Consider the following 72,089-nt stretch of genomic DNA (forward strand, 5'->3'; position numbering starts at 1 on the left):
CTTTAGTTATTTAAAAAAGAAGTTACACAAACATTGATTTTAATTCTTAATTTATGTGCTAATCATGTGAATAAAAATCAACACCTGTAATACTATGTGTAAAAGTAGGACAAGAACTTTGCCAAAAATTATAATCTTCTGTTCAACCTGGAACAACACAGGTTAATAGTCTGCATCAAAAATCACAACATCCAATACATTCCACTGAGCAAAGTCTATTACTTTCTCTATGCTGAAAGAGCTAGAGAAAAACCAATTCAAGTTTGGAGATCTTTTTTATTAGTTTTTTTTTTCCACTTTAAAGTCAACTTTTTTAAAGACTCTATAGAATTGTGCTCTCAAGGATGGTCATTAGGAGTGTAAAAGTATCTGAATAGCATGTGAAATGATACAAAATAATTTGAGATGATCTCAAATATTTCAAGTAAGATTAACTGGAAACTATATCAAAGTTAAATAACTATTAGGGAAAACAAATTGTAATGGCTCTTAATTTCTATTAATGTTTACTGAACAGCCTGTTTATTGGAGGTTTAGCACAGATTTTGATTTTCAAGGGTAACATCTGGAGAAATGTCATTTTGCCCAACCTATGCTTTGTAAGCCAAAATACCACCTCTCTATTTTTTTTTTTAATTTTACAGAAGGATAAAAAAAATAAAAGGAAAAGCAAAATCTTTGAAAAAAAATACCACCTCTCTAAAGGCAACTCTTGGAATCGCAGTCATAATTACTAGTAGAAATTATTATTCTCTTGGGACTGGACTTTGTATATCTAACCATTTCAGGTATGGCAAATATCTCATTACTGCAAGGATTTATAAAATAAGAATGAGACGTGCAGGACACAGAAAGAGAAAGACAGAAGTTCTCACAGGTTAACTATCCAGTCACACTTTATTTTCTTTCCCCTTAATGCCCAAAATCATACAACAGATACATACTCAGTACAAGTAAAATTTATCCATAGATGCCATTCTCATAGAAACAACTATTAAATGGCTTCATGTTATAGAGTAACACAGCACCAGTAATGAATGAAGCATGGATTGTCAGCAATCACTTATGCCTACTGAAATATCCAAAGTTAGTATTGGATTATTATAATACTCTGAGAATATTCTTTTTAATTAAAAGTGAAATATTGACTCTCCTCTTCAAATATGTATCACAGAATATTTGGAAATCATGTTACAGGAAACTGATTCCATATGTTCTCTGAGAAATCATGAAAGCCCACTTGAAAAATACTGATAATGTATGTGCATGTGTGTATGAGCTAAATTGATGTGTACACATCCTTCATGACAGACACACACACACACAAACTTCTCATACACAATGACAAGAAAATAAACCAGAGTAAATGTGGAAATTCAGAGAAAGAAATTGATAACTCCTCATAAACAATTTGCTAAAGTAAATCACTGAACTTAATGGTTGACATGAAGCACACAAGGGAGTAATTAGGTAGAGTGATGCAAAGGCAAATAAATAAGACCAAACTTCATGTAAATATAATGCTTTTCTGTGCTGCTGATAATTTTCAAGAAAAGTTAGCTTGACTAGTTAAATCTCGGGAAGGAGAGGTATTATGACCATACTTAGAATCCAGATGGAGCTATAAGCTCCATTTTTGTGTTCAAAAACCAAGAGTAAATGTGGTGAACATAAAACAGTTCAGTCGCTCAGTCATGTCTGACTCTTTGCTATCCCATGGACTGCAGCATGCCAGGCCTCCCTGTCTTTCACCAACTCCCGGAGTCCACCCAAACTCATGTTCATTGAGTCGGTGATGCCATCCAACCATCTCATCCTCTGTCATCCCCTTCTCCTCCCGCCTTCAATCTTTCCCAGCACCAGGGTCTTTTCAAATGAGTCAGTGCTTCACATCAGGTGGCAAAAGTTTTGGGGTTTAGCTTCAGCATCTGTCCTTCCAATGAACACACAGGACTGATCTCCTTTAGGATGGACTGGTTGGATCTCCTTGCAGTCCATGGGACTCTCAAGAGTCTTCTCCAACACCACAGTTCAAAAGCATCAATTCTTTGGCGCTCAGCTTTCTTTATAGTCCAACTCTCACATCCATACATGACTACAGGAAAAACCATAGCTTTGACTAGAGGGGCCTTTGTTGGCAATGTAATGTCTCTACTTTTTAATATGGTTTTTATTTATTTTTTAGTATAAATTTATTTATTTTAATTGGAGACTAATTAATTTACAATATTGTATTGGTTTTGCCATACATCAACATGAATCCACCACGGGTGTACACATGTTCCCCATCCTGAACCCCCCTCCCACCTCCTTCCCCATACCATCCCTCTGGGTCATCCCAGTGCACCAGCCCCAAGCATCCTGTATCCTGCATTGAACCTGGACTGGCAATTCGTTTCATATATGATATTATAAATGTTTCAATGCCATTCTCCCAAATCATCCCACCCTCTCCCTCTCCCACAGAGTCCAAAAGACTGTTCTATACATCTGTGTCTCTTTTGCTGTCTCGCATACAGGGTTATTGTTACCATCTTTCTAAATTCCATATATATGCATTAATATACTGTATTGGTGTTTTTCTTTCTGGTTTACTTCACTCTGTATAATAGGTTCCAGTTTCATCCACCTCATTAGAACTGATTCAAATGTATTCTTTTTAATGGCTGAGTAATACTCTATTGTGTATATATGTATGTATACATTGTGTATGTGTATATGTGCCACAGCTTTCTTATCCACTCATCTGCTGATGGACATCCAGGTTGATTCCATGTCCTGGCTATTATAAACAGTGCTGCAATGAACATTGGGGTACATGTGTCTCTTTCAATTCTAGTTTCCTTGGTGTGTATGCCCTTTTAATAAGAACATAAAACAAGGTAGATGTAAATAGATCTGTAGAACAAATATTAAAGTTTAATGTTTTTCTAAAAGAATTAGCTAACAGAAGAAATAAAATATAAAAAATTTTCAATAAAGTAGTAAAAGACAGTGAATTAAAATTTTAAGCTAAATATTTAATTATCTTTTTCAATATGCATTTTTAAAAGTTAGGGATACTTGAGAAAAATGAAATGCCACTAAAACCAAATTCTAAGGAACAATACTTATTGAGTATTTTCTGACTATGAAAGCAACAACTGTTTATTTGCAGAAGATTTAGATAAATAAGATAAATTCATCTAAATGTCTCAGATGGTAAAGAATCTGCCTGCAATGAGGGAGACTTGGATTCTCTCTCTGGGTTGGGAAGATTGCCTGGAGAAGGAAATGGCTAGCTACTCCAGTATTTTTGCCTGGAGAATTCCATGGACAGAGAAGCCTGGCAGGCTATGGCCCATGGAGTCACAAAGAGTCAGACACAACTGAGCGACTTTCACTTTCACTTAGATAAATAAAAAGAAATAAAATCTCAATTTAAATCTCTGTAGGTGGAAATACCTAAGACAAGAAATAAACCATATATTAACTGGAATAAAAATGTTTGTAAGTATATATATTGAAAAGGGACTAAGCCATTTACCTAGAACTGTGTGTACTAGAATTCAGTAAGGTAACCAGATAGAAAATTAGCAAACAAATTTAGTAGGCTTCCATCTTACACTCACACACACAAATAGATTAGATAAACATTTTTAGAAGATTTCATTTTAAAACAGAAGTAAAGACTTTATTAAATTATAAGTTTAAAATTATGTAATACATTATGATAATCTCTAATATGTTACCAAAAAAACTAAAAAAAAACTAAGTGGAAAATAAACTGTATTTATGAATAGGAATGCCCAATATTCTAAATATTTTAATAACTCAAATTAGTCTACAAATTAAATAAAATCAACCAAAATAATTTCATGAGACTTGATAAAGTGATTTTAAAATTCATATAGAGAAGGAAATGCTTAAGAAAAACCAGGACAATCTTAAAAAGAAGAAAGCAACTGTGCAATGCATTCAACTAGATATCAGAAGTATAGAGCTAAAATTAAAATAGTGATAAAGCAGCATGTATGATATAAGACAAAATGTATTAATCATATATACTTGAGTGAAGTTCTGAACTTTTCATTCTGGAAATATGGAAAATCCAGAATTTTACTCAGGTATGTGAGGTAATTTAATATATGATGAAGGCCAGGATTACAAACCAGTGGGAAATGATGAGGAACTCAATGTTTTGGGTAAATGAAAAGGTAGAGAAGTAGAGTCTTATCTCAAATCATTAAATGAAATAAATTTCAGCTCATCTAAAAACCTAAATGAAAATATTATGTATTAGTAATGAATATGGTGGGCTTGTGAATAGGGGGATGAATAGGGGGAAAGAAGGCCTTAAAACACGAAGAGCAAATGTCACAGAGGAAAAGGTTGACAAGTTTGTCTAAACTGAAACTAAAAACAAAGTGAAAGAGTAATCATTACCTTGGGAGCTCATATTTATTTGTGATATGTATAAGAGATAAGCAATTAATATCTGGGAAAATGTTAGTGTATCATGTAACTTATATGTATATACCCATCAAAATCAATAAGCTAGAGACAAACAAGCTAGCAGAAAAATGGGCAAGGGATATAAACAGATAATAAGAGGAGACTTAACTGATCATATTTTTTACATTCTACATTTCTGATAGTAAGAAAAATGACAATTAAAATAATTTATCAGCTTTTGATCTCACAAGGAGGCAAAATGCAAAATTTTAATAATATCCACTGTCAACAAGGATGTAAAGCAACATGTGCTCTTTGCAGAGCAGATGGGAGTGTGAATCAGCACAGCCATTTGGGTATACAACTTGGGAGGTTCTGTTAAAGATGAAAACGTGCAAATTCTAGCTTTGTTTACAGAATGAAGAACTGGAAACAAATTGATGGCGATTACTGGGGAGAGGGAAACTATGGAATGAAGTAGATTTTTATATGCTAGCATGACAAATGCCTTAAGTTATGATTAAGTAAGCAAAGAGAACAAAAGATCAAAACAAACTAAAAAGAAGACTGCAAATTAGTAAATTACAATATGATAGTTTGGAAAAAGTACAATGAAAACCAAAACTGTGTAATTTTACAAATGTAAATACTGAGAAAAAGTTCTAGATATGTGCCCATGAACTTCATAACAATGTTACTTCTATAAAGGGGGGAAAAGGATCAGAGCACAGAAAAGGGCCAAATATGGAGAGAGACTATTTCTTGGGATGTCTGGGACAAGTTCATATCTATTTTTGTTTTAATCACTGGTTGACTTACCTCTAGAGGGCTTCCCTGATTGCTCAGAGGGTAAAGAATCTACCTGCAGTACAGGAGACAAGGATTTTATCCCTGGATTGGGAAGATCCCCTGGAGAAGGAAATAGCTAACCACTCCAATGTTCTTGCCTGGAGAATTCCATACACAGAAGAGCCTCGCAGGCTACATACAGTCCATGGGGTCGTAAAGAGAGAGACACAACTGAACAACTTTCACTTTCACTGACTTACCTCTATTCAAATTACTTTCCATTCTTACCACTATTCTATATTTTTGGAGCAATAAGAACAATGAGAATATTCATAAAATTGTGTCAGGCATTATTCTAAACATGCCAGATAAATGTATGTATATTCTATATGATATTATGTTTTTTCAAGATGACTACAATTAGATTTATCATTCTACATCCTCTTCTTACAATGTGACATTTACATCCATTCCATATAGGTGGCGCTAGGAGAAGGCAATGGCACCCCACTCCAGTACTCTTGCCTGGAAAATCCCATGGACAGAGGAGTCTGGTAGGTTGCAGTCCATGGGGTCGTGAAAAGTCGAACACGACTAAGCGACTTAACTTTAACTTTTCACTTTCATGCATTGGAGAAGGAAATGGCAACCCACTGCATTGTTCTTGCCTGGAGAATCCCAGGGATGGGGGAGCCTGGTGGGCTGCTGTCTATGGGATCACACAGAGTCAGACATGACTGAAGAGACTTAGCAGCAGCAGCAGCAGTGGTAAAGAACCCGCCTGCCAATGCAGGAGGCCTAAGAGATATGGGTTGATCCCTTGTCAGGAAGATCCCCTGCAGGAGGGCATGGCAACCCACTCCAGTATTCTTGCCTGGAGAATCCGATGGTTAGAGGATTCTGGTGGTCTACAGTCCACAGAGTCACAAAGAGCTGGACACGACTGAAGGGACTTAGCCCACACACATTGAGAAATGGGATCTATATTCCCTTCCTGTGAATCTGAGTGGGTCGGAGAAGGCGATGATACCCCACTCCAGTACTCTTGCCTAGAAAATCCCATGGACGGAGGAGTCTGGTGGGCTGCAGTCCATGGGGCCGCGAAGAGTCGGACATGACTGAGCGACTTCCCTTTCACTTTTCACTTTCATGCATTGGAGAAGGAAATGGTAACCCACTCCAGTGTTCTTGTCTGGAGAATCCCAGGGACAGGGGAGCCTGGTGGGCTGCCGTCTATGGGGTCACACAGAGTCGGACACGACTGAAGCGACTTAGCAGCAGCAGTGACAACAGTGGAAGTGACACAATACAGCTTCTAAGATTCTTGAGATATGTGTTCTTTTTTTTTTTTTTTTGAGATATGTGTTCTTGAAATCCAGTTACCATGCTGTAAGGAAGTCCAGGTTACATGAAAAGGCCACCTTCAGCGGTTTCTGCTAAAACCCCAGCTGATCTGTAACCATTATCTACTGCTTCATAATAAATCACCCCCAAACTTAGTGGAATAGAGCAGTAATTCTTTTATTATTATCTCTCATGGTTTGAGGGATTGACTTGGCTCAGCTGGTAGTTCTCAGGATCTCTTATTCATTTGCTGTCAGACCATGTCTGGGCCAAAGTCATTTCAAAGGCTTCCTCACTTACAGTAGTTGTTGGCTGAGACCTCATTAAGGCTGTCTGCTGGAACACCTACATGTTTAGGCTTCCGCGTGGTGTCTGGGTTCTAAGAGTGAGCATCCCAAAAGAAAGCCAGGCAAAGTTGTATAGCTGTTTATGACCTTGAAAGTCACATAACTTCATTTCTCTCATACGTCATTGGATGAAGCAGTCACAGAGTCCTTTCCAGTGTCAGGGGGAGGAGGGGAGACTCTTGGGGGGAAAATAATAAGTTCACACTGTAAGGACCCATGAGATGGGAGATGTTATTCCAGCCATCTTGGGAAAATACAATTTGTCACAGTCTACAACAATGCTATTATCATGCCCATTTAGAAATGAGAAAACTGAGGCACAAAAAAGATAGCTTGCTTGCAGACACAAAGATAGCATGCATGAGAGCTAAGATTTAAATGAGGCAGTCTGATTCCAGGGCTTAAAGGCTTGATCTCTGATAAGTAGGCCTATGCCATGCTATCTTTCTCTAATAAAACACATCATTCTTGTATGAATGTATGTGAGAGAATTTAATTTTATCACACTTAAATCCTGAGATAATGTAAAACATTTATAACTGGTCCTAGTGCATATAGGCTTTCAATAAATATTAGTTATTTCTTAGCTGGAAATAAGGAAGAAATAAAGAATAAGAAATAAGGAAGGCTGAGTGCCAAAGAACTGATGCTTTCAAACTGTGGTGCTGGAGAAGACTCTTGAGAGTCCCTTGGACTTCAAGATCAAACCAGTCAATTCTAAAGGAAATCAGTCCTGAATATTCATTGGAAGGACTGATGCTGAAGCTGAATCTCCAATACTTTGGCCACCTGATGTGAAGAACTGACTCATTGGAAAAAGACCCTGATGCTGGGGAAGATTGAAGACAGGAGAAGGGGATGACAGAGGATGAGATGGTTGGATGGCATCACCGACTCAATGGACATGAGTTTGAGCAAGCTTCAGGAGTTAGTGATGGACAGGGAGGCCTGGCATGCTGCATATCTGGGATTACAAAGAGTCAGACATGACTGAGTGACTGAACTAAACTGAATTTATTAATTAATAGAAGCAATACTGTTCATATTAGTAACAAGACATGAACTTGGACAAACTCCAGGAGATGGTGAGAGACAGGGAAGCCTGGCTCACTAAAGTCCATGGGTTTGCAAAGAGTCAGACATGACTTGGTGACTGAACAACAACACAAGCTGGAAGGTAATGATTCTTGCTATTAAACATACACATGTTGGATGGGGTGAAGAGGTGCTTCTTAGGTGGCACCAGTGGTAAAGAACCCACCTGCAATGCAGGATATGTAAGAAATGTGAGTTCGATCCTTAGGTAAGGAAGATTCCCTGGAGAAGGGCATAGCAACCCACTCTAGTACTCTTGCCTGGAGAACCCCATGGATAGAGGAGCCTGGTGGGTTACAGTCCACAGGCTCACAAAGAGTCGGACATGGCTGAAGCAACTTAGCATAGCACACACACAGTTGAATGAGGGGTGGAGGGAAGAGGCATAAAGAAGAAGGGATGTTCCAGGTAAAGAAGAGTAGTATTAAACTGGGTTCAAGAATAGTTTTCAGCCATAAAAAAGAATTAAATATTATCATTTTCAGCAACATGGATGGGCCTAGAGATTACCATGATCAGAGAAGTAAGCCAGACAGAAAAAGACAAATATCATACAATATCACTTATATGTGGAATCTAAAAAAAATATTAGAAATGAAGTTATTTATGAAACAGAAATAGACTTACTGACATAGGAAACAAACTTATGGTTACCAAAGAGGGAAGCAGGGAGGAATAAATTAGAAGTTTAGGATTAGCACATACACACTGCTATATGTAAAATAAACAACAAAGACCTACTGTATGCACATGGAACTATACTCAACATCTTGTAATAACTTTAAACGAATTCCTCTGTAATCTTGCTGCCAGCCCTCTGCTCCTCCGTCCTACAAGTAGGGGACCTTTTCTGACATACTCCCAGAGACAGGAGAGACTGTCATACTAGTGCTGAGGCATCCAGCAGCTACAGGGAGTCTTTATTCCTTTCCAGAACCATCCATCTCCAGACGTGCTCAGAACCTGAGGGCTAGACCAAGTCCCTGGTCTTTTCTTACAGTTCACAGAGAATTTTTTAGCCAACCTAATCTCAGGAAAGAAGATGCAGCAAAGCTAGACAGTGAGTATAAATTTACTGGACCAATAATAAAAGGCAAGAAGCCCAACGTGAGAAAAGTGAATTCTCTCAATATTGCTTCCTGTTTTCTTCCTTGTGTCCCTCCAGGGAAAACTATTTTATTGCTTAATTTCTGCCTTCCCCACCCCTCACATATGTACTTGGGGCCTTCTTCTTAATAGCTGGAAAAAATACCACCCCAGAAACCTGTATTTAAAAAGAAACAAAAATTACCATTGTGAAATTTGTCTCAGGGTCCAAGTATTTCATCTGCGTGTGGGTGTGAAGCCATCCATTCATTTTTCTGCATGGGGTGGAGGTCTTGGTCTGTTTTGTTCCCCTCCTTTGTGGGCTTGTGCTTAGGATCAGATCTTTCTGGCCTGCTATGATTTTGACCATTTGACTTGGATCACAAGTTAATCTTTCTCCTGATGACTCAAATGAAAGTATATATATTTTTTAAAGCAGCCTATAATGGAAGAGAATCTGAATGTATGCATGTATACTGGACGACTTTGCTATATACTTGAAACTAACACAACATTATAAGTTGTGTTATAAGAAGTATTATCAAGTATACTTCAGTTAAAAAAAAAAAAAAAAAAAGAATAGATGAGTTTTGATTCCTTCATGGAAGTTTTTAGTAGTCTAGAACTCTCTCTGGTACAACCGGAACCAACTTTGGGTGTACTGGCCAGGAAAGAGGAGATGGATGTCTCTAAAGCATTTATGTTGTGTCTTGCACTGACACAGCTGCTGAGCATTCATCATCTCATTCAAGAGAAGAAACAGAAGGTTTCTAACTGGAAGAGATTCTAGTGGTCTACCACAATTTAACTTCAAGACAAAGAAAATCAGGGAATTTTATATTTCATCAACACCAATGAAACTTTTCTTGATCTTAGCAGTGAGAATTAATATCTGACTTTATGGGACTTTATTTGTACCACTATAATTGTGTTTTTAACACTGGCATTTATCTATACCTTGATCTGTCTCAGAACCCCCAACATAAACTTTATTCATCTTCCTGTTGCCTACAGCATCTTGAACATAGTTGGAGCATGCTTAAAAGAAGTTAAAAATTGAATAAAACACTTGATTTTGAGCATGAACTTGCATGTTCAAATAATATACTACTTCTGGTACAGAAGAGCAAGTTACTAAGTTACATAATTGTATTCTACTAATAACAAGTTTATTTAAGAAAACTTGAGTCACAATTCATAGTACTGGCTGGAAATTTATGACACATTCTCCACTACTAGATATGTAAAAGTGCTATCTGGTGATAATTTACTCAAACTATAGATACAATTCCTGATACCCTGAAGTCTTTCTTCCATTCTAGGTATTTTAGATTTTCTTACCTTCTTTCTCCTTTTCTTCCCTCCTTTCCTTCTTTCTCTCCTTCCTAGCACAGACCACTACTGACAATGAGTATAAATTCTAGGAAAAAAGGAAAAATAGATTCAGGTGTTGCAACAAAGGCTGACTCATGAAAAATCGCTCCATGGGATTTGTACAGATACTCAATACAGACTGAGACTTGCTTCCACACTATAAAACCTAGTAATACTAATGGCACCTCTTTCTTTGACCTGAATTTAAACATAGTATGAAATCTACAGATGATTTCCTCATCTCTGTTACCAATGAAATGGTATGTGGGCTATTTAAAACAAATAATAATCTTTATATTGGTCAACTATATGTGCTTAGTTCTGTTAGTGGCCCCATGGACTATGGTCCACCAAGCTCCTCTATCTATGGGACTTCTCAGGCAAGAATACTGGAGTGGGTTGTCATTTCCTTCTCTGGAATCTTCCTGATCCAGGGGTCAAACTCGAGTCTACTGTGTCCCTGCATTGCAGGCAGATTCCTTACCTACTGAGCCATCAGCAAAGCCCCAAATAATAACCTACATCTTGGGCAACTATAATTAAGTAAACACAAAGAATCGTCTTATCCTCCAACTAATTTTATTTGTGCATTGCTTGTCTGAAATAACCAAAAATAATTTTAACAAGTAAGTGATATGTGATAGAGAGAAAGTATCACTGTGTTGGAGATCCAGAAAGTTTCCAATTCTGGTGCTATTCATTTCCACACTGTGATACCTCTTTCTTTCATAGGAAAGCAACAGTTCCCTATGGAGTCTTAATATGTTGTTTAGTTACATTATTTCCCATCTCCATAGAGAAAACATTTGTTTTCATAAGTTTTTTAAAACTATTTTTAATCTGCTTTATTGAGATAAAAATAAAAATTCACCAATTTTAACTGCATGAATCTGTGTTTTGATAAATACAGATAGTCTTTGAAACACCCATTACAGTCAAGCTATAGAAAACTTCTATATCCTCCATAAGTTCTCTTGTGCCTCTTCATAGTAAAACTACTTTCAGCCCCTGGCAGCCTACCATTCATCATATATTCATCATTGCTTTTCTAGAATTCTGTATAATTAAATATACAGAATATAAATTAAACCTATCAGTCTAATATGTCTGGCTTCTTTCACTAGCATAATTACCTTGAGATTCATATTTAAAAGATTCTCATTGCCTACATTGAATCATGCAGGACCCTTAGTAGATCAGTTGATCATATATTTGTGAGTCTGTTTCTGGACTCTGTTCTGTTCCATGGACATATATAGCCCACCTTTAAGCCCATACTACGCTATTCTGATAACTATCACCTAAGTCAGTCTTGCTATCATGTATAAGTCCCCCAGTTGTGCTCATCTTTCATATTCTTTTCACTCTTATAGGTACTTTGAATTCCTGTATACATTTTAGAATTAACTTTTCAATTTGGCAGGCAAGTCAGCTGGGACTTCTATGGGACAATGTCAACTGTATAGGGGAGAACTCTTCACCTAACAATATCAAGTCTTCTGATCCATGAAGATTGTGTCTCCATTTATTGTTCAATTTCTCTCAGCAATATGTTACACCTTTCACTGGACAAGCATTGAACATTTTTGGTTAAATTTTTCCCAAATTATTTCCTTTTTGTTGGCCATCATAAATGGTATTTTCAAAAATTCAATTTTGTTTATTTAATTTTTATTTTATCTTATTTGCTTTTACTTAATTTTTATGTATTAAACTTACGTCCTTGACTTTGCTGAACTTACCTAATAATTCCATCAGCTTTTTTTTAAGAAAAATTTCTAAGGATTTTCTAACATAGATAATTATATAGTCTGTAAAAAGAGTCAGATTTATATTTTCTCTTACGATTTGTAAGCTATCCTGTTATGAGTGTAAGATAGACATCAGGAAATGTTTCCCACTGTTGGTAAATCCAATTGATTCAGTACTATTTTTGAAAAGGTCATTTGCAGTGCATTGCCAGTTTTGCCATCATCAGGTAACTGAATGTGTATTTGTAGGTATCTGTATGTACAGACACATATCTCACAGGAAGTTGTGTTAATTTTTTTAATAATTTTTGCATTTATGTTCTTGAGAAAGATTTGTTCGTAATTTTGTTTCTTGAAATGTTCTTGTCGAGTTTTCATGTTTAGGCTGTTTTGTTCTTATTAAGAGTTCAGCTACATTAAATATTTTTCAAATATTTTTTCAAAAGACAACAAAAAGACAACATTCTTGAAATGTTCTTCTCGAGTTTTCATGTTTAGGCTGTTTTGTTCTCATTAAGAGTTCAGCTACATTAAATATTTTTCAAATATTTTTTCAAAAGACAACAAAAAGAAAATGAAAAAAAAAAAAAAGATACAGACTGGGAGATACCATCTTCAATATACACAATGGATCAGATCAGATCAGATCAGTCACTCAGTTGTGTCCGACTGTTTGCAACCCCATGAATCACAGCACGCCAGGCCTCCCTGTCCATCACCAACTCCCAGAGTTCACTCAGACTCACGTCCATCGAGTCAGTGATGCCATCCAGCCATCTCATTCCCTGTCATCCCCTTCTCCTCTTGCGCCAATCCCTCCCAGCATCAGAGTCTTTTCCAATGAGTCAACTCTTCCCATGAGGTGGCCAAAGTACTGGAGTTTCAGCTTTAGCATCATTCCTTCCAAAGAAATCCCAGGGCTGATCTCCTTTAGGATGGACTGGTTGGCTCTCCTTGCAGTCCAAGGGACTCTCAAGAGTCTTCTCCAACACCACAGTTCAAAAGCATCAATTCTTCAGCACTCAGCCTTCTTCACAGTCCAACTCTCACATCCATACATGGCCACAGGAAAAACCATAGCCTTGACTAGACGGACCTTTGTTGGCAAAGTAATGTCTCTGCTTTTCAATATGCTATCTAGGTTGGTCATAACTTTCCTTCCAAGGAGTAAGCGTCTTTTAATTTCATGGCTGCAGTCACCATCTGCAGTGATTTTGGAGCCCCAAAAAATAAAGTCTGACACTGTTTCCACTGTTTCCCCATCTATTTCCCATGAAGTGATGGGACTGGATGCCATGATCTTCATTTTCTGAATGTTGAGCTTTAAGCCAACTTTTTCACTCTCCACTTTCACTTTCATTGAGAGGCTTTTTAGTTCCTCTTCACTTTCTGCCATAGAGAACTTCTATAAGTAAGAGCAATAAAATAGGATAATGGAAGAAAAATCCTGAGCACTCGTGAAACAAAAGAGAAAAGTGAAACGACCAATGCTGCTGCTGCTGCTGTTAAGTCGCTTCAGTCGTGTCCAACTCTGTGCGACCCCAGAGACAGCAGCCCACCAGGCTCCCCCATCACTGGGATTCTCCAGGCAAGAACACTGGAGTCAGTTGCCATTTCCTTCTCCAATGCATGAAAGTGAAAATTGAAAGTGAAGCCACTCAGTCGTGTCTGACTCTTTGCAACCCCATGGACTGCAGCCTACCAGGCTCCTCCGTCCATGGGATTTTCCAGGCAAGAGTACTGGAGTGGGGTGCCATTGCCTTCTCCAAAAATGAGATACTAGCTACTCCATATAGTAGCAGCAGAATATACTAAGTATTTTAAAAACTATGGACTAACAGGAATTCTAATTCCCTGTTCAGTTCAGTTCAGTTCAGTTGCTCAGTCATGTCCATCTCTTTGTGACCCCATGGACTGCAGCATGCCAGGCTTATCTGTCCATCACCAACTCCTAGAGTTTACTCAAACTCATGTCCACTGAGTTGGTGATGCCATCCAACCATCTCATCCTCTGCCATCCCCTTCTCCTCCCACCTTCAATCTTTCCCAGCATCAGGGTCTTTTCAAATGAGTCAGTTCTTCACATCAGGTGGCAAAAGTATTGGAGTTTCAGCTTCAACATCAGTCCTTCCAATGAATATCAGGACTGATTTCCTTTAGAATAGGCTGGCTGGATCTCCTTACAGTCCAAGGGAGTCTCAAGAGTCTTCTCCAATACCACAGTTAAAAAGCATCAATTCTTTAGCACTCAGCTTTCTTAACAGTCCAACTCCCACATCCATACATGACCACTGGAAAAACCATAGCCTTGACCAGACGGACCTTTGTTGGCAAAGTAATGTCTCTGCTTTTGTTTTTGTTTTTTTATTTCAAGAAAAACATTTATTATTCTTATGTTTTGACATGTTCTGTAGATTTGGATTTTTTTTTCCTTTTTTTTCCTGCTTTCCCCCACTTATGTTGTAGTTGTCGTTTTTTTTTTTTAATTTTTTTAATTTTATTTTATTTTTAAACTTTACATAATTGTATTAGTTTTGCCAAATATCAAAATGAATCTGCCACAGGTATACATGTGTTCCCCATCCTGAACCCCTCTCCCTCCTCCCTCCCCATACCCTCCCTCTGGGTCGTCCCAGTGCACCAGCCCCAAGCATCCAGTATCGTGCATCGAACCTGGACTGGCATCTCGTTTCATACATGATATTTTACATGTTTCAATGCCATTCTCCCAAATCTTCCCACACTCTTCCTCTCCCATAGAGTCCATAAGACTGTTCTATACATCAGTGTCTCTTTTGCTGCCTGACAAATATCCCACAAAAAAAGAAAACTACAGGCCAATATCACTGATGAACATAGATGCAAAAATCCTTAACAAAATTCTAGCAATCAGAATCCAACAACACATTAAAAAGATCATACACCATGATCAAGTGGGCTTTATCCCAGGGATGCAAGGATTCTTCAATATCCGCAAATCAATCAATGTAATACACCACATTAACAAATTGAAAAATAAAAACCATATGATTATCTCAATAGATGCAGAGAAAGCCTTTGACAAAATTCAACATCCATTTATGATAAAAACTCTCCAGAAAGCAGGAATAGAAGGAACATACCTCAACATAATAAAAGCTATATATGACAAACCCACAGCAAACATTATCCTCAATGGTGAAAAATTGAAAGCATTTCCTCTAAAGTCAGGAACAAGACAAGGGTGCCCACTTTCACCATTACTATTCAACATAGTTTTGGAAGTTTTGGACACAGCAATCAGAGCAGAAAAAGAAATAAAAAGAATCCAAATTGGAAAAGAAGAAGTAAAACTCTCATTATTTGCAGATGACATGATCCTCTACATAGAAAACCCTAAAGATTCCACCAGAAAATTACTAGAAATAATCAATGGCTATAGTAAAGTTGCAGGATATAAAATCAACACACAGAAATCCCTTGCATTCCTATACACTAATAATGAGAAAACAGAAAGAGAAATTAAGGAAACAATTCCATTCACCATTGCAACGGAAAGAATAAAATACTTAGGAATATATCTACCTAAAGAAACTAAAGACCTATATATAGAAAACTATAAAACACTGGTGAAAGAAATCAAAGAAGACACTAATAGATGGAGAAATATACCATGTTCATGGATTGGAAGAATCAATATAGTGACAATGAGTATACTACCCAAAACAATTTATAGATTCAACGCAATCCCTATCAAGCTACCAACAGTATTCTTCACAGAGCTAGAACAAATAATTTCACAATTTGTATGGAAATACAAAAAACCTTGAATAGCCAAAGCGATCTTGAGAAAGAAGAATGGAACTGGAGGAATCAACCTACCTGACTTCAGGCTCTACTACAAAGCCACAGTTATCAAGACAGTATGGTACTGGCACAAAGACAGAAATATTGATCAATGGAATAAAATAGAAAGCCCAGAGATAAATCCACACACATATGGACACCTTATCTTTGACAAAGGAGGCAAGAATATACAATGGATTAAAGACAATCTCTTTAACAAGTGGTGCTGGGAAATCTGGTCAACCACTTGTAAAAGAATGAAACTAGACCACTTTCTAACACCATTCACAAAAATAAACTCAAAATGGATTAAAGATATAAACGTAAGACCAGAAACTATAAAACTCCTAGAGGAGAACATAGGCAAAACACTCTCCGACATACATCACAGCAGGATCCTCTATGACCCACCTCCCAGAATATTGGAAATAAAAGCAAAAATAAACAAATGGGACCTAATTAACCTTAAAAGCTTCTGCACATCAAAGGAAACTATTAGCAAGGTGAAAAGACAGCCTTCAAAATGGGAGAAAATAATAGCAAATGAAGCAACCGACAAACAACTAATCTCAAAAATATACAAGCAACTCCTACAGCTCAACTCCAGAAAAATAAACGACCCAATCAAAAAATGGGCCAAAGAACTAAATAGACATTTCTCCAAAGAAGACATATAGATGGCTAACAAACACATGAAAAGATGCTCAACATCACTTATTATCAGAAATGCAAATCAAAACCACTATGAGGTACCATTTCACACCAGTCAGAATGGCTGCGATCCAAAAGTCTACAAATAATAAATGCTGGAGAGGGTGTGGAGAAAAGGAAACCCTCTTACACTGTTGGTGGGAATGCAAACTAGTACAGCCACTATGGAGAACAGTGTGGAGATTCCTTAAAAAACTGGATATAGAACTGCCTTATGATCCAGCAATCCCACTGCTGGGCATACACACTGAGGAAACAAGAAGGGAAAGAGACACGTGTACCCCAATGTTCATCGCAGCACTGTTTATAATAGCCAGGACATGGAAGCAACCTAGATGTCCATCAGCAGATGAATGGATAAGAAAGCTATGGTACATATACACAATGGAGTATTACTCAGCCATTAAAAAGAATACATTTGAATCAGTTCTAATGAGGTGGATGAAACTGGAGCCTATTATACAGAGTGAAGTAAGCCAGAAGGAAAAACATAAATACAGTATACTAATGCATATATATGGAATTTAGAAAGATGGTAACAATAACCCGGTGTACGAGACAGCAAAAGAGACACTGATGTATAGAACAGTCTTATGGACTCTGTGGGAGAGGGAGAGGGTGGGAAGATTTGGGAGAATGACATTGAAACATGTAAAATATCATGTAAGAAACGAGTTGCCAGTCCAGGTTCGATGCACGATACTGGATGCTTGGGGCTAGTGCACTGGGACGACCCAGAGGGATGGTATGGGGAGGAAAGAGGGTTCAGGATGGGGAACACGTGTATACCTGTGGCGGATTCATTTTGATATTTGGCAAAACTAATACAATTATGTAAAATTTAAAAATAAAATAAAATCAGAAAAAAATAAAAAAATTTTAAAAAAAATAAATAAATAAACCTCAAGATTTCATAACTAAAACAGTGTGTCTAAGAATTTAGGTCATCTGCTATTTATAATAATAGTCAATGCTTTTTATAGAGTACACTGCTGTCTCATGATTTTAGTGACAGTAAATTTAAAACAAAATGTCTTTTTTTTTAAACCTACACACTTGAAAAAGTTAAAACCAATAGAGTTGGTGAAACTCCAAATATACAAATAACAGTTTGTGATATCTTTTCAAGTCTTAGTTACAGTTGGTTTAGTTCATCAATTATGATAAAAATTCTCATTATTATTATTTCATAAGTGTAAGTACATAAAGATAAATTAGGCATTAAGGAAAGAATGTTTTCTATAACTCAATTTTTAAAAATAGGACAGATATTAGTCTGAAAGGCCACTATGTAGTATTAGTCATACATTCTAGAATACTTTGTGTTTTGGTGGCATAAGATGTTTAGGAATTTTAGTAGACAAAGATATCTTAACAGCTCTATTCAGTCAAAAGCAAGTTTTTTTTTTTTTTTCATAATTGACTGAAATGATTAGTGTTCTATATGCTTTGAAATTTTGTAGTTCAGTTGTGCTTTTTGGGAAAGATGAGAGAGATGGCAGGAAAAAACACAAACTTGGGATCATGTAGAACTGTAAGTCTGGACAAGCTACTTCATTTTTCTAAGCCTCATTTTCATTATCTATAAAAATGGGACTAATATTAGGGACTTTTCAGAATTGCCATGGGTATTTACACTGAAAAAGCAGTTTATGACATGGTAGATACATAGCACCCACTTTCCAGTTAGGATCATTTCCAGTTTTATGACTGTGTATCTAATTTAAATGTAAAATTTTCTATTTAAAATTTAAAATATTCACATCATATAAAAATCTTTCACACAACTAATTCTGGAAATGCTAGAAATAGAAAATAATATAGTAAAGAGAAACTCAGAATGTTACAGTTAAGCATTTTTACAAATACACGCATATATGATAACCTTCAACTTGTATCCAATTCGGTTACCATTTCCTTTTTTCAAGCTATTTAGAAAGAAGGCAAAAATCTATCTTCAGGAGAATCTGATGATTCCCAACCATTGTAAGGCCAACAACAGTGACATGTAGCAAAAAGAAAAAAAAAAGACAACTAAAAATCAGATAAGATGATTTCTAATATTATGAATTCACCAACTAGCTATGTGACTTTTTACAGTTCATGTGTCCTCTCCAATCATTTTTTTTAAAGTAAGGGCATTGTTTACTTTTTAAATATAAATTTATTTATTTTAATTGGAAGCTAATTACTTTACAATATTGTATTGGTTTTGTCATACATTGACATGAATCTGTCACAGGTGCACATGTGTTCCCCATCCTGAACCCTTCTCCCACCTCCCTCCCCATCCAATCCCTCTGGGTCATCCCAGTACACCAGATCCAAGCACCCTGTATCATGCACCAAATCTGAACTGGAGATTCATTTCACATATGTTAATATACATTTCAATGCCATTCTCCCAAATCATCCCACCCTCACCCTCTCTCACAGAATCCAAAAGACTGTTCTATACATCTGTGTCTCTTTTGCTGTCTCGCATACAGGGTTATCGTTACCATCTTTCTAAATTCCATATATATGTGTGATTATACTGTATTTTCTTTCTGGCTTACTTCACCAGAATTGAAAGAGACATGTGTACCCCAATGTTCATCACAGCACTGTTTATAATAGCCAGGACATAGAAGCAACCTAGATGTCCAATCATATTTCTTAACTCTAAAACAGGGCTAACAATATCTGCTGTGCCTCTTTTATAAGATTCTTATAAGGATCTAAAGAGAAAAGAGTAAAAACAAAACCTAATTAGGAGTCTAAAGCCCTTTGATTTAATTATGCAAATAAAACATATTACCACCACAATATTGTAAAGCAATTATCCTCCAAGAAAAAAAATTTGAAATAAGAAATAAAGAGTTGAAGGGCCAAAAAAAGATATCTGATAATATTAGACAAGAAGAATTAAGGAAGCAGTCACTTTAAACATTGAATAAATTTCCTTCTGGAAAGACTTTCTTAAAACAAAGAAAGGATTTTAAAATAGAAATAAATAACCTACACACTTTACATCAGCAAACCTTCCAGATTTTAGGGCAGAATATGGAGCCTGGGCAATTCACAGTCTGTCTGAAACACAGTGCTTCATCTACAAAATAAGGTTAGAATGAAATTTATCCAAAGCTCTTTCTGACTTAAACCTTCTTACGATTTCATTTAAGGAAGAGCTTTAGTAATTGGAACATGACCAACATTTTATATCAACATAATAAACCAGAAGGCAAGAGAAAAGAAGTAAATGAAACAGAACCTAAAACATTAGTCTAATCAGAACTGGCAATTTTAATGGTTGCAAATCCACAAAACATCTGTGCAATGCTTCTCTCTAAATGAAACAATCTAAGCGAAAGCATTTTGAAAATCATAAGATGCTATGCAAATATAAAGTATTATTGACATCATCTTTACTTGAGCCCACCAACTACACGGAAACATCTTGTACATTTCAGCTGTGAACAGTCACTCAGGGTGGGCATGAGGGGGAAGGAAGGAAGAGGAACGAGGAGAAGGATACACTATTCTTGTGTTCTGTCTTCCAATTGTTCCCTAAGCATGTATGTCTGTGATATAATACAAGTATTTTTTTCCCAAAACATTAAAGCACAGCTATTTCCTAAAACATAAATAGACAGATAGGTCTTTTTATGTCTTTAGGCTAAGGAAACAGTTACTTTAAATTCTCATTTCTTGATTTAAGACATTTTAAAACAGGTGGTCAAGTTTGTTTTTACCATTGTGTTCAATATTTTTCATATACTAGCTTATATTTTTCTCTTCTAAAATAACCTATCATTTGAATAATTGGGAAGTGCTTTAAAACAAGAATTTCTAGTTATGAGTCACTGCAATTATGTTAGACAGTTTGATAGTATTATTTGCATTTGACCGTGAGAGAAACTGATGGGTTGAGACAGAGGTAGAGCAAGAATTAGATCTCCAAGGCTGTGAGCAGAATGTCAAGCCTCTGGGAAAGAGTAATAATAGAATAGTGAGTTGAAAGATGCCTGAAGATGGAAGAACTTAGCTGTACAGACACCTAAAAATCTCCAGGAGATAAATTTGTATCTCCATGACCTGGTTCCAGGATTTATTGCAAGTTGTCTGTTTCAATTGAATGTTAATTTGCAAGAACCTTTTGGGAAATCATTAATCATAATTCATGATGAATTACCAGCTAGATCATTAAGAAGGAAAGCTGAACTTAGTAATTGCTTGAAGTTGTATTTTCATCAGAACTCATCTCCCTCCTAAGAGGATGATTGAATGAACAGTGCATATTGGCCTGGGGATTATAGAGGTTGGAGTTGGAAAGAATCTTGCTTTCCTTTTTTTTCTCTCTCTCTAAATTTTTAGCCATTATAGACTTACCGTTAGTCAAATTCCCTCATGGCAAAAGAGGGATCATGTCAACATTAAAAGCTCCAAAGCAATAAATAACATATTTATTTCCCTAAAGTTACATGCTCGGCTCAGCTCAGGATGGAAGACCTGCAGCTTAAAATATAAGTCTTTTCAAACTCAATTTGATAATCTCTCATATATCCTCTGATAATTATAGAGAATCAAGGGATGCCATTGGAACGTGCATGATTAAACAGGAGACCCCCGTTTGATTCCTGAAGATTGGATCAGAAAGATCCCCTGGAGAAGGGATAGACTACCCACTCCAGTATTGGGCTTCCCTGGTGGCTCAGATGGTAAAGAATCTACCTGCAATGTGGGAGACCTGGGTTTAATCACTGGCTTGGAAAGATCCCCTGGAGAAGGGAATGGCTACCCACTCCAGTATTCTGGCCTGGAGAATTCCATGGACTATACAGTCCATGGGACTGCAACATTCACTTTGAGCTTCTTTGGCCTGGAGAGGTTTTAATGACATTACCCAGCAAGTGCCATCAGTTCAGTTCAGTCGCTCAGTCATGTCTGACTCTTTGTGACCCCATGGACTGCAGCATGCCAGGATTCCCTGTCTATCACCAACTCCCAGAGCTTGACCAAACTCATGTCCATCAAGTCAGTGATGCCATGCAACCATCTCATCCTCTGTCATCCCTTTCTTCTGCCTTCAATCTTTCCCAGCATCAAGGTCTTTTCCAGTGAGTCAGTTCTTCTCATCAGGTGGCCAAAGTATTGGAGCTTCAGCTTCAGCATCAGTCCTTCCAATGAATATTCAGGACTGATTTCCTTTAGGATTGACTAGCTTGATCTCCTTGCAGTCCAAGGGACTCTCAAGAGTCTTCTCCAACACCACAGTTCAAAACCATCCGTTCTTTGCTGCTCACTTTCTTTAGCTCAGCAAGTGTCATAGTCTGACCCAAATAGGGGAAGAAGATTACATTGCCGAGTGGAGGAGGGACACTGCTTTCAGTTAGAACTACAAGCCAGAAAAATTTCTTCCTGCTATAAGAAGTTTAATCCTTCACAAAGGAGAAAAGTTTACCAGTTACATGAGCACAGAACATTACACAGTGACTCTTGGGTTAAACAAAAAATATCTAAGAAACATAAAGATCATCAAGAGGTAGACATTTCAACAAAAACTATGTAGGAAGAAAAGAGCGAATCAGGGACCTAAGAAGAGGACTCAGACTGAATCAAAATAATACATAGGGACTTCCTTGAAGGTCTAGTGGTTAAGACTTTGCCTTCCAATGCAATGGGTATGAGTTCCATCCATGGTTAGAAGCTAATATCCCACATACTTCACTGCCAAAAAACAAAAAATAAAGCAGAAGCAATGTTGTAGCAAATTTAATAAAGACTTTAAAAATGGTCCACATCAAAAAAATTCTTAAGAAAAAAAAAGATAATACAGTTTACTGTGCTTCAACTTTACATGTATAGCAGGGTTTAAAAAAAAAAGTAATTGTTGTCTTCAGTTCAGTTCAGTTCAATCACTCAGTCATGTCTGACTCTTTGCAATCCCATGGACTGCAGCATGCCAGGCTTCCCTGTCCATCACCAACTCCCAGAGCTTACTCAAACTCATGTCCATCGAGTTGGTGATGCCATCCAACCATCTCATCCTCTGTTACCTTAAGAGTAAGAACTAGTGTTACTCTTTGGGAGGGAACTGCCTTTGATAAGAAAATAACACGGTAATTAATCTTGGGTGTAGAAGATGATGGAGAAGGCAATGGCACCCCACTCGAGTACTGTTGCCCGGAAAATCCCATGGATGGAGGAGCCTGGTAGGCTGCAGTCCATGGGGTCGCTAAGAGTCGGACACGACTGAGCAACTTCACTTACACTTTTCACTTTCATGCATTGGAGAAGGAAATGGCAACCCACTCGTGTTCTTGCCTGGAGAATCCCAGGGAAAGGGGAGCCTGGTGGGCTGCCATCTCTGGGGTCACACAGAGTCGGACACGACTGAAGTGACTTAGTAGTAGTAGTAGTAGTAGTAGTAGTAGTAGAAGATGAAGCTTCACAAACATCTATAAGAAAACAGCAGAGTTAAATTACTCTGCCCAAGAAGTTTAGGAATATGATCCTGTAAACAGTGAATAGGTAAAATAAAGATTTTAGAGAAGAAGTGGAAAAGGCTACACTAGATTGTGGGAAACCATGGTAAGAATCCTTGTTTTGATGCAAGGGAGATTCCCAAGTCTTCTAAGAACAGAAAGAAAAAGAATAAAGTTGCTCACCTGTGTCCGACTCTTCGAAACTCCATAGACTGTAGCCCACCAGGCTCCTCTGTCCATGGAATTCTCCAGGCAAGAATACTGGAGTGGGTCACTGTTTCCTACTCCAGGGATTCTTCCCGACCCAAGGTTCGAACGCACATCTCTTGTGTCTCCTGCACTGGCAGGCAAATTCTTTACCACTGAGCCACCTGGGAAGCCTTTTTAAGAAAAGAAATGCTAATAATTAATTCCAAATTGTTTACAGTTTTCCAGGCTCTGTTATCTCGAACTTTTAATAAAGTCTGTTTCATATATTTCCTTGTGCAAGAAATGCATGGTTGTAGATAGAGGATCAGGGATGGGAAGCAGGGTCTAACAGGGAGCAACACTGGGCAAAACACTGGAAGCAGGAACTCAGAGCTGGGTGGACTGGATGGGCTGTGAAAACATTATCCCCAGCCTTCCAGCACCCAGAGAATCTCTGGAGAGATAATGGCAACTTCTACCACAAGCATCTGAGTGTCTCTTCTCTGCACAGGGAGGGTGGAGGAGACACTCTTGGGGTGCTCTTGACCATGAAGGCATGGTGAGAGTGGGAGTGGGTGGATCATCCAGAGAGAAACTTTTGAAGTACATTTCATATGGTTTCTAAAGGAGTCCCCAGTGGGACTGAGCCCTTGTCCACAGTGGTGATATCAGTTCAGTTCAGTCACTCAGTCGTGTCCAACTCTTTGTGACCCCATGAATTACAGCACAGTAGGCCTCCCTGTCCATCACCAACTCCCGGAGTTCACCCAAACTCATGTCCATTGAGTCCGTGATGCCATCTAGCCATCTCATCCTCTGTCGTCCCCTTCTCCTCCTGCCCCCAATCCCTCCCAGCATCAAGGTCTTTTCCAATGAGTCAACTCTTCACATGAGGTGACCAAAGTATTGGAGTTTCAGCTTTAGCATCATTCCTTCCAAAGAACACCCAGGACTGATCTCCTTTAGAATGGACTGGTTGGATCTCCTTGCAGACCAAGGGACTCTCAAGAGTCTTCTCCAACACCACAATTCAAAAGCATCAATTCTTCAGCATTCAGCCTTCTTCACAGTCCAACTCTCACATCCATACATGACCACTGGAAAAACTATAGCCTTGACTAGGTGGACCTTTGTTGGCAAAGTAATGTCTCTGCTTTTCAATATCCTATCTAGGTTGGTCATAACTTTCCTTCCAAGGAGTAAGCGTCTTTTAATTTCATGGCTTCAGTCACCATCTGCAGTGATTTTGGAGCCCAGAAAAATAAAGTCTGACATTGTTTCCACTGTTTCCCCATCAATTTCCCATGAAGTGATGGGACCAGATGCCATGATCTTAGTTTTCTGAATGTTGAGCTTTAAGTCAACTTTTTCACTCTCCTCTTTCACTTTCATCAAGAAGCTTTTTAGTTCCTCTTCACTTTCTGCCATAAGGGTGGTGTCATCTGCATATCTGAGGTTATTGATATTTCTCCTGGCAATCATGATTCCAGCTTGTGCTTCTTCCAGCCCAGCATTTCTCATGATGTACTCTGCATAGAAGTTAAATAAGCAGGTGACAATATACAGCCTTGACATATTCCTTTTCCTATTTGAAACCAGTCTGTTGTTCCATGTCCAGTTCTAACTGATGCTTCCTGATCTGCATACAAATTTCTCAAGAGACAGATCAAGAGGTCTGGTATTCCCATCTCTTTTAGAATTGTCCACAGTTTCTTGTGATCCACACAGTCAAAGGCTTTGGCATAGTCAAAAAAGCAGTAATAGATGTTTTTCTGGAACTCTCTTGCTTTTTCCATGATCCAGCGAATGTTGGCAATTTGATCTCTGGTTCCTCTGCATTTTCTAAAACCAGCTTGAACATCTGGAAGTTTGTGGTTCCTGTATTGCTGAAGGCTGGCTTGGAGAATTTTGAGCATTACTTTACTAGCGTGTGATATGAGTGCAATTGTGTGGTAGTTTGAGCATTCTTTGGCATTGCCTTTCTTTGGGATTGGAATGAAAACTTACCTTTTCCAGTGCTGTGGCCACTGCTGAGTTTTCCAAATGTGCTGGCATATTGAGTGCAGCACTTTCACAGCATCATCTTTCAGGATTTGAAATAACTCAACTTGAATTCCATCACCTCCACTAGCTTTGTTCGTAGTGATGCTTTCTAAGGCCCACTTGACTTCACATTCCAGGATGTCTGGCTCTAGGTGAGTGATCACACTATCATGATATACTCATTACTATACTCTGAATTTTATACTTCCCTGTCTCACCTTCTCTGCTCCTGTATCTTGTGTTTCCTGCCATCATCTCTTGGGGATCACCTGTACTCTCATTCTTAACTTAGCATCTTCTTTGAAAGAAAACCAAACTAAAACACTTTCTCACCTTTGTCCCTGACCACATTATCCTAATCTGAAAGGCAGCCACTTCTACCAGTTTTTTACCATCCCAAAATGTCCTTTGTACAGTCAAGCATTTAAGTATTATGTATATGTGTATATATAAATATATATATAATTGCATATAATTGAGATACATAAATGCACTTTTAACACTTTCTCAATTATCCAAAATAGAAAAAAATCCAAAACCAACACAATCTAAAATAGTAAATTCTCTTTTATAAAGACCTGAGCTTGAAAGAGAACAAATATTATAATGTTGTTAATCACATTTAAAATCATACATAATGCATGCCATATACCCTCAATTGTGTTGCCAAGGCGTTTTTTTTTATAAATTTATTTATTTTAATTGGAGGCTAATTACTTTACAATATTGTATTGGTTTTGCCATACATCAACATGAATCTGCCACAGGTGTACACGTGTTCCCCATCCTGAGCCCCCCTCCCACCTCCCTCCCCGTATCATCCCTCTGGGTCATCCTAGTGCACCAGCCCCAAGCAACCAGTATCATGCATCAAACTTGGACTGGCGATTCATTTCATATATGATATACATGTTTCAATGCCATTCTCCCAAATCATCCCACCCTCTCCCTCTCCCACAGAGTCCAACAGACTGTTCTATACATCTGTGTCTCTTTTGGTGTCTCGCATACAGGGTTATCATTACCATCTTTCTAAATTCCATATATATGCGTTAGTATACTGTACTGGTGTTTCTCTTTCTGGCTTCACTCTGTATAATAGGCTCCAGTTTCATCTACCTCATTAGAACTGATTCAAATGTGTTCTTTTTAATGGCTGAGTAATACTCCGTTGTGTGTATGTACCACAGCTTTAAGGGCACATCGTTCATTGGTGGTTCACCATCCACTACACTCATCTTCCATTGGTGACTCCATAATTTGTTGCACATCCAAAAAGTGTGTAGTACATAGGACTTCCTAGCAAAATAGTTCATATATTTGAAGCAATCCTTTCAAATACAAAGTATTTATTGTAAAAGACTGAAATTTTACATAACATTGTCTTGAAATAAAGAATTTTAACAAAATTGAATTTTAACGGTGCTATGTCTTAAAAGTTAGTTTAACATTCAGATGTCCTGTTTGTTGTGCTGGCTATCCATATGCCAAACTGGCAAAATCAAGATAGTTCTTTGTAGTCTATTTTTCCTTCTGTTGGAACACGTGGTTTTCTCCAACATACAAATGTAACTAAACTTAATACTTCTTACTGTTCAATTGGAAGAGATTGGTTTCTTCTGATACTAATTTTCCCTTACTACTGCTTGCCTAGACTTAAAGATAAATTTTTCTAAAGGTTTAGGCTATGATTAATGTGCTGTTGTGACTTATAGCACACACACACATGCACACACACACTCAAGCAAACCATTTTATATGTGCCGTGGGAACCCAAAATGGAATGGGTATCAGTTGGATTAGCAATGCAACAATAACAACTTGTGGTTTATCATTTGTCCTTAAGTTTTATGGAAATTATTTATATTCAGCACAATTATATTCAAATGATTGAGCATCACAAGAACTAGTTTCATCTTATAATGAGTCAACGTATTTTAGAGGGGGGTGTTCAAAATCAGCTGTTTCCCTGGTTTCTTGGCTTCTTTGAGTTCTTGTGAAATACTTTTGTATTATCAGATGTATCTTCACATTATTTTAAATGCCAAGCATACCATACATGAAATAATAGCTGCATTCAGAAACAATTATTAGTACTTCCTTTTAATGTCCTATTACTGGCAAACGTTTCAAACTATGCATCCTTTTTCCATCCAGCTATGGTTTTTGAGTATTTCTCTAATTAGTCATTTTAGTAGCATCTTGTCTTCACCACCTCACTAATACATGCTGTGCACTGATTTCATCTGTGAAATGTGAATATCTCCTGCCATATTCATAAACGTGAAATGTCACAGACATCAGTGATTTCTGGTGTCCAAATGTGAATGAGGGCTCCCCAAACGGCGACCCAGAGGATGCCGTCACCCCCACGGTGATGGCTGAGGAGCGGGGCGGGGGCGGGGGCGGGGGCGGGGGCGCGGGCGGGGTCGGGGGGAGGGGGTGGGATGCAAGAGCAAGATGAGGGAAGCAGGGCTGGCCCCGGACGGCTGAGGCGATTGTGAAAGCAACGGACTCAGCGAGCCCAGAGGCTGCGCCTTCCCAGAGAATGCTGAATTCCTTAACTGTATATCTGATCTTTGCTTTTCAGACCGCCTGCTTCCCTTGGTGCAAACTTGTATAGCCTGACTTCCCCTGACTTCCCCTCCTGCCTCCTTGGAGCAGTTTTCTCAGAGATACTGAGATGCTGTCTCCCAGACTTGGAGTTGTTAACATTCCCACCAAGTAAAATAACTTTCTGTTTTCAGGTTGTGACTGTATTCTTTAGTCGACACATCCTAACCCTTCTTACCAAAACTTGCTCTTGGGAAATGTATCTGGATCTAACTCACTCTACTGTGTAACTTAGTGATATCATTTGTTTCTCAGAAAATTGGGAGTCATAGGAGAAAAATTCTTTTTGAACATAAAAAATTTGGAAGCTTGGGAGAAATTTTAAATATATTTGTAATTGTATCATTGAATAGCTTTAAAATGAGTTTATGACATGAAACTCTTTTATTTTTCTCTCGTTGCTGCTTTCAATTATGCTCTGTCCCATGTCACTTACTTACTCTTTAAGGACATCTTGGGAATATGTCATATCTTCCACTAGAAGTCCAGGTCTATTTAAGACTCTCATCTTATATGCACTTAAAGTAAAGTGAAAAGTGAAAGTGTTAATATCACTGACTCTTTGCAACCCCGTGAACTATAGCCTGTGAGGCTCTTCTCTCCATGGGATTCTCCAGGCAAGAATACTGGAGTGGGTTGCCATTTCCTCCTCCAGGGCATCTTCCCAACCCAGGAATTGAATCCGGGCCTCCAGCACTGAGGCAGAGTCTTTTATCATCTGAGCCACCAGGGAAGCCCATGGGCTTACACGACATTTTTAATCTTCCTGCCTACTATTCTCCCCTTTCCAGTAAACCAAGCTTGTGGGTGAAAGATCTGCAATGGGGTGAAGGAATGGTCTGATTTGGGTTACTCCTTCCCTTCTGTATTTCAATGCTCAATTCCCCTGACTGAGAAGTCAGAAAGAGAAATAGGAGAAGCAGAGGTCTTTTGGAGACACTGGGCACCTACTGATAGTGGGAGGCCTCCTAGGACTTAGGCTCAGGTCCAGCACCTCTGCTCTTCTGATAGAACAGTTTCCACTGAGATTCTATGCATGGCTCTCCTGGGAAGGATTTCAACTTTCTCAGCTTCCTCAGCCTCTGGGACCCCTCAAGGGGGAGCAGCCTAGTATCCCTTTTGTACCCCTGGATTAGTCCATGTTCCAGTGGCCCACCTCCCAGAAGGGTGCATCTCTTTACCCCTTTGCTGGAAGTCCTGGAAACTGGAATGAGGTGACTCTCTCCTCTTCTAAGGTGCACCAATCCTCACCTGTTATTGCCTCTCTGCTGCCAAAAATTCTGTCAAGTCTTCTGCCATTGCAGAAAATATGCTGGCTGTAAAAAGTAACAGGATTACTTCCTCCCAGGAGCTCCCCTTCCATGCTCTATTCTGGTTCAAGGGCTCCAGCAGTGTAAGATGGTAGTGAAAAATGAGATTCTTCTCCTGCATTTCATTGCCCTTATAGAGCTCCATAGACACATCTTGGCATATCTCCATGGTGGGCAGAATTCTCAAGGAACCCCCACGACTTCTGCCTCTTGTGTACATGTGTTGTGGGATATTCTCCTTTGGGTAGGTTTTGTTGTTGTTCAGTCTCTCAGTCATGCTTGACTCTTTGTGACCCCATAGACCAGGTGGTGCTAGTGACAAAGAATCTGCCTGCCTATTCAGGAGGCAGGATTCCCACGGTTCAATCCCTGGGTCTGGAAGATCCTCTGGAGGAGGGCATGGCAACCCACTCCAGTGTTCTTGTCTGGAGAATCCCATGGACAGAGAAGCCTGGCAGGCTACAATCCACAGAGTTGCAAAGGGTCTGACATGACTGAAATGACTTGGCACACACGCCCACACAGACTTCAGCATGCCAGGCTTCCAGGTTCTTCACCACTGAGTGGGTGGAATCTGTGAACAAAGGGATATTACTCCTTCAATGTGTTGTTAATGGGTTGAGTTCATCAAAAGAGAAATATCTGGATGGACCTGATCTAGTTAAATTAGCACTTAAAAGAAACTGGGCAGGGAGATTGTAAGTGCAAGAGGGCCATTGGCAGGGACCACAGGGTAAGGACCTGAGAGTGGCCTCTAGAAGCTGAAATAGTTCTAGGATGAAGACAAGTGGGAACCTCAATCCTATAAGCACTCAGAAATGAATTGTGCAAACTCTCAGAGGTAGCTTGAAAGCAAATCTTTCCCTAGTTGAACCTTCATGAGGATACAGTCTGCCTGACACTTTGATTTTAATCTTGTGAGACTTTGAGCACAGTACTCAGCTAACCTGTACCCAGGGAAACAACCAGATAATAAATGTACATTGTTTTAAGTTTGTGGCCATTAAGTCATTTGTTGTGCAGAAATAGAAAACTAGTATACCCCACTTCCCTCTCTGTTCCTCTTATATCACCTAAAAATGGGTGTCAGTGTTGACATGATATCTAGGAGGTAGCAGTCAACAACCTCACAACAAGCCTAGAAATATCTGGCTTAATTTTTTGATGACTCTCTTCAGAATGGAAAAATGTGGGATGACTGATACCTCTTAAGTAGGAGCCTTGTAATCCAAGAGCATCAACATACTCAGTTCAGTTCACTTCAGTCGCTCAGTTGTGTCTAACTCTTTGCGACCCCATGAATTGCAGCATGTCAGGCCTCCCTGTCCATCACCAACTCCCAGAGTTCACTCAGACTCACGTCCATCGAGTCAGTGATGCCATCCAGCCATCTCATCCTTTGTCATCCCCTTCTCCTCCTGCCCCCAATCCCTCCCAGCATCAGAGTCTTTTCCAATGAGTCAACTCTTCTCATGAGGTGGCCAAAGTACTGGAGTTTCAGCTTTAGCATCATTCCTTCCAAAGAAATCCCAGGGCTGATCTCCTTCAGAATGGACTGGTTGGATCTCCGTGCAGTCCAAGGGACTCTCAAGAGTCTTCTCCAACACCACAGTTCAAAAGCATCAATTCTTCAGCACTCAGCCTTCTTCACAGTCCAACTCTCACATCCATACATGACCACTGGACAAACCATAGCCTTGACTCAATGAACCTTTGTTGGCAAAGTAATGTCTCTGCTTTTGAATATGCTATCTAGGTTGGTCATAACTTTCCTTCCAAAGAGTAAGCGTCTTTTAATTTCATGGCTGCAGTCACATCTGTAGTGATTGTGGAGCCCAAAAAACTAAAGTCTGACACTGTTTCCCCATCTATTTCCCATGAAGTGATGGGACCAGATGCCATGATCTTCATTTTCTGGATGTTGAGCTTTAAGCCAACTTTTTCACTCTCTCTTTCACTTTCATCAAGAGGCTTTTTAGTTTCTCTTCACTTTCTGCCATAAGGGTGGTGCCATCTGCATATCTGAGGTTATTGATATTTCTCCCGGCAATCTTGATTCCAGCTTGTGCTTCTTCCAGCCCAGCGTTTCTCATGATGTACTCTGCATATAAGTTAAATAAGCAGGGTGAGAATATACAGCCTTGGCGAACTCCTTTTCCTATTTGGAACCAGTCTGTTGTTTCATGTCTAGTTCTAACTGTTGCTTCCTGATCTGCATACAAATCAACATATTAAATATATACAAATGTCCTGTTGTATGTGAATGACTGGATATTTTAGTAGCATTCTTATACTGTCCAATTCTAACTAGAACATGTGTATGTGTCTGTCTCTGTGTGTGTGCACATATGTGTGTTTGTGTACGTGAAAGAGAGAGCAGGGGTCAGGGGGCTTGGCTTGTTCACAAAATTAATACATCATAAACATCTTTTGAACTGTGGTGCTGGAGAAGACTCTTGAGAGTCCCTTGGACTGCAAGGAGATCAAATCAGTCAATCCTAAAGGAAATCAGTCCTGAATATTCATTGGAAGGACTGACGCTAAAGCTGAAGCTCCAATACTCTGGCCACCTGATGCAAAGAACTGACTCATTGGAAAAGACCCTGATGCTGGGAAAGATTGAAGACAGGAGGAGAAGTTGACAATAGAGGATGAGATGGTTGAATGGCATCACCAACTTGATGGACATGAGTTTGAGCAAACTCTGGGAGCTAGTGATGGACAGGGAAGCCTGGCATGCTGCAGTCCATGGGGTCACAAAGAGTCAGTCAGTCATGTCGACTGAGTGACTGAACTGAGACATCTTTTTCATTACACAGTACCATATATTCAAGCAATTAAAATGTTGCAGCATTCATTTAATTTTTGTTGAGAAACCTGTGTCCAGATTTTGAATTTGCTCTTAAATATTTATCATTGATGACAAATTGAGCCTCAAGTAGCTGAAACTCAAGGAATCAATTCACTCAACAAATATTTACTGAGCATCCCAGAGATAAAACCCAAATAAGGGATAGACCTCTTCTTCTAGGAGGTGGGCATACTGGAGACAGTCAAATACATAAACGCATTCTCCAAATACAATGACAGATGTTGGGGCACCATCAGTGTCTGGCAGTGTAAGGATTACTTTGTAGGGGACTGTGTCTAAGCCAGGCAGTGTATGTGCAAAATTCTGTGTATGTGCATTTATTTATGAGAAAAGAGTCCATTACTTTATCATATTTTCTAAGAAATCCATGCCCAGGTTCAAAAATGAGAGTGTCCTAAGCAATGAGAATAAGATATTCAAATACAACGAGATGACAAGATATTGTCTGGTCCAATTAAATAGATAGACATGGTTACCTCATAGGTATGGGTAGGGGCCTTGGGGCAATTTTTTACTATTACTGCTTTGGGAGAAGTTTGTAAATATGTAAAAATAATAAAATTCTGAAATGAAAGCCAAGCAAAAGATTTTCCAGGCGAGGATTTCTTTTTCTTCTTCTTTGTTTTTTCCTTCTCTCTCTCTCTCTCTTTTTTTGTCATGTTGCTTGGTTTATGGGATCTTAGTTCCTTGACCAGGTCTTGAACCCAGGCCCCAGCAGTGGAAGCCCCAGCTCGTAACCACTGAACCACAGGTAAGTCCTGCAAGGTTTTCTAAATCTAGAATGAGTGCTATCACACAGGTAAAAGGCTGACTCACTTTCAGAAAAGCAAGAGAAAAAGAAAAGCAGCTTTCCTAGAACAAATTTTGCTCCATCTAACTAAGTTTTAACCATTACAAGCTTCCTTGATGTGTTGCTTTAATTTTAATTTCATTAAATTTTGAAAACTGGATTTGTACCTAATTTGAAAAATAATCCTTTATTCATTGATTGTGTGCAAATTTATACTGCAGAAAATAAAGGAATCTGAAACAGGATAGGTCAAGAGGGATGGATTCAGTCTGTGCAAATGTATTAAAAGTGTTTGATAACATAGCTCCAAATTGCATTGATAGACCAAGTCTCTGAAGACAAAAGTTGTTTTAAAGTATTTGAAGGTAAATTTCCATCATTAACTCCAAAAAGTGCTGCTTGTTTTACAATCCTGATACTATGGCAATATCATCATCCGTGAGTTTTGCATTAGATTCCAATTACTACTTTCCAGATTCAAGTCATTTGCAATAGCGTGATTTTATCTAATGAAGCAGCAGTTGAAAAATTTTAATGCTCTTCTGCTTTATTTCTAAGCCTCTTCTTTGCCTGTAGTGGATATACTCCTAGGGGCCTAGTGAAACAATCTTACAGATTTCTACATGAACAACCTTTTGTTGCATAAAAATTTTAGACTTCGTTGGAAACAAACACCAAAAAGCAACGTGAGCACCTTATCTTAGATATTTGCCATTCTTAAAACACTATCATTATATAATTATAAAATTATATAACTATAATCAAATAAGTTATAATTAGTGTAATTATATTTTCAAAATTACAGATTATATTTTATTGTATTATAAATATTAATGTAATTTAATTGCTAAAATTATTTACCTTTTCAGAGATTGTTTTCATTTAATAGTGATCAAAGTTTCAAAATGAAGTTAATAAATATGGAATCTGAGGCATGAATCAACTTTTTAAAAAGTCAGTCATCTTAAAGCCCTTGAAATATCCACACTCATGTGTGAGTACTCCATAGGTAGATAAGGCCTGGTGTGCAAGATCAACAGGTCAGTTTCACGAACTTTCCCAACTGAGAGTCTGCTGCTCATCTGCCTAATTGATCAGAGAAGTTCTATAAACCACGTGACTTTATATACTTGCACATAGATCTGAAGTGAACAATCCCAGCAGAGGGCTCAGAAATGCCCCATAGCTACATAAATAAGACTTTCAAAGTCATGGCTTATTTACTAGTCTGATTCTGTTTCATCATTCCCCAGGCCTCATGAAGACATAACTGTGACACTACCTGGGTCCCCAGGCGGCTCAGTGGTAAAGAATCCACCTGCCAGTGCAGGAGACCTGGGTTCAATCCCTGGGCTGTGTAGATCCCCTGGAGAAGGAAATGGCAACCTACTCAACTATTCTTGGCTAGGAAACCCCATGGACAGAGAAGCCTGACAGGCTACAGTCCATGGGGTGGCAAATAGTCAGACACGACTGAGCACACATGCGTGCATGCGCGTGACACTATCTTCTCCTACCAACCATCCCATTCTCACATTATGGCAGCACTTTGAAAGGGCTGCTCTGATGCTTATGTTATTCCCCATTCAAATATCTCATTTACTCATGTAAAGAATTCACTGACCTGGGTCAATATTACGTCAGATCTTGATCTCTTTCCATACTTCAATCACAAGACCGTTCCCTTTCCTTTGGAGAATACTGGCCTTGCTACCCACCAGAATAAATAGTGGTGCTACAATGTTAGACTAATTGTACATTTCATAAAGAGCCTTCTACTGGCTAGAGATTTTGTTGTTGATGGCTTAAATGTCAGTGAACAGAGCCATCTCTCCCCTTCTCCTCTCTAAATGTTGTACTTTCTGAACTAGTAAACTTCCTAGATAGAGCCTGAAAAAAAATTGGTTTTATTTGTAAAACCGGCTGGTTTTATTTGTAGTATTCTGTAACTCAGAGGCCTCTGCTATGGTATCTCTCAGAACATTGCTTATGTTTATTTGGTGTGAAAGGTTGTTAATGTTTTTGTGTGTAGTGACTCAGAGCATTTATTTTTTATGGAAGGAATGAGCCACTCGAAGTTACTGTATTGCAGACTGATAGTCTCATAAGACAACATATACATATATATACACACACACATATATACACAAAGTGCTTAATATCATGAAAGGCATATGGCAAGTGCTCAATAAGTAGATGCTGACTAATTAAGTCTTAGCTGAGTTGGCCAGGAAAATGTCTTTCTTATGATAAGTTTGTTTCTACTATGACAAGTTAAGGACATCCTAGCTCTTCATCACAGAAAGACTTTAATATATTTTGCATGGTGATTACTCTTTCGTTATATTGTTTTTAAAAGTGATTGAGATACAATTGATGTTCAATAAACTACACGTTTAAAGAATATAATTTTTTAATTTTAATGTATGCATACACCTGGAAAATCATCTCCACAGTTCAAGATTATGAAAAATTCAGTATCCCCCAAATGTTCTCAAGGCCCTTGGTAATCCACTTCTTCCTACTCTGTCTCCTTCCCTCATAATTACTCATCTGCTTTATGTCCCTATAAAGTAGTTTACATTTCTTTTTAGACTTCTACATGAATGGTCTCTGGAAGCTGAGAGCCTCAGTTCTACAACTACAAGGAACTAAATTCTACCAAAAATTGCAGGAACTAGGAAAAGGACCCAAGCCTCGAATGGGATTGTAACTCTGGGCAACACCTTCATTACAGCCCTTGAGACACTTCTTGTAGTAGAACATCATGTCCAAGAAAGTAAGCAGAGGACCTAGTGATGCTGTGCTCAGATGACTGACCTACAGAAGTTCTGCGATAATAAATGAATATTGTTTTGGGCTGCTAAGTTTTCTGGTAGTTTGTTATGGAGCTATTGAAAAGTAGTACACTGACACGACAGGGACTCCATCCAGACTACCAATTCTGAACATTTTAAACTGTTCCATTACGTTCTAATGAGAAGTTTTCCTCCAAAAGGTCTAATATCATTTTTATAGTAGCCTTTCTCAACTGTAGCTAAAAATGTGAAATGCAAATTCCCTTGATGATGGCACTGGTCTGCTGAGATACTGTGGCTGCCTTTTGACTCTTCACTGGCTCTCTCCAGTGCATTTGATCATTCTCATGACTGATCACATCTCTGCATATGTTAGTCAAAGAGAGATGAACTGAAAAGCATGTTATTTTGACAGTTGACACTGGGAATAAAAGAATGATAGTATCAGAACTCTTCTTTGAATCTCCTTTTCCTCATTTGTTCTCTCACTCTTAGATCCAAATGAAATTGAAAGTGCAATACAAAGCCAGAAAGCATCAGTGAGATACACTTGACAGTCTTGACTAGCATTTCCCACTGCAGGTGAAGTCTGTTTCTACGCTCCTGGTCTTCTGGGAGAACAAGGTCACAGAGACTTGGTCTCAGGCTGACCTAGAGGAAAATACTCTAAGCTTGTGTTATTGGTATAAATACTGCTAGTATATAGGTATTCTGATATTTCCACACATACATTTTAAAATTTTGTAAAATATTTTGATGAAGAGACTTTAAAGATAACTGACCTGAGTTCTGTTCCTGAATCTCCTAGTTACTTGTAATATGCTTCTCAATAAGTCAGCAAGCTGCTATGAGCACCAGTAAATTTATCTGTGTAACAGAAATGAGATACACCATCAAGTGCAATGGCATAGAGCTATTATGGTATTAACATACTAATATGTAAATGTATTACTAATGGAGAGTCTTAGACTAATTTTAAAATCTGAATATTTAGTTAAATCATTTTAGTAAGTGCCAAACATTTATAAACTACCTATCTGGGGCTTCCCTGGTGGTTCAGGTGGTAAAGTATCTGCCTGCAATGTGGGAGACCTGGGTTCGATACCTGGGTCAGAAAGATGCCCCTAGAGAAGGAAATGGCAACCCCCTCCAGTATACTTGCTTGGAGAATTCCATGGACAGAGGAGCCTGGTGGGCTATAGTTCATGGGGTTGCAAAGACTCAGACACAACTGAACTAACACTATTTGTAAAGTATAGAGCAGAGAAGGGGGAAATTCTAGATTAGATATAGTAGTATTTCTCAATTATAGCCCCTTTTTAAACAAAAATGTTCTGATAAACCTCTGTGTCAAGTTGAACAGTTTTTATGTTAACACCACACACACACTGCTGTACCATTTCTTATAAAGTGTATTACAAATGACAGATTTATTGATTTGTTCATTCCACATGACCACAATAACATTAATTATCATTTGACTGTTAGACACTGTCCTATGCAATTTTATTGTCATCCTGTTAAACCATCTACAGCCCAAGTAATTTCCACTATGATTCCCAACTGTCCAATCAGAAATACAGGGAAAAAAGCTTAGGAAGAAGAACAGAGGTAGTCATATACATTGAAAACTGATAGCTGAAATTAATATCACAAATATAAAACTTGAAGAGATAAGAAAATCGACATCTACTCTCCCATATACAAGTGATCGGCTAAGACATATCTACCACAGCACAGTCTGAACCACAGTTTCTTGAACCAAACAAGGGACTGTACACTTCCCATTATTTTGTATCAAAACTGAGTCAGAAGTCAGGTCTGGTTTTATTCATAGCAGAACTAATAAGCCCCAGAGTTTGAACTATCATTTAATCCACAATGAGAAAAGTCTGAAACAGGCTGAAGAATAGTTGAGACTCCCAATATGAGCCCTTGTTAGGTCTAGGGGGAAATCATTACTGTGGTTTTACTGCAGTTGAGGAGATCTGAATCTAGATGTAGATGCTCTGTTCTTTTTGTCTGTGTGCATTCAATGAAAGACCACTGGAAAAAGCAAGGACAAGAAGAGGGCTGTTTCTAGAAAACAAGTCTAGAGAGGAAGATTAAAAAGTGAACATTTATTTGGGAAACACTCCTTTGGTTTCTGTAGTTTCCAATATTCTGCCCACAGTTGTCCTGTTAATTTTGTGGTCTATGGAAATGTTATAAAATCTTCAAGACCAAGAAATACATGCTGACCTTACCACGGGGTTAATTACTTTACCAAACAAAACATAAGTTCTTCAAAAACACTCTGCCACTTTGGAATCCGTGAGCACCATTTAAGTTCATGCTTGGTTCAGTTCAGTTCAGTTCAGTCACTCAGTTGTGTCTGACTCTCTGCGACCCCATGAATCACAGCACGCCAGGCCTCCCTGTCCATCACCAACTCCTGGAGTTCACTCAGACTCACGTCCATCGAGTCAGTGATGCCATCCAGCCATCTCATCCTCTGCTGTCCCCTTCTCCTCCTGCCCCCAATCCCTCCCAGCACAGGGTCTTTTCCAATGAGTCAACTCTTCTCATGAGGTGGCCAAAGTACTGGAGTTTCAGCTTTAGCATCATTCCTTCCAAAGAAATCCCAGGGCTGATCTCCTTCAGAATGGACTGGTTGGATCTCCTTGCAGTCCAAGGGACTCTCAAGAGTCTTCTCCAACACCACAGTTCAAAAGCATCAATTCTTTAGCACTCAGCCTTCTTCACAGTCCAGCTCTCACATCCATACATGACCACAGGAAAAACCATAGCCTTCTTTAGTTCCTAAGAAGGGAAAGGAGGGAATGGTTACTGAATGATAAAATGAAAGTCACAGTCATCTGACTGTAAAGTCTGTAAAGTCATCTGTCTGGACAGTGATACCAACATTATACCAATATTTTTAGCTGGAATCATGGCTGTTCAGGTAAAGACCTCATTTTTCAGCCTTCTTTCTAGTGAAGTGTGGTCAGGCAATTAAGTTCTTGCTAATGTAGTAGGAGCATAAGTGATACAAAACTCCCAAAGTCATGTGTTTAAGACAAAGAAGGCACATTCCTTCTCTTAGTTCTTCCTTCCCAGCCGCTATCACACAAGTGTGATGACAAGAACTCAAGAAGTCATCTTTAGCCACAAAGTGGACATGATCTCAAAGCTGCTTCCTTGCTCTGGATCGTTTCCAGCTGGGCTGCCAAGCAGAGAGAAATAAATTATCTTGTTTAAACTACTGTTATTTTTGAATTCCATACAACAATGGTGTCAATAGTCTAACTAATTTTGAATTTGATTCCAAGATTGGAATTGCCACAACAGAACCTAATATATGTGACCTTGGCTTAAGAGGTAGAAAGCATGTGGAAGGGACAGAGACTTAGAAACTGGAAAGTTGGTGACTTTACTATTTCTTGGAAATACATTTAGAAAAACTGTTACCTCTGATGGCTTGGAAGGCAGAACACATTCGAATATGGCCTGTGAGTTTAGGAGTTTGTTGCAAAAACTCAGGATGCTTGTGTATATTGGTTGAATTTTGAGATTTTTAGCAAAGAGCTAGAAAAAATACCTACAACATTTGCAAGCATGGATTGACGGGAATACATTTAAGGAAGTTTTTCTCTGCATGTAACCTTCAACCTAAATGAACAAAGAGTCCAGTAATTTAGAAAAGTCCAACACTGAAAAAGTTCATTGCTTCCATATCCAAAACAGTTAAGTGATTTAAAGACAGAAACTCAACAAGACAATACTGTGCCCCCAGGCCCTCTCAAGTATCTCCCCATAAGTCAGTGAGTCCAGTCCACAAGCAATGATCTGATTAATGTTAGAGCCTTCCCATTAACTCTATTACCCTGGATGAACTCAATGAGGCACTAATAACTTGAGGAGAATGGGCAAACAAACAAGTCCAGTTAATAAAACGTCTTCAGGTGTAAGAAGTCTGACTAAGAGAGTATTTTTAGCTACTTATTTGTGAAACAGGCCTCCCTGATAGCTTAGTTGGTAAAGAATCCACCTGCAATGCAGGAGGCCCTGGTTTGATTCCTGGGTTGGGAAGATCCGCTGGAGAAGAGATAGGTTACCCACTCCAGTATTCTTGGGCTTCCCTTGTGGCTCAGCTGGTAAAGAATCCACCTGCAGTGCGGGAGACCTGGGTTTGATCCCTGGGTTGGGAAGATCCCCTAGAGAAGGGAAAGGCTACCCACGCCAGTATTCTGGAGAATTCCATGGACTGTGTAGTCCATGGGGTCACAAGTAGTCAGACACAACTGAGTGACTTTCACTTTCATTTTCACTTTGTGAAACAAATCTGAAACCAATAGACCATAAGCCTATTAAGATTTCAAAGAAAATACACTGCTGAAGACAAGGCCAACCACTGAGCCATTCTTGACCTGATCAAAGGGCCATCTGGCCATAACCTAGAAAGATACAGACAATACTAAAATCTGCTCTGGGGTCTCTCCATGAAAGAAAAATAAAATTTTATATCATTTATACCACTAGTCCTCTGAGTCTTTGTTATACTAATTGTATATATCCTAAATATAATTTTGTCTTCAGGCAATAGTTTCTTGGATTTCATTGCCATACAATACTACCCAAAGAAGGATCTCAATCTTTTCTCTCAAATCTTCAACTTTTTCTTTGGTATGTTTCTGCCATATTTGTGAATAACTGCATTCTTCCATCCAGCTTCTCACATGTATGGTTAACATCAACTATATGAACTTTCTTTTTACTCTCCAATGTCATTTTCTTACTGGTTAGGCCTGAACACTGTTGACAAAATGACAGAATTCCATTCGTGCTTGATCTAAACAACAACAAAATCAATATGTTTCTCAGAAGACAGCAAAAAATAAGATCATAATCTTGGATGTTTCCTGTGGTTAGGATGCTTTTCTCACTTTTAAAACAATTTAAACACTCTTCTCTAAATATAACTTTTTCAGCATTTTGTTTAGTCTATTTATGAATAAATAGCCCAATGTATGTACCTGTACTTAACAGACCCCTTAGTATACATATGTTTCCAATTCCAAGCTCTGGTCTTCATAGACAATGTGGATATTATAGTCTCAGAATATCATATAATTTAAGTGAATTATCCTTTAGTAAAAAGAATATAGTGATATCTACTCATTTATTCTTTCTCACCTAATGACTGCAATGACCACACCCTGAAATATTCAGACATCTATCTTCCAAAGTTTATTGATCCTAAAAAAGATAAAACCTATGGCCTTGGCCTTTCTGGATTTGAACCAACTGAGGAAAGAGGAAGGTAATGTATTCCTTCTACAAGTCAGACATTGTACCACAGTCTTTTTATTAATTTTCCTATTTAATAATCTAAACCACTTTGTGAGTTAAGTGTAAGAGGTAGGGAAGTCACACTGCACACTAGAGAGCACAAGAAATATGCATTTCTAATTCATTTAAAGCTAAACTCAATTTGTATATTAGGTCCCCATTCTGTGAAGAGCAGCAATGCATCGTCATCCGTTAAGGTTAGTTAAGGACACTGACCTTAATTCTTCCCACAGTTGACATCTAAATTTGGAATACTTTATAAGCATCATGGTAAGAGGGGCATATCAGGGAAGCATCAGATCCTCAGTTTGAATCTTCTAGTTCCTCTGACATTACCTACAACAGATACTTTCTTCAGGCTCTAGATTGTGTTGCCCAGTGTAGTATTGACCACATGAATTGTGGCTGGTAGGAACTGAAATGAAATGTAAGTTTGAAATACACTCACAATTTCAAAGACTTAGCACCTCAAAATATTTTGGATATATTTAGCTATATAGAATATATTATTAAAATTAATCCCTCTTGTTTATTTTTACTTTTTAAATTTAGCTACTAAGAATTTGAAGACTGCATATGTAGATTGCATTATTTCTATTGTTCAGTGCTGCTTTGGTTAAGCAAAGCCATTTCCACTGTGGTTACAATTGTTGCTTTGCAGAACAGGGGACCTACTGTAATGAAAACTTAACTGAGTTTACTCTGACTCAATTCACAGTTTTGCTTAGATATTCTCAAAGTCCTATATAAACTTACTTCATTTTCTCTAAAAAAAAAAAAAAAAAAACATTTTCATTTGAGGGTCATCTCTAAAGTTTTCTTCTACAGGGCTCTGAGAAACACTAATGAACTCCTTTGTTTATTCAAAAATGACAATCCATGCGCTATTCCTGACCACCAGGAAAACATCAATTTGGGTCAAACAAATAAACAAGGACTTCCCACAATTAAAACATATTTCAGGACCTCTCTGAGAGGTATGCAGATGTGATGTTATTATAAGATTAGTTGCTATTTGAACTATTTAATTTTCAAAGGGAAAAATGATTCAAAGTCTCTTAAGCAGGGTTCTGTAGAACTTCATAAAATGTTTTAAATTGCTTAGCATACCTGACTCAAAAAGAAGCCAAAATATTGCAGTTAACAATTATTATTAGAACACTTAAAATGAGATCTACCCTCTTAGACAATTTTTTTGGTTAATAAAGCTGTACAATGCTGTATAGTGCTGCTCAACTGGTCTCTAGAACTTATTCATCCTGCACAACTAAACTTTATACCCATTGAACAACAATTCCCCATCTCCTCCTTCTTCTAGACCCTGGAAAACACCATTCTCCTCTGTTTCTATGAGTTTAACTATTTTATGCACTTCATGTAAGTGGAAACATGCAGGGTTTGCCTTTCTATGACTGATTTATTTCACCTATTAGCATTGTCCCCTTAAGTTGAAGATGGAAAGATTTCCTTTTGTAAGGCTGAATAATATTTATTGTATGTATATACCATATTTTCTTCATCCATTCATCCATCAGTGGACTTTTAGGTTGTTTCCACATCTTGGCTGCTGTAAATAATGGTAAATAAACATGGGAGTGAAAGTATTACTTCAAGAACCTATTTTCAATTATTTTGGATAAATACTCAGAAGTAGGGTTGCTGCATCATATGATATTCATATTTTTAATTTTTTAAGGATTCAAAAAACCCAACTCAACATAGATTAAAGACAAATGTAAGACCTGAAATTGAAAACTCCTAGAAGAAAACGTAGGGAAAAAGTATCATGACATTAGACTTGGCAATGATTTCCTGGGTATGATCTGAAAAACGCAGCTAGCAAAAGCAAAAAATAGATAAGTGGGACTACATCAAATTAAAATGTAGCTAACTTCTTTGGCTTTGCATAGCCAAAGAAAACAATTAACATAATGAAAAGGCAGCCTTAAGAAAGGAAGAAAATAGTTATAAACTATGTATCAGATAGGGGCTTATCCAAAAATATATAAAGAATTCCTTCAACTCAATAGTAAAAAAAAGAAAAAGAAAGAAAGAACCAAATTGAAAAATAGACGAAGGACCTGAATAGACGTTTCTCCAAAGAAAACAAACAAATGGCCACCAGGTACATGGAGAGACGAACAAAGTCACTCTTCAGGAAGGCAAAACCTCCTGACAGATCAGGAAACAAAAGAGAAAAGAAAACAGAACCAAGAGAGTAATTTAGTCACTTTCTTTTCTTTAGAAGAACATTTTGAAAACTTGGAAAGAATTTAGGGGAACAGTTTTGTCTTTATCCTTTGAGTTAGAACTTGGATATGGGAGAAAACAGATAGAGGTTGTTGAAAACTAAGGTGTTTTTTCCCCCTGACTCTTAGTATGACTTGCAAAAAGCAGTCTCAGAAAAGAGATGGCTGAAGTTTTAGAGTAAGCAGCTAATTAGATTTGACGCTTACAGAGAATGGGCTGAAGAAGCAGGTGCAAGACTTTTAGCAGAGGCACATAATCCATCTGTAAGGACAATGTGACTGCATTGTGATGAATTCAGTTGACAGAATAATGCTTTGGAGTAGTTCTTGAACTATTGAAAAGAAAGTCAAATTTGTTTACCTTTTCACAGTGATACTATAATAAATAGTGAGGGAAAAAAACACCGTATTCTCTATCCTTCCCCACCTTTCATAGACACAAACTCAGAAGGGACATCAGTTGGGCAGGCAATGTCATCATGAGGGTAGCTTTCGAAAGCAATTAAAGCAGAGAGGGCCAAAGGGCTGATATAAAACATATCCAAGAGACAACAAGTGCCAAGATCAAAAGAAGAAAAGCTGAAGTGGATGTCAGATTCAACCATGGCAGTCACAAAATAGCATGCAGGAGAGAAGCCCAGATGTCCAGGAGCTAATGAAATACAGAAACAAAATCAGGAGTGAGGGGTGAGTGGGCACAAGAGAATAATCATTTAACCAGTATAAAGCAGCTACGTGTTATGTGTCAGGCAACATCACAGGTGCTGAGGACTCAGTACTGAGCAACACCTGGTGCTCATCCTCAAGGAACTTACGGTCTTGTTGGGAAGGTAACACATACATAGGCCATTACACACAGAGTGGCATGTCTTACGGGAGCACACAAGCATGGTACCTAACTCAGTTTGGGGAGTCAGAGTAGATTTCCAGAGTGTGTGACATCAAGGTCTATATGTCAATAAAGAGTTCAATTGAGCAGGCAAGATGGTTTGCCAGGGAGAAGAAGGGTAAGGCAAGGGAAGAAGCAGAAGGAGAACAGAAAAAGAACAGCATTCCAAGCCAGGGGCAGCATATGCAAAGGCTTAGGATCAGCAACAAATGTGGCGTCCCTCGTGGCTAAGATGGTAAAGAATCTGCCTGCAATGTGGGATCCTTGGAGAAGGGAATGGCAACCCATTCCAGTATTCTTGCCTGGAGAATTCCATGAACAGAGAAGCCTGGCAGGTTAAAATCCATGGGGTCACAAACAGTCCAACACGACTGAGCAACTAACACACAGGATCAGTAATGAAACCAAGAGACACAAAGAAATTGGAAACACAAAATGAGAGGTGACACTGTTGCTGTTTGTTTTAGTCCCTAAGTTTTGTCTGACTCTTTGAGACCCCAGAGGAGCCCACCAGGCTCCTCTTCTTTGGGATTTCACAGGCAACAATACTGGAGTGGGTTGCCATTTCCTCCTCCAGGGGATCTTCTCAACCCAGAGATCGAACGTGTGCCTCCTGCATTGGCAGACAGATTCTTTACCACTGAGCCACTAGGGAAGTTAAGTTGATGGTAGAGAGCAGTAAAAACTATACCATGTTGAGTTTGGACTTTATGCTGGTGGCAAAAAGAAGCTTCACTGAAGTATCTGCATTTCAGCAACAGACAGTAGACTTCTGGAAAGTGAGACTGAAGGTCAAGGTAAGAGTAGGGAGCTTCGGCAGTAAGACAGACAAGAGATGACAATAAGCAGAACTAGGATAGTGGTACTGGGCATGGAGTGAAGTGGTTGGATTCTGAGATATACAGAAGAGAGCAGAGAGGACTTCTCCAATGACTGGATGCAAGATTCAGGGAGCTCCTAGATTTAGAGTTGGGTAAGGGACCAGCACTTTTTCTGTAAATAAGGACAGAAAGATCTTAGCTCCAAATTCTAGGGACTTGTGTGGCCAGCCTACTGTGTAAAGACAACATCTAGGAGGACTCCTAGACATTTTTTGAACAAAGCTTCTTATTGTAGGGAGGGAACATCAGAGGAAGGCTGGGGATTCTCTGTTCTGATTTGTGACAATAACCTCTGAGAGATGAATGACAAAGAAACAGCCACAAATATAGTCCTTTCAAAGGCACACCAGGTCCTTGGCTCAGCTAGAAGGGAGTTGTATAAAAAGCTTGCCATTTAAAAGGAACTCCATGGCACATCATTTTGTTATATAAAGACTATTTTTATATTTCAAGGACTATACATCAAATTAAGCTTCTAAAACCTAATAATGGCAGGGAGTACAAAATTGAATATGGCAGAGTCTAAGAGGAAAAGACTGCTTGTCAAGCCCTATACCAGTGTCCTAATGGGCTCCAGTACATTTTATGAGTAGCAAACATGAAGTAACCATTTTGGAAATTGCTTATTTATTAGAAGCATACTTACTTTAGGCATTATTCAGTCAAGATATCCAACTGACATTATGATTTTCCATTGTTTTTGTAAGATAAAAATCTAAAGAATCTTTCCTATTAATGCCTATAAATAAACATTTTATACTGTAAGAACTCTATAGATTATAAAAAATATTATAGTCAATCTGACACTCAATATCACATCCAAAGATGTTGACTTTATACTGAACATATAAATACACCTAAGAATACTGGAGTGGAATAACCCTGTGGATTTTGGAAAGTACAGTTTAAATGGAAAAGTATAACTTGGTTTTAGGAGCCACTTGGCACTGCTCACTAGTATTAACAACCCACATAAAAATTGAAAGCTAATGTTAATAGCACTTTTTAAAATCTGAAAATTACATCTTGATATTTGATACATTTGAAATAACTGAATTTGTTCTGAGCATTTCTGGCATGTAATTCAATCTCTATTCCTGTAAAATACTGTTTATCCCCCTTCAGAATTTAATCCTTCCAAAATAGACTTTTGCTTTCTATCTAAAGAAAAATACAATACACAAAATTCATATCAATAGTTTAAATGTGTGTTAAAATTGAAATCATATTCCATATTAAGTACACATTAAACTCTTCACATGATACAATCTATAATTTCTCTCTCTCTCTCTCTCTCTCTCTCTCTCTCTATATATATATATATATATATATATATACACATAGTTATTTGTGTGTGTGTGTACACACAAATTGAGCTTCTCTGGTAGCTCAACAGTAAAGCATTCATCTGCAATACAGGATACCATCTACAATGCAGGAGATGAGGATTCATTCTCTGGGTCGAGAAGATCCCTTGGAGGAGGAGCTAGCAATCCACTCCATTTTCTTGCCTGGGAAACCCCATGAACAGAGAAACCAGATGGGCTATAGTCCATGGGTCACAGGAGTCAGACATGACTTAGCAACTAAACTACTGCCACCACCATATATATGTATACACAGACACAAGTTGGACTTCCCTAGGGGCTCAAATGGTAAAGAATCTACTTGCAATGCAAGAGACCCAGGTTTGATCCCTGGGTCAGAATGATCCCTGGAGAAGGAAATGACAACCCACTTCAGTATTCTTGCCTGGAGAATCCAATGGACAGAGGTGCCTGGTAGGCTACAGTCAGTGGGGTCGCAAAGAGTCAGACAGGACTGAGTGACTAATACTTTTACATACAAATTAACTGTACATTTTGATGAGACTTCCCAAACTAAAACAATTTGGATGAAGTCTGATAAGTTAACTATAGTTTATTTGCTTGTTCCGTTGCTAAGTCATATCTGACCTTTTGCAACCCCATGGACTGTAGCCCACCAGGTTCCTCTGTGGAGTGTGTTTCCTTTTCCTTCTCCAGAGGATTTTCCTGACCCACGGGTTGAATCCACGTCTCCTTCATTGGCAGATGGGTTCTTTACCATTGAGCCACCAGGGAAGCCCATGTTTACATATGTTCATGTGTGAAGTCATCATTTTACAAATTACAATGTCATTTCATATTTAGGCTGTTCATGGGCAAATAATCAAAACTATAAAAGAAGTTTCCATAAACTTTCTTTGCAGGAAATTCTTCTCTAAAGCTTTGAAATGATACTGTAAGTACTGCATGATATTATAGATACTGAAGGTAACTGCAACAAAAGTGCCTTCAAGAAAGACCCTTAGGGATAAATGGGGCTGATCATAAGAAGTGTGGCAGATGACCACCCCACCACACACACACATACCCAGTGTTCTTGAAGAGTAGAAATGGTCTCCAGAACAGTGAGAATATGTCATCCCTGTGCTAAATAGATTCAGCTTTGCAATGACTGGTCCATCAAGATCAGTCAGGTAGAGACTCTTATAGGGCCAAACACTGAGTTGAGACTTTACATATTTAGAAACTTTGCATATTTATATATCAATAAAGCAACATGAGTTTGAAGGCTGGAAAAAATTACAGGGCTTCTGAAATAACAAATATTTGCTATGATACACAAGCATTGAAAAAAAAAAATGTTGATGCAACACACTCAACAAGGCAAAAGGAGAGGGGGAGACTGGATGGCTAAACTGATTCTTCATTTACCTGGCTGCCTGAGTTGGAAAGCTCCATCACTAAGAAACATTTGGGAGAAAAGACAGACTAAGATGTCAGAAATAAAGGCCAGATGAGAGAAGGTAGAGAATGGGCATGAAGCATGTTGGAGGAAACTAACTTGGCAATAGCTTGCTCTTATAAGAGGAGATAATTGAATATCCAAATGGTTTAGCCAAGTGAGAGGTAATACAAGAAAATCCTAGGACCAAGAAATATGAATTAATGTAAGCAGTGGGAGTCCACACAGCAATAATTTAAAAAGAAAATTTGGTATGGGGTAATGGAATCACAATAGGCTCTAAATTGGGATTGGCAGCTGAGAGACAGAACCTAACCTTCTAGAAGGTTACTGAGCCTTTTTAGTTGGGTGTCAGGAGGCAGCCAAAGAGGCCAGGGTTTGGGGAAAAAAGACTTTCATAATAGATACAATTAGAATCAGGAAAAAAAATAAAAGTCCAGAAAACTGGGATCCTGTCTCAGTTTTATAATGTAAAAAATGGAGAAATTCTGATATTCATACATGTGCATGCTTTAATTAACCACACCACAAGTAATACAGGTTAATAAAAACAGGATTAATCCCAAATCTCATCAGATTCTCCTATGTATCCTGAACCCCCGCTCCTTTTCACACTCCAATGGTATTACCAAACTATTGATTCTACTCAATAAAGTGTTAGTCACTCAGTAGTGTCTGACTCTTTGAAAACCCATGGACTGTAGCCCGTCAGGCTCCTCTGTCCATGGAATTCTCCAGGCAAGAACTGGAGAGGATAGCTATTACCTTCTCCAGGTGATCTTCCCAATCCGATGTTGAATCCAGATCTCCTGCATTGCAGATGGCTTCTTTACCATCTGAGCCACCAGGAAAGCCCCTACCTCTGAAATACCTCTCAAATAGATCTGTTTCCCATGCCTCACTACTGCTCCTCTATTTGTCTCTCATAATTTTTCATTAGCTTTAGTTCTTTCCCCACTCAATCCAATTTGCACACTGACCCTAAAGTTCCTTTTCTAAACCATATATCTCACCATGTTCCATTCCTTTGATTAAAATCTTTCAACAATTTCCCACTGGTAATTTTCAATGTTATTTCCAGCCAATGGGATAAAATTGAAGTCCACAATTCCATGGATAAAGCCCAAATTTGAAAAATCTGAAAATATTTCTTAAGGAACTGAAACAAATTTTATAGCATATTTTAGGTAGGTTTGGGACTTCTTGAGCATTCACAAAAGCATTTTACAAGTGTTTGAATAATAAATGGGGTCATTAATAATCCATTCATGTATTCATTCAATAAGCACCTATGAATGCCTTCTATGTGGTAAGCATTCCTCTGGTGATGCAGAAGTAAACCAGGCAGGCAAACCTCACATTCAAGGTGCTTATGGAAAAGGAGATAGACTTTGAAGTGTTGAACAAATGGTTACTTATTTTAATATAATAGTTTACATCATAGTTGTTATAAGCACTATGAAGAAGCATGAAAGTACTATGAAGAAGAACAGCAGGTTAGGATCCTGCATACAAAGGACCCTCCCCAACCCCATCTCAGCAGATTCATCTGATGACATAATTTTTTTTCTATTTTTTAAATTAATTTATTTATTTTCATTGGCAGCTAATTACTTTACAATATTGTAGTGGTTTTGCCATACATTGACATGAATCAGCCATGGGATTACATGTGTTCCTCTTCCTGAACCCCACTCCCACCTCCCTCCCCATCCCATCCCTCTGAATCATCCCAGTGCACCAACCCTGAGCGCCCTGTCTCATGCATCAAACCTGGACTGGTGACCTGTTTCACATATGATAATATATACATTTCAACGCTACCCTCTCAAATCATCCCACCCTCACCTTCTCGCACAGAGTCCAAAAGACTGTTCTTTACATCTGTGTCTCTTTTGCTGTCTTGCATATAACGTCATTATTACCATCTTTCTAAATTCCATATATATGTGTTAATATACTGTATTGGTGCTTTTCTTTCTGACTTACTTCACTCTATATAATAGACTCCAGTTTCATCCACCTCATTAGAACTGATTCACATGCATTCTTTTTAATTACTGAGTAATATTCCACTGGGTGTATGTACCACTACTTTCTTATCCATTCATCTGTCGATGGGCATCCAGGTTGCTTCCATGTCCTGGCTATTGTAAACAGTGCTGCGATGAACATTGGGGTGCATGTGTCTCTTTCAATTCTGGCTTCCTCGGTGTGTACACCCAGCAGTGGGATTTCTGGGTCATTTGGCAGTTCTATTCCCAGTTTTTAAAGGAATCACCACACTATTTTCCATAGTGGCTGTACTAGTTTGCATTCCCACCAACAGTGTAAGAGGGCTCCTTTTTCTTTGCACCCTCTCCAGCATTTATGTTTGTAGACTTTGGATAGCAGCCATTCTGACTGGTGTGAGATGGTGCCTCATTGTGATTTTGATTTGCATTTCTCTGATAATGAGTGATGTTGAGCATTTTTCATGTGTTTGTTAGCCATCTGTATGTCTTCTTTGGAGAAATATCTGTTTAGTTCTTTGACCCATTTTTTTATTGGGTTGTTTATTTTTCTGGAATTCAGCTGTGGAGTTGCTTATATATTTTTGAGATTAATTCTTTGTCAGTTGCTTTGTTTGCTATTATTTTCTCCCTTTCTGAAGGCTGGCTTTTCACCTTGCTTGTAGTTTCCTTCGTTGTCCAAAAGCTTTTAAGTTTAACTAGGTCTCATTTATTTACTTTTTATTTTATTTCCATTACTCTGGGATGTGGGTCATAGAGGATCCTGCCGTGATTTATGTCAGAGAGTGTTTTGCCTATGTTTTCCTCTAGAAGTTTTATAGTTCCTGGTCTTACATTTAGATCTTTAATCCATTTTGAGTTTATTTTTGTGTGGGGTATTAGAAAGTGTTCTAGTTTCATTCTTTTATAAGTGGTTGACCAGTTTTCCCGGCACCACTTGTTGAAGAGACTGTCTTTTCTCCATTATATATTCGTGCCTCCTTTGTCAAAGATAAGGTGTCCATAAGTGCATGGATTTATCTCTGGGCTTTCTATTTTGTTCCATTGATCTATATTTCTGTCTTTGTGCCAGTACCATACTGTCTTGATGACTATAGCTTTGTAGTATAGTCTGAAGTCAGGCAGGTTGATTCCTCCAATTCCATTCTTCTTTCTAAAGATTGCTTTGACTATTTGAGGTTTTTTTGTATTTCCATACAAATTGTGAAATTATTTGTTCTAGTTCTCTGAAAAATACTGTTGGTAGCTTGATGGGGATTGCATTGAATCTATAGATTGCTTTAGGTAGTATACTCATTTTCACTATATTGATTCTTCCAACCCATGAACATGGTATATTTCTCCATCTATTAGTGTCCTTTTTAATTTCTTTCATCAATGTTTTATAGTTTTTTATATATAGGTCTTTTGTTTCTTTAGGTAGATTTATTCCTAAGTTTTTTATTCTTTTTGTTGCAATGGTGAATGGGCTTGTTTCCTTAATTTCTCTTTCTGTTTTCTCATTGTTAGTCTATAGGAATGCAAGGGATTTCTGCGTGTTGATTTTATATTCTGCAACTTTACTATATTATTGATTAGCTCTAGTAATTTTCTGGCATAGTCTTTAGGGTTTTCTATGTAGAGGATCATGTAATCTGCAAACAGTGAGGATTTTACTTCTTCTTTTCCAATCTGGATTCCTTTTATTTCTTTTTATTCTCTGATTGCTGTGGCTAAACCTTCCAAAACTATGTTGAATAGTAGTGGTGAGAGTAGACAGCCTTGTCTTGTTCCTGACTTTAGGGTAAATGCTTTCAATTTTTCACCATTGAGGATAATGTTTGCTGTGGGTTTATCATATACGGCTTTTATTATGTTGAGGTATGTTCCTTCTATTCCTGCTTTCTGAAGGGTTTTGTCATAAACGGATGTTGAATTTTGTCAAAGGCTTTCTCTGCATCTATTGAGATAACCATATGGTCTTTAATCTTTCACTTTGTTAATGTGGTGTATCACATTGATTGATTTGCAGATATTCAAGAATCCTTGCATCCCTGGGATAAAGCCCACTTGGTCATGATGTATGATCTTTTTAATGTTGTTGGATTCTGTTTGCTAGAATTTTCTAAAGGATTTTTACATCTATGTTCATCAGTTATATTGGCCTGTAGTTTTCTTTCTTTGTGGCATCTTTGTCTGGTTTTGGTATTAGGGTGATGGTGGCTTCATAGATTGAGTTTGGAAGTTTACCTTCCTCTGCAATTTTCTGGAAGAGTTTGAGTAGGATAGGTGTTAGCTCTTCTCTAAATTTTTGGTAGAATTCAGCTGTGAAGCCGTCTGGACCTGGGCTTTTATTTGCTGGAAGATTTCTGATTACAGTTTCGATTTCTGTGCTCGTGATGGGTCTGTTAAGATTTTCTATTTCTTCCTGGTTCAGTTTTGGAGCGTTGTACTTTTCTAAGAATTTGTCCATTTTTTCCAAGTGATGACGTGATATTTTAATGGAGATTTGAAATATATGTAGGAGTAAGTCCTGGCAGATGAAAGAACTTGGGTAAGAGTTCCCAAGAAGTTTGGAATTTAGACAAGTGTGACTGCAGCCTAGTGAGAGAGAAAATGTCTTCAAATGTAAGATACAGAGGCAGTAAGATTTCTGGAGTGAGCAATAGTTGAATTATGGTATCTTATGACTGAAATAAGTAAGACTAGAAAAGGATCAGATTTGGAGATTGTTGGAGGATGGAGAGATAGCAGTCTCTGAGTTAAGTTTTAGGAAACTGAGATATGCAAGTGGAGATGTCAAATAGGAATGGAACTCAGAAGAGACACAAAATTCCACTGTATATAGGTAATTAGGTTTCACTAGACTCAAGATGGCATTTAAAGTCATCTTAGATTATTTTACCTAGGAAATGAACACAAAAGGAGAAGACAGTCAATACCTGAGCCATAGAGATTCTAACATTAAAAGATGAAGAGCAAAGGATTAGTTTCCACGTAGGATTACAAAACTAAAGAGTCAGAAAATAACACACTATGGAAGGCAGTTCAGTTCAGTTCAGTCACTCAGTAGTGTCTGACTCTTTGCGACCCCATGTACTGCAGCATGCCAGGTTTCCCTGTCCATCACCAACTCTTGGAGCTTGCTCAACTCATGTCCATCAAGTTGGTGATGCCATCCAACCATCTCATCCTCCGTCGTCCCCTTCTCCTCCTGCCTTCAATGTTTCCCAGCATCAGGGTCTTTTCTAGTGGGTCAGCTCTTTGCATCAGGTGCCCAAAGCATTGGGGTTTCAGCCTTAACATCAGTCCCTTCTGAATATTCAAGATTGATATCCTTTAGCATTGACTGGTTTGATCTCCAGTCATTTGATGGAAGGCAAAGGAAGTCGATTCAAGAAGTGAGTAGTTTACTGTATCAAAAGTAACAAGTGGTCATATGGGGTGAAAACCACATTGTATCCATTGAACTGATTATCTCTTTCCTCCATAAAGCTATTACCCAAAACTGTACTGTCAAGTTAAAAGTTAACCAGAAGCAAACTTAACTGACCTCACACCCCCAGAGAACTGCAAGGGAAAACCTTGGGATTGAGAAGAAGAGCAACAGGAAAAAGAAAATGTTATTCATGGGAGATTGGAAATGCACTGCCAACCCAAAAAATGCACAATTTCCTTATATATGTGGTTATGACAATTATTTATAGAGATTCTTTGAGACCTAAAATAAAGGTAAATTCCTCCAGCAAGAATTTGCACTTGTTTCACCCTAGTGCCTTTGGCACGACAAATTTAAAGTACAACTTCAGGTTTTCCATTTTGGTTTTTTTTTTTTTTTTTTTTTGACAATTCAGGATTAAAAGTAGTTTCAGTTCAGTTCAGTTCAGTTGCTCATTCGTCTCCGACTCTTTGTGACCCCGTGAATCGCAGCACGCCAGGCCTCCCTGCCCATCACCAACTCCTGGAGTTCACTCAAACTCACGTCCATCGAGTCGGTGATGCCATCCAGCCATCTCATCCTCTGTCACTCCCTTCTCCTCCTGCCCCCAATCCCTCCCAGCATCAGAGTCTTTTCCAATGAGTCAACTCTTCGCATGAGGTGGCCAAAGTACTGGAGTTTCAGCTTTAGCGTCATTCCTTCCAAAGAACACCCAGGACTGATCTCCTTCAGAATGGACTGGTAGGATCTCCTTGCAGTCCAAGGGACTCTCAAGAGTCTTCTCCTGGGATGACCCAGAGGGATGGTATGGGGAGGGAGGTGGGAGGGGGTTCAGGATGGGGAACATGTGTATACCCGTGGTGGATGCATGTTGATGTATGCCAAAACCAATACAATATTGTACAGTAAAAAATTAAAAAAAAAAAAGAATAAAAAAAAAGACTTCTCCAACACCACAGTTCAAAAACATCAATTCTTCGCCACTCAGCCTTCTTCACAGTCCAACTCTCACATCCATACATGACCACAGGAAAAACCATGGCTTTGGCGGACCTTTGTTGGCAATGTAATGTCTCTGCTTTTGAACATGCTATCAAAGTTGGTCATAATTTCCTTCCAAGGAGTAAATGTCTTTTAATTTATGGCTGCAATCACCATCTGCAGTGATTTTGGAGTCCCAAAAAATAAAGTCTGACACTGTTTCCACTGTTTCCCCATCTATTTCCCATGAAGGGATGGGACCAGATGCCATGATCTTCGTTTTCTGAATGTTGAGCTTAAGCCAACTTTTTCACTCTCCTCTTTCACTTTCATCACTTTTGAGTTCCTCTTCACTTTCTGCCATAAGGGTGGTGTCATCTGCATATATGAGGTTATTGACATTTCTCCCAGCAATCTTGATTCCAGCTTGTGCTTCTTCCAGCCCAGTGTTTCTCATGATGTACTCTGCATAGAAATTAAATAAGCAGGATGACAGTATACAGCCTTGACATACTCCTTTTCCTATTTGGAAACAGTCTGTTGTTCCATGTGCAGTTCTAACTGTAGCCTCCTTACCTGTATATAGGTTTCTCAAGAGGCAGGTCAGGTAGTCTGATATTCCCATCTCTTGAAGAATTTTCCAGTTTCTTGTGATCCACACAGTCAAAGGCTTTGGCATACTCAATAAAGCAGAAATAGATGTTTTTCTGGGACTCTCTTGCTTTTTCAATGATCCAGTGGATGTTGGCAATTTGGTCTCTGGTTCCTCTGCTTTTTCTAACATAGTTTCAAGGGACATATAAAGTAAATAACGTGATCTTATATGTCTGAAATAAACAAAACAGAATTTATAGGAATGGAAAACATAATATTTTTAAAGTTATTCAAAGGACTAGCATTGGATCAGATATAGCTGAAGAGAGATTTGGTGAGTTGGAAAATGGTTCAGAATGCAAGAGAGAAAAGCAAAGAAATTATGAAAAGGAGGTTAAAATGACAACATTGAGAAATTTAATGTATGTACGATAGTAATTCTAGAAGGAGAGTAGAGATATAATAAAAAAAAATACAGTATTTGAAGAAATAATTATTTTCCAAAACTAATGAAAGACAATAGTTCCCAGATTTAAGAAGTTCAAGCAGAATAAATTTTTAATGATTCACATCTAGAAACAAAATAATTAACATTAAGATATTAAAGATATAAAGAAGATTTTAAAAGTGACCAGGTTACCTTCAAAAGATAGACCTGGACAGAAACCAAATTTTCCACAACAATAATGAAACCCAAAAAATTGTTTAATAATATTAATATTATTAATACACTGAAAAAACACAGCTGCCAAAGGAAATTTTTTTATCAGTGACTAAGATACCCTATGCCCAAGGTAAGAGAAACCCAAGTAAGACAGTAGGTGTTGCAAGAAGGCATCAGAGGGCAGACACACTGAAACCGTACTCACAGAAAACTAGTCAGTCTAATCACACTAGGACCACAGCCTTGTCTAACTCAATGAAACTAAGCCATGCCCATGGGGCAATCCAAGATGGGCGGGTCATGGTGGAGAGATCTGACAGAATGTGGCCCACTGGAGAAGGGAATGGCAAACCACTTCAGTATTCTTGCCTTGAGAACCCCATGAACAGTATAAAAAGGCAAAATGATAGGATACTGAAAGAGGAACTCCCCAGGTCAGTAGGTGCCCAGTATGCTACTGGAGATCAGTGGAGAAATAACTCCAGAAAGAATGAAGGGATGGAGGCAAAACAAAAACAATATCCAGCTGTGGATGTGACTGGTGATAGAAGCAAGGTCTGATGCTGTAAAAAGCAATATTGCATAGGAACCCGGAATGTCAGGTCCATGAATCAAGGCAAATTGGAAGTGGTCAAACGAGATGGCAAGAGTGAATGTCGACATTCTAGGAATCAGCGACCTCAAATGGACTAGAATGGGTGAATTTAACTCAGATGACCATTATATCTACTACTGTGGACAGGAATCCCTCAGAAGAAATGGAGTAGCCATCATGGTCAACAAAAGAGTCTGAAATGCAGTACTTGGATGCGATCTCAAAAACGACAGAATGACCTCTGTTCGTTTCCAAGGCAAACCATTCAATATTACAGTAATCCAAGTCTATGCCCCAACCAGTAACGCTGAAGAAGCTGAAGTTGAACAGTTCTACGAAGACCTACAAGACCTTTTAGAACTAACACCCCAAAAAGATGTCCTTTTCATTACAGGGGACTGGAATGCAAAAGTAGGCAGTCAAGAAACACCTGGAGTAACAGGCAAATTTGACCTTGGAATACAGAATGAAGCAGGGCAAAGACTATTTAATAGAGTTTTGCCAAGAAAATGCACTGGTCATAACAAACACCCTCTTCCAACAACACAAGAGAAGACTCTACACATGGACATCACCAGATGGTCAACACCAAAATCAGACTGATTATATTCTTTGCAGCTAAAGATGGAGAAGCTCTATACAGTCAGCAAAAACAAGACTGGGAGCTGACTGTGGCTCAGATCATGAACTCCTTATTACCAAATTCAGACTTAAATTGAATAAAGTAGGGAAAACCACTAGACCATTCAGGTATGACCTAAATCAAATCCCTTATGATTATACAGTGGAAGTGAGAAATAGATTTAACGGTCTAGATCTGATAGATAGAGTGCCTGATGAACTATGGACTGAGGTTCATGACACTGTACAGAAGACAGGGATCAAGACCGTCCTCATGGAAAAGAAATGCAAAAAAGCAAAATGGCTGTCTGGGGAGGTCTTACAAATAGCTGTGAAAAGAAGAGAAGTGAAAAGCAAAGAGAAAAGGACAGATATAAGCATCTGAATTCAGAGTTCCAAAGAATAGCAAGAAGAGATAAGAAAGCCTTCCTCAGCCATCAATGCAAAGAAATAGAGGAAAACAACAGAATGGGAAAGACTAGAGATCTCTTCAAGAAAATTAGAGATACCAAGGGAACATTTCATGCAAAGATGGACTCGATAAAGGACAGAAATGGTATGGACCTAACAGAAGCAGAAGATATTAAAGAGGTGGCAAGAATACACAGAAGAACTGTACAAAAAAGATCTACACGACCAAGATAATCACAATGGTATGATCACTGACCTAGAGCCAGACATCCTGGAATGTGAAGTCAAGTGGGCCTTAGAAAGCATCACTATGAACAAAGCTAGTGGAGGTGATGGAATTCCAGTTGAGCTATTCCAAATCCTGAAAGATGATGCTGTGAAAGTGCTGCAGTCAATATGCCAGCAAATTTGGAAAACTCAGCAGTGGCCACAGGACACTCATTCCAATTCCAAAGAGAGGCAATGCCAAAGAATGCTCAAACTACCGCTCAATTGCACTCATCTCACAGGCTAGTAAAGTAATGCTCAAAATTCTCCAAGCCAGGCTTCAGCAATATGTGAACCACGAACTTCCTGATGTTCAAGCTGGTTTCAGAAAAGGCAGAGGAACCAGAGATCAAATTGCCAACATCCGCTGGATTATGGAAAAAGCAAGAGAGTTCCAGAAAAACATCTATTTCTGCTTTATTGACTATGCCAAAGCCTTTGACTGTGGATCACAAAAAACTGTGGAAAATTCTTCAAGAGATGGGAACACCAGACCACCTGACTTGCCTCCTGAGAAATTTGTATGCAGGTTAAGAAGCAACAGTTAGAACTGGACATGGAACAACAGACTGTTTCCAAATAGGAAAAGGAGTAAGTCAAGGCTGTATATTGTCACCCTGCTTATTTAACTTATATGCAGAGTACATCATGAGAAACGCTGGACTGGAAGAAACACAAGCTGGAATCAAGATTGCCAGGAGAAATATCAATAACCTCAGCTATGCAGATGACACTACCCTTATGGCAGAAAGTGAAGAGGAACTAAAAAGCCTCTTGATGAAAGTGAAAGTGGAGAGTGAAAAAGTTGGCTTAAAGATCAACATTCAGGAAATGAAGATCATGGCATCCGGTCCCATCACTTCATGGGAAATAGATGGGGAAACAGTGGAAACAGTGTCAGACTATTTTGGGGGGCTCCAAAGTCACTGCAGATGGTGACTGCAGCCATGAAACTAAAAGACGTTTACTCCTTGGAAGGAAAGTTATGACCAACCTAGATAGTATATTCAAAAGCAGAGACATTACTTTGCCAACAAAGGTTCTTCTAATCAAGGCTATGGTTTTTCCAGTAGTCATGTATAGATGTGAGAGTTGGACTGTGAAGAAAGCTGAGCCCTGAAGAATTGATGCTTTTGAACTGTGGTGCTGGAGAAGACTCCTGAGAGTCCCTTGGACTGCAAGGAGATCCAACCAGTCCATTTTGAAGGAGATCAGCCCTGGGATTTCTTTGGAAGGAATGATGCTAAAGCTGAAACTCCAGTACTTTGGCCACCTCATGTGAAGAGTTAACTCATTGGAAAAGACTCTGATGCTGGGAAGGATTGGGGGCAGGAGGAGAAGGGGACGATAGAGGATGAGATGGCTGGATGGTATCACTGACTCGATGGACATGAGTCTGAGTGAACTCCGGGAGTTGGTGATGGACAGGGAGGCCTGGTATGCTGCTATTCATGGGGTTGCAGAGAGTCAGACATGACTGAGCTACTGAACTGAACTGAAGATACTTCTAGACAATCAAAAAGAGATGCTTGCCACTTCAAGGCCATTTATTGAAAAATATTCTAAATTACTTTAGAATTTTAGGAGAACATGACCCCAGACAGAAAGTTTGAGATAGAAGAAGAAATGGAAAACACATAGGATTATAATTTTTTAAATAAATCTAAAGGAACAACAACTGTTTTAAAACAATAATAATAATATTTTATAAGGTTAAACATCAGAATTATATTACTCAAAATAAAAGCATAAAAATGTGGCATGAGGGAGATAAAGTTAAATTATTCAAAGCCTTTTAAAATTATCTCAGAGAAAGTTAAAGTTATTGATTAAATTTAAATTTTGGTTTTCTTTAGTTTTGAAGGTAATCACTAAGTAATAGACACAGTATTCAGCTTCTAAACGAATTGAGGAGAAAATGTAATGAGAAAAAAATTTTAATTATAAAGAAGGTAAGCAAGGAGAGGGGAAAAAAATCCTAAAAGCAATAAGCAAATAGAATATGTAAACCCAGATACATCATTAAACAACTGGACATATAGTCAGTGCAACTGACTAAATGATATAGTTAAGACTGTCAGATAAAAAAAGAATATCTAAAACATTAGATATGGAACAATTGTAAATAAAGGAATGGTGAAATATACTAGACAAGTATTTTTTTAAGTTTCTATTTATCAAGGAAAAGATAAAAGGAAAAAGCATCACAAAATAGGGAGGATCTCTTCATAATAATAAGTGGTACAATTCACCAGGGAGATAAAATAATTTTAAATGTGCCTGCAACTAATGCCATAACCTCAACATATGATTTTAAAATTATAGAACACAAAAGAAATTGCAAAATTCATTATATAAGACATATGGCAATAGTACTTTTCCAAAGACAGATGCAACAATTAAATTATCCCACATCAAGAGGTAGAGCCCATTTTTCCTGTCCCTTGAGTCTGGGTCGGCCCTGTCCCTGCTTTGATTAACAGAATATGTGGAAATAATGCTGTGTTCATTTGGGGCATAGCCCTTAACCAGCTGAGTAGTTTCCACTTCTTTTCTCCTGCATCATCTATACCGATAGACTCAGGAGAAGGCGAGAGAGAAGAGGAAGGGAGAAGTAAGAATGTGGAGAAAGTGTGTGCAAGGAAACCTATCTAAAAGTCTAGCTGTCATGGTAACAGAAGAATGGAACCAGGCCCAAAAGGAGATATGGAAGTAAAGAGGAGATCTGTGGGATTTCTGTTTGTTATAGTTTGGTTTCAGATGAGTGCTGTTGGATGTATTTGGAATGTCTGAATACTGTCAAGAAGGATCCAGAAAAACATAAAAGGTGGAGAGATGGGAAAGATTTCACCTAAGAAGTGACACCATTCAAGGAGGCAGAAGTAGGTAAGAGTAAGGGACTTGAGGGGGGAGAATTGTTTCCCTGCAACCAGGAGAGCCTGTAAGCTTCCTTCAGCCTGAGTAAACTTAAGAGCTCTTACTTTATAAAATTTGCAGTTATAAATTATTTCTGTGATTTTTGAGATGTAAATTTTCTACTACCCATCAATGTCTTTCTCAAGGACCTGGGAACCATCATCTTGAAATGTAATCATCAAGAAAGACAGGATCACTATATCTCAGTCTCAGTGGGAGGATAGGAGCCTAACTTAAGTACCAATCAGCAAACACTTGTGGTCTAATCACATTGCCAACCTCTTCCTTAATATCCCCCAGTATTTTTCCAACAGCTCACCCCAGCACTTACAAAATCGACCCTTTCTGTTTCAATAGAGTTGAGTTCAATCTCTCCCCCCCATTGTAATAGTCTTGAATAAAATCTCCCCTGCTGTTTTTAACCCGAGTCTAGTGTAGTTTACCTTTGACACACGTAACAGGAAAGGAGAAACAATGGATACAGAGGCACTTGGGTTTGCAGACACAGCCTCAGGAATTTGAAGGAGTTCCCTGGTATAAATAGCCTTAATTAGCAACATAAATATGAGGCAGGGCTGCCTACTGAAAAGGAAAGAGCACAAAAGTTGTCAGTGGCTTGAGGAAATTAAAGGTGGTCTGACACAGTCATTGTGGAGAAATGAAGGAGCAAACTGACCAGAGAAATGCAGTGAAGATGCTGAAGAATATCAAAGGCCCAGATGAGACCAGTAGTCAAGAATGTACGATGATACGACTGTGACAGCTACCATTTTGTAATGAAGAAAACAACTAAATTTAGCTAATTTAACTGGACTTTTGAATGTCATCACTAAACCTTATTCATGATTTTTTCCTCACACTTTGTCTCCTTATATAACATTTGGACACTTTAGCAGACTAAAAATAAACCACATTTACCAAAATACACCAAATTTTCATGTTTTAAATCCTTTTTTGCTCTTCTAAGAGGGAGTCCAGTATGTCCTTATGAATTCCCTCACTGAATATTCCACCAAATCCCCAAGGATTTTGCATGTAACCCATGTGAGCCACTTTTTCTGAGAATTCTGGGGGGTGGGCTTGGGAATTGTCTTAGATTTAATCACCGCTTTCTAACAGCCCCTGGTTCTTCTTCTCCACTGTCTGCTGCTCCTGCTACCCTTCTGTTCCATTGACTGCCATTAGTCTTCGTCCCACGGGCAACTGCACTGCCCGCTGACAACACTCCCTGGATACAAACACTCAGATGTTCTTCAGAATGGGATCAACCATTTTGTTCATGGATTCATGGACTTCAAGCACAGAAAAGAATATAATTGATCACTTGTCCCCATGCCACTGAATAATCTAAGACAGTAGAAGGGTCCAGATTATCTCTTGCCCAAGTTGACTCAGCACACAGGTAGATGATCTTCAAGAGGCAAGTCTGCTTCATTTTATATCCTCAACTCTGTCCCATGTGCCACAGGAGCTAACCATGAGGAACCTCCTTAAGAAAGGACCACCCAAAGAGAAGCTGAATTAAATAGTTCGCATCCTCATAATACAATCCATTGCTCCTGGAAAATGAAAAGGATGTAAGAGATGACTAAAATTTACAGTGATATCAGACCCACATGGTCTCTGTTTCTTTTCCCTAAATAAAGCTGTCTCATTTCAAGTGATTTTCTATAGCTGGTGATTGTGGGGGTGGGGGGGGAGCTTCCCACATGGTGCTGGTAGTAAAGAACCTGCCTTTCAATGCAGAAGGCAGGTCTTACCTGGTCTTACCTAGGTGTTAGGACTTAGATAACTTAGGGAGACTTTGTGTCTCCCTCTCCTCCAATCACATGTTGAAGCTATAGTTTTCAAATGTGACTTTATTTCAAGATAGGACCTATAAGGAGTGTGTGCATTCATGCTAAGTCACTTCAGTTGTGACTCTTTGTGGCCCTAGGGACCGTATCCCACCAGGCCTCTCTGTCCATGGGATTCTCCAGGCAAGAAAACTGGAGTGGGTTGCCATGTCCTCCTCCAGGGGATCTTTCCGAGGATCAAGCCTGTGTCTCTTACATCTTCTGCATTGAAAGGCAGGCTCTTTACTACCAGCACCACGTGGGAAGCTCCCCCTCACAATCACCAGCTATAGAAAATCACTTGAAATGAGACAGCTTTATTTAGTGAAAAGAAATAGAAACCAAGTGGGTCTGATATCACTGTAAATTTTAGTCATCTCTTACGTCCTTTTCATTTTCCGGGAGCAATGGATTGTATTATAAGGATGCAAACCATTTAATTCAGCTTCTTTTTGGGTGGTCCCCTCTTAAGGAGGCTCCTCATGGTTAGCGCCTCATGCTCGGACTGCCTTCTCAGTAAAGCAGGGTATGTGCTGACCAATCAATGTTAGTAAAGTCTGCAGGAGACCTCAGCCGGACAGCACAAGGCCACAGACACTTGGTGTGCATGCGACCTCTAACAACAGAGAGTGCTGCAACGACTCTTCCACACGCTCTACGCATGTGGCATTAAATCAGCTCTAGGTTTTAGCTGTGATTCCTATTAAGCTAAAAATAAGCCCTGAGCCTTAAAATGTGGGCTATATGAACCACTGAGTGCAGAGGTGAACTTTAAGAAATCTTTTCCTGGGTTTGTTTCATCTGGGTCAGAAGTTGCAGCCCATAACTCCCAGGCCAGATTCAGCCTGATGCCACGATTGTTTTTTTTAAAAAACAAAACAAAACTTGAATAGTGACAATAGAATAGTTTTAAATTACAAAATTGCATCTAAAAGATATACTGTACCTCTATTTCTGCTTTGTAAATAGATTCATCTATCATTTTTTAGATTCTATATATATGCATTAATATATGATCTGTTTTTCTCTTTCTGACTTACTTAATTTTGTATGTCAGTCTCTAGGCCCATCCACATCTCTGCAAATGGCATAATTTCATTCCTTTTTACAGTTTAGTAATATTCTATTGTATATATGTATATAGTTAAATAAGGTTAAAATTTAAAAAAAAAAACAACTAACAATTGTTGAGAAAATTTTGAAAATATTAAGGGAGATTCCCTTTATCTTCTAAGTATGATGACTTATGTCTGGGACATCAATCTGTAATCATCCATTTTCCATTCATTCATGCAATATTTAGTATGTGTCAGCTACTGGAAATAATGAAAACGAAAATAACTCAGATACTATCCATTCACCAGGCACTCATAGATGGGCATAATACAGCTTTATTGCTAAATGCAACCAGATCTGTTTTCCCAAATGTATGGGCTCCCCTGGTGGTTCAGCAGTAAAGAATCTCCCTGCAAAGCAGGAGACACAGGTAGATACGGGTTCAATCCCTGGCTCAGGAAGATGCCCTAGAAAAGAAAATGGCAACCCACTTCAGTATTCTTGCCTGGGAAATCCATGGACAAAAGAGACTGGCAGGCCTACAGCCCATGGTGTGGCGAAAGAGTCAGACATGACTGGCGAATGAGCATGTACTTATCTTTAATAAAAGAAAAGATGAAGGAAAAAAAATATATTCTGGATTTTGTGTTTCTTTTGAAAATAAAGACTGGAATCTCTATTTGGTCATGTACGTGTCTGTCTATGTGGGTCACATGTGTGTCCTGGTTGAGAGTTGGGCAGAAACCTTTCCTTTGACCCAGGCTGCAGCACTGCTGGCCCACTTCACTCATGAATAACTCTTACTTGGGACCTGTCTGCTTTTGTCTTTATAATCCCTGGTCCAGGGTCAGTGCAACCAACAGTAGCATCGAAGCTTTGGTAAGAAGCGTGAAAAATACGGGGTGAAAAACAGGAGAGGGCAAAAAGTGCCAGAATGCAGGATATTAAGGTTTTCAGCTTCCCAGAGATCATCTTTCTTATTATTCCTTCTTGTTTCAGGTGAGAAGCTGAGACTTGCCTCCCCCTAGAGATGCCACTTACAGAGCCTCGTGCCCTGCAGCCACCCTGTCAGCAACTGTTTAAAACTCACCTTCTAGCTTCTGGTTCAGAAGGCAAAAAGATTTCTTGAACACACTTCACAAAACAATTCTGAGCAGAAGCATTCAGAAACAGTAAACAAGAAGTATTTACTCACTTTCTACAGACTCTGGAGTTTTATTTATTTGTTTAATTGTTTTCTTACTAGATAAAAGAGTCACATAGCCTACATATCAAGACAAGAATTTGGATAAGAAAATTTCCCATGTGCTCTCCTCCAAAATGAAACTTTTAGAACCTTCCCTGACATGCTGCACACTTAGTTGCTCAATCGTGTCCAACTCTTTGTGTTTGCCAGGCTCCTCTGTCCATGGAATTTTTCAGGCAAGAATACTGGAGTGGGTTGCCATTTCCTCCTCCAGGGGTTCTTAGGGATTGAAAGAGTCTCTTGTGTCTCCTGCATTGAAGACAAATTCTTTACCCACTGAGGGATAGCTAAATAAATTCAATGTGGAGTAATTTGGGGAAATGTATTCCAGGGTCAATGGATAAGCAGATTCATTTTAATACAAAGGATTAGCACCTTTCAATTGAATTGAAATCTCCCAAAGAATTCAAAATGGTTTATAGATTAACTCTCCTTTCCACAGCATCCAGATGAAATGACCTCTAGTTTAAGTGGCTCTCAAAGTGAAATTTAAGAATTGTCATGACTACTACACAAAAGATTTTTTTTATAAAGCTAAAAATAGTATAAAAATTATTTCAGTAATATTTTTAAGTCTACAGAGTAGATATCAAATGTCCATTTCTCTCCTTTCCCATCTTTTCTCATACTTTCCCAGTGTGGGGAAAAAAGCAAACAGGTGAATGACAGACATAGTCAGGCAAGAAGAGACTAACAGTGAGCAAAAGATAATTACAGAGAGAAAATCAGAGCCAGGGACATGGGAAGGAGGGTCAGGAGGAAGGGTGCAAGAGGAGGGAGAGAGACGTCACCAGAGCAATGAAACAGGGCTACTGCTTTCTCTGGACCTTCCAAAATCCAGGGTCAAGGAGAAATAAGACATGCAAGCCACCCAATTCCCGCTCTCCTATGTCTGGGTTATCACAGCAGGTCTTGAAATACTAGTTCTCTGGGTTGTCAAGTTTCAAGGCAACTCTACCATTAGTAGGGTTAGGCACAGTGATTACGTGGATAAATTTAGTGCATTAAATACCCTTAATCCTCTCAGCAAATTCCATAGCCAGAACTGTTTATGAAGAACTGACTTAACTAGTTTTAGTCTTACTCCTACTCTGCTGCTGGAGAAGGAAATGGCAACCCACTCCAGTACTCTTGCCTGGAAAATCCCATGGACGGAGGAGCCTGGTAGGCTACAGTCTATGGGGTCGCAAAGAGTCGAACACGACTGAGTGACTTCACTTTCCACTTTCACTTTTCTGCTCTTCTGATTAAGTCTTGATCTGGGCAAACGAGATGAGTTACTTAAAGCCAGATGTAAAAGCATTCTTACTTAGGAGTTGTCCCTTATAGAGTAGATCTATCAGATTCGGCTTTCATGGAAAAGTTCAATTTATCCAGAAACACCTTTCTCTAGTGATACAGGAAGTCCATTCTTTGGTCAAAGACAAATATGTAGTAGCTGGATTTTCTAGCCTGGATCTCCAGATGGGTAATGCTAAGGAAACTGAAAAAGCCCAAATGATAGGTTATATTCTGATATACTCCATGGGGAAAACTGTACACAGTCTATAGATACTAATCACTCTGTGTGCGTGATCATATATATGGTGTGACATCTCCGATGGTCTCAGACATGTCACAGTGAGCCAAGTCACATATTGTGTGCTCCTCAATATGGCCACGTGTGGTATTGGGATGCTCCCCTGTTAACCAAGCACAGACAGCATCCCCCCCGAGCACCAAGTCACAGTGAGGGTTGATGGCTGATGACGGGAAGCAACTCACATTGTGAATCAAGGAACAGAAGGAGCAGCATTCATCCTCTGGAAGAGAAGCTCCTGCCCAAGAAAGTCGTTTTAAGCTAAGCATCAGAAGATCCCCTGGAGAAGGAGATGGCAACCCACTCCAGTATTCTTGCCTGGAGAATCCCATGGACAGAGGAGCCTGATGGGCTATAGTCTATGGGGTCACAAAGAGTCTGACATGACTGAAGGGCCTTAGCACGCATGAAAGCATCAAAAAACAGAAGATGACTGACAAACACGAAAATACACAGAATGTATTCCAATTATTCACAAACTATGTACAGGTAACAAAGGTCCCCTTGTTCCAAACCTCAGGCCAAAATGTTTTAAAACTCAGAATTGTATGTATTTCAGAAAGGTACTAAAGTGCCTATTTGTTGTTCTTTAGTCGCTCAGTCTTGTCTAACTCTTTGTGACCCCATTAACTGTAGCCTTTCAGGCCCCTCTGTCAATAAGATTTTCTAGGCAAGAATACTGAAGTGGGTTGCCATTCCCTTCCCAGGGGATCTTTCCAACCCAGGGATTGAACCTGAGGCTCCTGTGGCTCCTGCATTGCAGGCAGATTCTTTACCACTGAGCCACTGGGAAAGCCCAAAGTGCCTATATTACATAATAAATAATCCCCCACCAATGTCTGAAGTGGGACTCAGAAATCAAACGCATCAGTGTTTCTGCAGCAAAATATGTGAATATTTACACGAAGCGGGATACATAAACAACCTAAATTCCCTCTGCAAAGTTAGGTCCGGTTTTACCTTCAAATAAGTTAGGAAAAAGGCTTTCAGTTTTTTGAGCTTTTTGAAAATGGATATAAAAGATTGTGGGCCTGTATGCTTTCCTTCAACATAAATTACTAGTTTAGGGATAAAGATGCAACAGACTCTACCTCTGGCACCTTTATTGCTACTCCACTTCCATGATTTGCTTCCAAATCTACTCTGCCACTCTGAGAGAACCCCTGGTTGTACTATACTTTAATGCACTGAAGCCACAAATTCATTCATTCAATTAGAGTAAATGACTGATTTTACTGAACACCCACTATGGGTCCACCTGACACTAGAAACACACTACAAATAGTGACTCAGCTATTTTATTAAGTGACTCTGTAGCCTAAAGCCACACATTCCTAAATTCTAGACTTCCTAGTTTACAAAGGCTATGGGGGGGCGGGGGGGGGGGGGGGGGAATATTTACCTTTATACCTTCTACTCAAAGGATTCTGATGGTGAAATCTATTTTTAATTAGTATTTTTGAATCATCTAAGAAAACACCACTGCTGAACAAGTTTATGTGAAAGTAATCTTGAGTAACAAGTAATATTTTAAAAATGCCTGGGATTTTAAAATTTTGTTTAATTATTATTATCGAGACATAGGCTTTCTCCTTACCATGCATTCCCTTTCTAGGAAAAATTTTTATAAAACAACAAAGCTCTAATTCAAACAATTTAATGTTTACTTATTATCCAAACAAATGATAGCAAAAGATTTATTATGTAACACAAGTTAAAACTTAGTTCAATTAATTTGAAAACAGAACAATTACTATCTTATGAGGCATAGATTTAATTTGACACGCTGGAACCAATGATTACTATTTAAAAACCTGTTTTAACTGTTTTGATTTTATTCTAGGGCAATGTTTCCAATATTCTATCTTTATAGAATGGCTGTATTTTACCTTTAAGTATTAAAGTGGTCATCCAAAGGATTTTAAGCAGTATTCCAGATTCAGAATTCCTCTGGTTTGATAAAGACAAGCCAGAGAATAATTTGAATAGGAAATTTGAAAGATGGGACCATAATACAAGATCATGTCAAAACAGAAAAATAACACTAGTGATATAATTTGGCATTAAAATAAAGGATATGAAAACCATGGCTCTGGATTTAGGGAAAATCAATCCAATATTTTTAGTTTTGGGCCAATACCATGTCTGGAACAAAGCTTTTAGCCATATTGGAGTATGATTTACACCTTCACAATTTTCTGTATCTTATGCCAGCAACCTATAGGAAAATACAACCCATGAGTTACAAGCAGACAATCGAGGTCTTCTGCCAGGGACCAGCCCCGGCTGATCCAGGGTATTCGAAGGAGAGACGGCATAGGCGAGGATCATGATACGATAGCTTCAATTAGATATTAATTAAAGATATAAAGAGTAATAGAATAAGGATAGCTCAGTAGGAAAATTCAGTGGAGAAAAGAGGCTGAGTAGCTTGGTTTACGCGGGAGACCAATAAAACTTCAAGACAAGAAGTTTGCACCACTTACGTAGGCCGCAGGCGTCCTTCCATTCTCCCGAAGGAGAGGAGACACTGAGGCCTCCCCGGTCGGATCTTAGAAGCCCAGGCATAATTAGTAAGCATGGTGGGTTCCGCGCTCCAGATGGAGACTCAGCCAGAGTGGGAGAGAGAGCGACATGGGGAGACCAGTATTTCGAGAAACTGATCCCAATTCTTTATTTTCCAGAGTCTGTTTTTATACACTAAGATGTTATACAAAAGTCACGTGGGGACAGCAGTCCTGACTTTTATTTAAGTCAGGTGCTTCACACAAATGTATACAGAGGTCTTAGGGGTGTTACATCATCTTCTGGCCAGGGGGGCCTGCTGACAATTTACGACCCTCTCCTTGTGACAGCGGTCAGTCAATCAGGACACTTATTTCTCCAGGGCTGATTAGTCTCAAAACAGACGCCACCCAAATAAAGTTACATTCCTACAGGGTGAGGGTGTAGTGGGTTTTAGTTAAGGAAAGAATTTACTTAGCCTAAGGTCTAACGTGATTAATATCAAAGGTTAATACTTATTTCTTCTATATATTCATTAATGTGTGTAAGGGCGGGGGATGTGGAGACTTAGCAACAAACATTGGCTCAACAAATAAACCCTTCACCAACACAATTTCTAATTAGCCCATTATACTTACACTAATAGTTTTCTAACTTTTCTAAGGAACCTGTTTTTAGAAGGTTTAAAGCATCTCGTGCCTCTCACGGTTGGGAGGCTGTGAGCAATCACATGTGGCCGGACGAGCCTGTCAGGCAGGCTAGAGAACCTTCAGAGGAGTTTGTAGGTTAAAACACTCTTATCACGCCCAGGAATTATTATAAACTGGAGCTCTAAGTTAACTCCTTCTCCAAAAGAGGTGGTGGGGGACAGCCCCCCGTAAAGTCAGAGGTGTAGGTGAGCACAAAGTAGTAAAGTAGGCAGGCTCTGGTTATGGGGGTAGATGCTCGAGGAGTTCCAGGGGGACTCCTGAGGCTCAATCCCGCCTTTGCGTATGTCGAGCCTCCTTCCTCATGACCTTTGTCACAGGCGGAGTACCTCACTCTGGCCCCCAACAGTCTTCTATTTGATGTGAGCAAATTTGATGAATAAAAGTGTTGCTAATTTTACATTTCTTACAAATCTTGTTGATTCAAGGGCTGAATAGTAGTATAAGGCTTTAAGTCAGCTACTAAAGCATGTATAAGATTAGAACAATCTGACATGTTGCATGCTGTAGAGAAATAGGTAAAAAAATTACGCATGCTAGGACAGAATTTGTCCCCATATGAAATATTAAACTGAATGCAATTGAACTCTACCAACCACATACAGCTGGACAGAAGACTGTGCGGATGTCAGGACATGCATTTGTCAGGTAGCACACTTACTACCTGGGCTGCCCAGGTGGTGCAGTGTTAAAGAAGACACCTGCTAATGCCTGCAGGAGAGGTAAGAACCATGGGTTTGATCCCTCGGTTGTGAAGATCCCCTAGAGGATGGCATGGCAACCGACTCCAGTATTCTTGTCTGGAAAATTCCATAGACATAGGAGCCTGGCAGACTATGGTCCATGGGTCTCAAAGAGTTGGACACGACTGAGCAAACACCCACAAAACATCAACACTTACTACAATTCCTATAACAGGATCATTGGATATTTGACTATACACGGAAGTCAAACTCCTACAGCAAACGTGTCACAATGAAAAATTCATGGTCCCTCAGTTCAGTTCAGTAGCTCAGTTATGTTTGACTCTTTGCGACCAAATGAATTGCAGCACACCAGGCCTCCCTGTCCATCACCAACTCCTGCAGTTCACTCACACTCACGTCCATCGAGTCAGTGATGCCATCCAGCCATCTCATCCTCTGTCGTCACCTTCTCCTCCTGCCCCCAGTCCCTCCCAGCATCAGAGTCTTTTCCAATGAGTCAACTCTTCGCATGAGATGGCCAAAGTACTGGAGTTTAAGCTTTAGCATCATTCTTTCCAAAGAAATCCCAGGACTGATCTCCTTCAGAATGGACTGGTTGGATCTCCTTGCAGTCCAAGGGACTCTCAAGAGTCTTCTCCAACACCACAGTTCAAAAGCATCAATTCTTCAGCGCTCAGCCTTCTTCACAGACCAACTCTCGCATCCATGCCTGACCACAGGAAAAACAATAGCCTTGACTAGATGGACCTTTGTTGGCAAAGTAATGTCTCTGCTTTTCAATATGCTGTCTAGGTTGGTCATAACTTGCCTTCCAAGGAGTAAGCGTCTTTTAATTTCATGGCTATAACCACCATCTGCAGTGATTTTAGAGCCCCAAAAATAAAGTCTGACACTGTTTCCACTCTTTTCCCATCTATTTCCCATGAAGTGATGGGACCGGATGCCATGATCTTCCTTTTCTGAATGTTGAGCTTTAAGCCAACTTTTTCACTCTCCTCTTTCACTTTCATCAAGAGGCTTTTGAGTTCCTCTTCACTTTCTGCCATAAGGGCAGTGTCATCTGCATATCTGAGGTTATTGATATTTCTCCCAGCAATCTTGATTCCAGATTGTGCTTCTTCCAGCCCAGCGTTTCTCATGATGTACTCTGCATATAAGTTAAATAAGCAGGGTGACAATATACAGCCTTGACGTACTCCTTTTCCTATTTGGAACCAGTCTGTTGTTCCATGTCCAGTTCTAACTGTTGCTTCGTGACCTGCATACAGGCTTCTCAAGAGCCAGGTCAGGTGGTCTGATATTCCCATCTCTTGAAGAATTTTCCACAGTTTATTGTGATCCACACAGTCAAAGGCTTAGGCATAGTCAAAAAAGCAGAAATAGATGTTTTTCTGGAACTCTCTTGCTTTTTCCATGATCCAGTGGATGTTGGCAATTTGATCTCTGGTTTCTCTGCCTTTTCTAAAACCAGCTTGAACATCTGAAAGTTCACAGTTCCCGTATTGCTGAAGCCTAGCTTGGAGAATTTTGAGCATTACTTTACTAGCCTGTGAGATGAGTGCAATTGTGAGGTAGTTTGAGCATTCTTTGGCATTGGCTTTCTTTGGGATTGGAATGAAACTGACCTTTTCCAGTCTTTTGGCCACTGCTGAGTTTTCCAAATTTGCTGGCATATTGAGTGCAGCACTTTCATAGCATCATCTTTCAGGATTTGAAATAGCTCAACTGGAATTCCATCACCTCCACTAGCTTTGTTCGTAGTGATGCTTTCTAAGGCCCACTTGACTTCACATTCCAGGATGTCTGGCTCTAGGTCAGTGACCACACCATCATGATTAACTTGGTCATGAAGATCTTTTTATACAGTTCTTCTGTGTATTCTTGCCACCTCTTCTTAATATCTTCTGCTTCTGTTAGGTCCATATAATTTCTGTCCTTTATCGAGTCCATCTTTGCATGAAATGTTCCCTTGGTATCTCTAATTTTCTTGAAGAGATCTCTAGTCTTTCCCATTCTGT

Source organism: Bos grunniens, chromosome 5 (assembly GCF_055505025.1).
Source record: "Bos grunniens cultivar Pamir isolate PY7600 chromosome 5, Bosgru_T2T1.0, whole genome shotgun sequence".
In the NCBI taxonomy this organism is placed as follows: Eukaryota; Metazoa; Chordata; class Mammalia; order Artiodactyla; family Bovidae; genus Bos; species Bos grunniens.